Genomic DNA, 72,089 nt, shown 5'->3' with positions numbered 1-72,089 from the left:
GAGGGTAAAAGACATTTGGGGAGACAGTGTAATGTTCAGGCCAATACATTCTAGTTCATTATCACATGACCACTCAATTTGTTTACATCGGATATGTTCTTTAATGTAACTTGAGAGCAGATTTCTTAAATAAAAATCACTTGGAGCTGATTTCTTGGTGTTTTTCCAGTCTTTTATGTCCAACAATAAAATAAAATAAAATATATATTCGATTTTTTAAAAATATATATTTTTAAACTTGGGGTTCAAATAAAACCACACATTGGCCAAATTCATCCCGCGGACCGCCAGTTGGAGAACCCTGATATAAAGCCTGCATGTTCAGGATAAACAGTAGACAGTACATGTACAGGTGCATCAAATATATATATAGTGTATTCTAGTCGAGGCTCATCCTGTATAACTAGTCCTACTGCTGTACATACCTTTTCGATTCATATACTGTCCATACTGGCTTTACACACCATATATACAGTCCCAGTCAAAAGTTTGGACACACCTACTCATTCAAGGTTTTTTCTTTATTTTCTACTGTTTTCTACATTATAGAATAATAGTGAAGACATCAAAACTATGGAATAACACATATGGCATCATGTAGTAACCAAAAAAGTGTTAAACGAATCAAAATATATTTTATATTTGAGATTCTTCAAAGTAGCCACCCTTTGCCTTGATGAAAGCTTTGCACACTCTTGGCTTTCTCTCAACCAGCTTCATGAGGTAGTCACCTGGAATGCATTTTATTTAACAGGTGTGCCTTGTTAAAAGTACATGTTTAATGTGTTTGAGTCAGTCAGTTGTGTTGTGACAAGGTGGTACACAGAAGATAGCCCTATTTGGTAAAAGACCAAAGTCCATATTATGGCAAGAACAGTTCAAATAAGCAAAGAGAAACGACAGTCCATCATTACTTTAAGACATGAAGGTCAGTCAATACGGAAAATTTCAAGAACTTTAAAACTGCAGTCGCAAAAACCATCAAGCACTATGATGAAACTGGATCTCATGAGAACCTTCACAGGAAAAGATGACCCAGAGTTACCTCTGCTGCAGATGATAAGTTAGAGTTACCAGCCTCAGAAATTGCAGGCCAAATAAATTCTTCACAGAGCTCAAGTAATAGACACATCTCAACATCAACTGTTCAGAGGAGACTACATGAATCAAAACTTCATGGTCGAATTGCTGCAAGGAAACCACTACTAAAGGACACCAATAAGAAGAAGACTTGCTTAGTCCAAGAACAGACATTAGACATTAGACATTATAGACATTAGACAGGTGGAAATCTGTCCTTTGGTCTGATGAGTCCAAATTTGAGATTTCCACTATGTCTTTGTGAGACGCAGAGTAGGTGAACAGATGATCTCCGCATGTGTGGTTCACACCATGACGCATTGAGGAGGAGGTATGATGGTGTTGGAGTGCTTTGCTGGTGACACGGTCAGTGATTTATTTAGAATTCAAGGCATACTTAACCAGCATGGCTACCACAGCATTCTGCAGGGAAATGCCATCCCATCTGGTTTGAGCTTAGTGGGACTATCATTTGTTTTTCAACAGGAAAATGACCCAACACACCTCCAGGCTGTATAAGGGCTATTTGACCAAGAAGGAGAGGGATGGAGTGCTGCATCAGATGAGCTGGCCTCCAAAATCACCCGTCCTCAAACCTATTGTGATGGTTTGAGATTAATTGGACCGCAGAGTGAAGCAAATGCTGCCAACAAGTGCTCAGCATATGTGGGAACTCCTTCAAGATTGTGGGATGAGTTTTGTATTTGTATTTTTTAGGGATCCCCATAAGCGGCTGCCAAAGCAGCAGATACTCTTCCTGGGGTCCAAATGTATTAAATTACTTACATTACACATAAAACAAAAGATAAAACAGTGCATCATATGACGTTAACAATGTTACACCACAACATATCTACAATACAGAATGTTTAATACAACAATATTACAATGGATGCGTATGCGTATGTTTGTACCTTTGTGTGTGTCTCTTCACAGTCTCCGCTGTTCCATAAGGTATATTTTTTAACCTGTTTAAACAAAATCTGATTCTACTGCTTGCATCAGTAACCTGATGTGGAATAGAGTTCCATGTAGCCATGGCTCTATGTAGTACTTTGTGCCTCCCATAGTCTGTTCTGGACTTGGGGACTGTGAAGAGACCTTTGAGGGCATGTCTTGTGGGGTATGCGTATGTGTCTGAGCTGTGTGCCAGTATTTTAAGCAGACAGCTCGGTACATTCAACTTGTCAACACCTCTTACAAAAACAAGTAGTGATGAAGTCAATCTCTCCTCCACTTTGAGCCATGACTGATTTACATGCATATTATTAATGTTAGCTCTCCGTGTACCAGACATGCTGCCTTGTTCTGAGCCAACTGCAATGTTCCTAAGTCCCTCTTTGTGGCACCTGACCACACGACTGAACAGTAGTCCAGGTGCAACAAAACTAGAGCCTGTAGGACCTGCCTTGTTGTGTCACGGTCGTCTTGAGGTGAGAGAGTGGACCAAGGCGCAGCGTGAGAAAAATACATCTTCTTTTATTAGACGAAGATGAACCACGAACTAAACACTTACAAACTAAACAAAACAACAACAACCGTGAAGCTAATGACGTAAGTGCATACACAAGCATCAAACGTACAACATAGACAATTACCCACATTAACCTAATGCCTATGGCTGCCTTAAATATGGCTCCCAATCAGAGACAATGAATGACAGCTGTCTCTGATTGAGAACCCTTCAGGCAACCATAGACTTACCTAGACAACTACACTAGACACTGCCCCATACACATACAACACCCCTAGACACTACAAAAACACATACATTCCCCATGTCACACCCTGACCTAACTAAAATAATAAAGAAAACAAAGATAACTAAGGCCAGGGCGTGACAGTACCCCCCCCCAAAGATGCGGACTCCGGCCGCAAAACCTGACACAGAAAGGGGAGGGTCCGGGGTGGGCCCCATCATGGCGGCGGCTCGGGTGCGGGACGTGGCCCCCACTCCACCATTGGCAATACCCGCTTTGGTAGCCTCCTCCAAATGGCCACCCTCCAAATTAACCCCACTGGATTAAGGGGCAGCACCGGACTAAGGAGCAGCACCGGACTGAGGGGCAGCTCCGGACTGAGGGGCAGCTCCGGACTGAGGGGCAGCTCCGGACTGGATGGGGGATCCTGGCTGGCTGGCTCTGGCGGATCCTGGCTGGCTGGCTCTGGCGGATCCTGGCTGGCTGGCTCTGGCGGATCCTGGCTGGCTGGCTCTGGCGGATCCTGGCTGGCTGGCTCTGGCGGATCCTGGCTGGATGATGGCTCTGGCGGATCCTGGCTGGATGACGGCTCTGGCGGATCCTGGCTGGATGACGGCTCTGGCGGATCCTGGCTGGATGACGGCTCTGGCGGATCCTGGCTGGATGACGGCTCTGGCGGATCCTGGCTGGATGACGGCTCTGGCGGGTCATGGCTGGATGACGGCTCTGGCTGGTCATGGCTGGATGACGGCTCTGGCTGGTCATGGCTGGATGACGGCTCTGGCTGGTCATGGCTGGATGACGGCTCTGGCTGGTAATGGCTGGCTGACGAATCTGGTTGCTCATGGCTGGCTGACGGCTCTGGTTGCTCATGGCTGGCTGACGGCTCTGGTTGCTCATGGCTGGCTGACGGCTCTGGCAGATCCTGTCTGGCGGACGGCTCTGGCTGAGATGGCGCTGGGCAGACGGATGGCTCAGATGGCGCTGGGCAGACGGATGGCTCAGATGGCGCTGGGCAGACGGATGGCTCAGACGGCGCTGGGCAGACGGATGGCTCAGATGGCGCTGGGCAGACGGATGGCTCAGATGGCGCTGGGCAGACGGATGGCTCAGACGGCGCTGGGCAGACGGATGGCTCAGATGGCGCTGGGCAGACGGCCGACTCTGACCTGCTGAGGCGCACAGTAGGCCTGGTGCGTGGTGCTGGAACTGGTGGTACCGGACTGGAGACACGCACCTTAAGGCTAGTGCGGGGAGCAGGAACAGGGCACACTGGACTCTCAAAGCGCACTATAGGCCTGGTGCGTGGTACCGGCACTGGTGGTACCTGGCTGAGGGCACGCACCTCAGGGCGAGTGCGGGGAGAAGGAACAGTGCGTACAGGGCTCTGGAGACGCACAGGAGGCTTGATGCGTGGTGCCGGAACTGGAGGCACTGGGCTGGAGACACGCACCACAGGGAGAGTGCGTGGAGGAGGAACAGGGCTCTGGAGACGCACTAGAAGCCTGGTGCGTGGTGTAGGCACTGGTGGTACTGGGCTGGGGCGGGAAGGTGGCGCCGGATATACCGGACCGTGCAGGCGTACTGGCTCCCTTGAGCACCGAGCCTGCCCAACCTTACCTGGTTGAATGCTCCTCGTAGCCCGTCCAGTGCGGGGAGGTGGAATAGCCCGCACTGGGCTGTGTTGGCGAACCGGGGACACCATACGTAAGGCTGGTGCCATGTACACCGGCCCGAGGAGACGTACTGGAGGCCAGATATGTTGAGCCGGCTTCATGGCACTTGGCTCAATGCTCAATCTAGCTCAATGCTCAATCTAGGGCTATGCACACGTACAGGAGACACCGTGCGCTCTTCCGCATAACACGATGTCTGCCCGTACTCCCGCTCTCCACGGTAAGCATGGGAAGTGGGCGCAGGTTTCCTACCTACCTTCGCCACACTACCCTTTAGCCCCCCCCCAAGAAATGTTTGGGGTTTCTTCACGGGCTTCCAGCCACGCTTCCGTGCTGCCTCCTCATACCACCGCTCCTGGGCTTTAGCTGCCTCCATCTCTTCCCGAGAGCGGCGATATTCTCCAATGTACTTCGCGGTCCAGAATTTCCTCCCAATTCCTATAGTCCTGTGTTCGCTGTTGCTGCCTTGATTCTCGCTGCTTGGTCCGATTCTGGTGGGTAATTCTGTCACGGTCGTCTTGAGGTGAGAGAGTGGACCAAGGCGCAGCGTGAGAAAAATACATCTTCTTTTATTAGACGAAGATGAACCACGAACTAAACACTTACAAACTAAACAAAACAACAGTGAAGCTAATGACGTAAGTGCATACACAAGCATCAAACGTACAACATAGACAATTACCCACATTAACCTAATGCCTATGGCTGCCTTAAATATGGCTCCCAATCAGAGACAATGAATGACAGCTGTCTCTGATTGAGAACCCTTCAGGCAACCATAGACTTACCTAGACAACTACACTAGACACTGCCCCATACACATACAACACCCCTAGACACTACAAAAACACATACATTCCCCATGTCACACCCTGACCTAACTAAAATAATAAAGAAAACAAAGATAACTAAGGCCAGCGCGTGACAGTAAGTGGCACCATGAAGACCAAGGAGCTCTCCAAACAGGTCAGGGACAAAGTTGTGGAGAAGTACAGATCAGGGTTGGGTTATAAAAAAATATCCGAAACTTTAAACATCCCACGGAGCACCATTAAATCCATTATTAAAAAATGGAAAGAATATGGCACCACAACAAACCTACCAAGAGAGGGCCGCCCACCAAAACTCATGGACCAGGCAAGGAGGGCATTAATCAGAGAGGCAACAAAGAGACCAAAGAGAACCCTGAAGGAGCTGCAAAGCTCCACAGCGGAGATTGGAGTATCTGTCCATAGGATCACTTTAAGCCGTACACTCCACAGAGCTGGGCTTTACGGAACAGTGGCCAGAAAAAAAGCCATTGCTTAGAGAAAAAAATAAGCAAACACGTTTGGTGTTTGCCAAAAGGCATGTGGGAGACTCCCCTAACATGTGGAAGAAGGTATTCTGGTCAGATGAGACTAAAATTTCGCTTTTTGGCCATCAAGCAAAATGGTATGTCTGGCGCAAACCCAACACCTCTCATCACCCCGAGAACACCATGTTGTTCAGCCCGAGAACAGGATGTTTTTCATCGGCAGGGACTAGGAAACTGGTCAGAATTGAAGGAATGATGGACGGCGCTAAATACAGGGAAATTCTTGAGGGAAACCTGTTTCAATCTTCCAGAGATTTGAGACTGGGATGGAGGTTCACCTTCCAGGAGGACAATGACCCGAAGCATACTGCTAAAGCAACACTCGAATGGTTTAAGGGGAAACATTTAAATGTCTTCGAATGGCCTAGTCAAAGCCCAGACCTCAATCCAATTGAGAATCTGTGGTATGAATTAAAGATTGCGGTACACCAGTGAAACCCATCCAACTTGAAGGAGCTGGAGCAGTTTTGCCTTGAAGAATGGGCAAAAATCCCAGTGGCTAGATGTGTCAAGCTTATAGAGACATACCCCAAGAGACTTGCAGCTGTAATTGCTGCAAAAGGTGGCTCTACAAAGTATTGACTTTGGGGGGGTGAATATTTGTGCACGCTCAAGTTTTCTGTTTTTTTGTCTTATTTCTTGTTTGTTTCACAAAGAAAATGATTTTGCATCTTCAAAGTGGTTGGCATGTTGTGTAAATCAAATGATGCAAACCCTCCAAAAATCAATTTTTATTACAGGTTGCCAAGTGGGTGAATACTTTCGCAAGCCACTGTATAATCTTAGTGAGTTTCAGAGTTATTGACTTTATGGACCTTGTTTCTCAGGCTGCATATGTTAATATGGGCTATTTTTAGCACTTTTCTGGGATGCTTGATTGTTTTTAATGCTTTACTGGGAAGCTTATCAGAAGTAGACCTACTTATGTTATTTATGTTTGAGCTGATAGTGTAGGGTGAGCTGCACACAGTGGTCTTCCTATAAGGGCACACCGCCTCAGTGCTAACAGTGATCTTCCTACTAGGGCACACCGTCTCAGTGCTAACAGTGGTCTTCCTACTAGGGCACACCGCCTCAGTGTTAACAGTATAACTCTGGTTCATAGGCTCATGATTACTGCATACAGTAACTGTAGGATCAACAGAGGTATTCAGGACAATTAGGGGGACACAATTTCATTTACTTACATTGTGTCTGCCAACGCCCCTAGGATAATGTACATTTGATGCAGCATTATGACGACTCATTGTCACAATGGTTGGGATTAACTGAGCTCGTCTTGGGTCATTGATAAGTCATTGTTTCCACGCAGCCGTGAAATGCATAGACAGAGTCCAGGAGCCAAGATGATTTGGATGGACTCCGTCATTCCTGTAGAGTATCTTCTGTTTCCAGAAGGTGTCAAAGTTATCCATAAAAGGGATTCCAGCAGAGTTACAGTAATCTTTAAGCCAGATGTTTTATGCCAGTAGCCTGCTGAATCTTTCACACCCATAGCCCAACGATGGTACTGGACCTGAAATGATTGAGTCTTTTAATGCTAAAATCAGTTCTTTAAAATCAATTTTCAGATTTTCCGAGCTAGCCCTCCTGATGTCGTTTGACCCCACATGGACTACGACAGCATCAGCTCCCGGCATCTGTGGTAGAACAGTAGGAAGCAGCCTTGTTATGTCCTGTACTCGTGCTCCTGGGTAGAACAGTAGGAAGCAGCCTTGTTATGTCCTGTAGTCGTGCTCCTGGGTAGAACAGTAGGAAGCAGCCTTGTGATGTCCTGTACTCGTGCTCCTGGGTAGAACAGTAGGAAGCAGCCTTGTGATGTCCTGTACTCGTGCTCCTGGGTAGAACAGTAGGAAGCAGCCTTGTGATGTCCTGTACTCGTGCTCCTGGGTAGAACAGTAGGAAGCAGCCTTGTGATGTCCTGTACTCGTGCTCCTGGGTAGAACAGTAGGAAGCAGCCTTGTTGTGTCCTGTACTCGTGCTCCTGGGTAGAACAGTAGGAAGCAGCCTTGTGATGTCCTGTACTCCTGGGTAGAACAGTAGGAAGCAGCCTTGTGATGTCCTGTGCTCCTGGGTAGAACAGTAGGAAGCAGTCTTGTTATGTCCTGTACTCGTGCTCCTGGGTAGAACAGTCGGAAGCAGCCTTGTGATGTCCTGTACTCGTGCTCCTGGGTAGAACAGTCGGAAGCAGCCTTGTGATGTCCTGTACTCGTGCTCCTGGGTAGAACAGTAGTAAGCAGCCTTGTGATGTCCTGTACTCCTGGGTAGAACAGTAGGAAGCAGCCTTGTTATGTCCTGTACTCGTGCTCCTGGGTAGAACAGTAGGAAGCAGCCTTGTGATGTCCTGTACTCGTGCTCCTGGGTAGAACAGTAGGAAGCAGCCTTGTGATGTCCTGTACTCGTGCTCCTGGGTAGAACAGTAGGAAGCAGCCTTGTGATGTCCTGTACTCGTGCTCCTGGGTAGAACAGATGGAAGCAGCCTTGTTATGTCCTGTACTCGTGCTCCTGGGTAGAACAGTAGGAAGCAGCCTTGTGATGTCCTGTACTCGTGCTCCTGGGTAGAACAGTAGGAAGCAGCCTTGTGATGTCCTGTACTCGTGCTCCTGGGTAGAACAGTAGGAAGCAGCCTTGTGATGTCCTGTACTCGTGCTCCTGGGTAGAACAGTAGGAAGCAGCCTTGTTGTGTCCTGTACTCGTGCTCCTGGGTAGAACAGTAGGAAGCAGCCTTGTGATGTCCTGTACTCCTGGGTAGAACAGTAGGAAGCAGCCTTGTGATGTCCTGTGCTCCTGGGTAGAACAGTAGGAAGCAGTCTTGTTATGTCCTGTACTCGTGCTCCTGGGTAGAACAGTCGGAAGCAGCCTTGTGATGTCCTGTACTCGTGCTCCTGGGTAGAACAGTCGGAAGCAGCCTTGTGATGTCCTGTACTCGTGCTCCTGGGTAGAACAGTCGGAAGCAGCCTTGTGATGTCCTGTACTCGTGCTCCTGGGTAGAACAGTAGGAAGCAGCCTTGTGATGTCCTGTACTCCTGGGTAGAACAGTAGGAAGCAGCCTTGTTATGTCCTGTACTCGTGCTCCTGGGTAGAACAGTAGGAAGCAGCCTTGTGATGTCCTGTACTCGTGCTCCTGGGTAGAACAGTCGGAAGCAGCCTTGTGATGTCCTGTACTCGTGCTCCTGGGTAGAACAGTAGGAAGCAGCCTTGTGATGTCCTGTACTCGTGCTCCTGGGTAGAACAGATGGAAGCAGCCTTGTTATGTCCTGTACTCGTGCTCCTGGGTAGAACAGTAGGAATCAGCCTTGTGATGTCCTGTACTCGTGCTCCTGGGTAGAACAGTAGGAATCAGCCTTGTTATGTCCTGTACTCGTGCTCCTGGGTAGAACAGTCGGAAGCAGCCTTGTGATGTCCTGTACTCGTGCTCCTGGGTAGAACAGTAGGAAGCAGCCTTTTGATGTCCTGTACTCGTGCTCCTGGGTAGAACAGTAGGAAGCAGCCTTGTTATGTCCTGTACTCGTGCTCCTGGGTAGAACAGTAGGAAGCAGCCTTGTGATGTCCTGTACTCGTGCTCCTGGGTAGAACAGTAGGAAGCAGCCTTGTGATGTCCTGTGCTCCTGGGTAGAACAGTAGGAAGCAGTCTTGTTATGTCCTGTACTCGTGCTCCTGGGTAGAACAGTCGGAAGCAGCCTTGTTATGTCCTGTACTCGTGCTCCTGGGTAGAACAGTCGGAAGCAGCCTTGTGATGTCCTGTAGTCGTGCTCCTGGGTAGAACAGTCGGAAGCAGCCTTGTTATGTCCTGTACTCGTGCTCCTGGGTAGAACAGTAGGAAGCAGCCTTGTGATGTCCTGTACTCGTGCTCCTGGGTAGAACAGTAGGAAGCAGCCTTGTGATGTCCTGTACTCGTGCTCCTGGGTAGAACAGTAGGAAGCAGCCTTGTGATGTCCTGTACTCGTGCTCCTGGGTAGAACAGTAGGAAGCAGCCTTGTTGTGTCCTGTACTCGTGCTCCTGGGTAGAACAGTAGGAAGCAGCCTTGTGATGTCCTGTACTCCTGGGTAGAACAGTAGGAAGCAGCCTTGTGATGTCCTGTGCTCCTGGGTAGAACAGTAGGAAGCAGTCTTGTTATGTCCTGTACTCGTGCTCCTGGGTAGAACAGTCGGAAGCAGCCTTGTGATGTCCTGTACTCGTGCTCCTGGGTAGAACAGTCGGAAGCAGCCTTGTGATGTCCTGTACTCGTGCTCCTGGGTAGAACAGTCGGAAGCAGCCTTGTGATGTCCTGTACTCGTGCTCCTGGGTAGAACAGTAGGAAGCAGCCTTGTGATGTCCTGTACTCCTGGGTAGAACAGTAGGAAGCAGCCTTGTTATGTCCTGTACTCGTGCTCCTGGGTAGAACAGTAGGAAGCAGCCTTGTGATGTCCTGTACTCGTGCTCCTGGGTAGAACAGTCGGAAGCAGCCTTGTGATGTCCTGTACTCGTGCTCCTGGGTAGAACAGTAGGAAGCAGCCTTGTGATGTCCTGTACTCGTGCTCCTGGGTAGAACAGATGGAAGCAGCCTTGTTATGTCCTGTACTCGTGCTCCTGGGTAGAACAGTAGGAATCAGCCTTGTGATGTCCTGTACTCGTGCTCCTGGGTAGAACAGTAGGAATCAGCCTTGTTATGTCCTGTACTCGTGCTCCTGGGTAGAACAGTCGGAAGCAGCCTTGTGATGTCCTGTACTCGTGCTCCTGGGTAGAACAGTAGGAAGCAGCCTTGTGATGTCCTGTACTCGTGCTCCTGGGTAGAACAGATGGAAGCAGCCTTGTTATGTCCTGTACTCGTGCTCCTGGGTAGAACAGTAGGAATCAGCCTTGTGATGTCCTGTACTCGTGCTCCTGGGTAGAACAGTAGGAATCAGCCTTGTTATGTCCTGTACTCGTGCTCCTGGGTAGAACAGTCGGAAGCAGCCTTGTGATGTCCTGTACTCGTGCTCCTGGGTAGAACAGTAGGAAGCAGCCTTGTGATGTCCTGTACTCGTGCTCCTGGGTAGAACAGTAGGAAGCAGCCTTGTGATGTCCTGTGCTCCTGGGTAGAACAGTAGGAAGCAGTCTTGTTATGTCCTGTACTCGTGCTCCTGGGTAGAACAGTCGGAAGCAGCCTTGTTATGTCCTGTACTCGTGCTCCTGGGTAGAACAGTCGGAAGCAGCCTTGTGATGTCCTGTACTCGTGCTCCTGGGTAGAACAGTAGGAAGCAGCCTTGTGATGTCCTGTAGTCGTGCTCCTGGGTAGAACAGTTAGATGTTTCTCACCATAGAGCTGCCTATGATGACAGCTGGTGATGTTGAATGGGCCGGTCTCTTAGGCAGCCTCACGGTCTGATGAGGGTGTGAGTGCTGAGAATCTGAACCAGATGTAGAAGCCACTGGAGAGGAAGACAGAACAGAGGACGAAGACGCAGGTACCTCCGAATCCAATATCGAATGGGAAGCCCCTAAGGAAGAGGGCGCCGGAACCTCTGGATCCAGGGCGACAAAGCTGTTTCTGGTCTGTGTCCGGTCCGGGCTTAAAACCTGTTGAGGACAGAGGGCGCTGTTTTCACTTTGGGGGAAAATCGTGCCCAATTTAAACGGCCTCGTACTCAATTCTTGCTCGTACAATATGCATATTATTATTACTATTGGATAGAAAACACTCTCTAGTTTCTAAAACCGTTTGAATTATATCTGTGAGTAAAACAGAACTCCTTTTGCAGCAAACTTTCTGACAGGAAGTGGAAAATCTGAAATCGATGCACTCTTCTAGGGGCTGCCTATTAAAGTCCTTGATATTTATTAGTTTAGATGCACTTCATACGTCTTCCACTAGATGTCAACAAGCAGTGAGAGAAGAAATTGAGTGTGTAACTTGATCTGGTCTCGAATTATAGCTCTTGGCATGACGTGTCACCAGTTTCCTGTTTTCTGGAGAGCGCGACCAGGGACCTGGATTTGCCTTCTGATAAGCTGTCGTTATGGACGACTAATATCTCCGGCTTTGATTTTATTTGATACATGTGACAATATCATCGTAAAGTATGTTTTTTCAATATAGTTTAATCAGATTATTGAATTTTTTTCGGGAGTTTTGCCGTGTTCCGTTCTCTGAGTTTGTTTACGATGGAGAGATTCGCGCCACTTGGCAAGTGTGCTTGCTAAATCGAGAGGGAAAAAGGCCGTTCTAAATCCAAACAACGATTGTTCCCGACAAAGGACCCCTTGTACAACATTCTGATGAAAGATCAGCAAAAGTAGGACCCATTTTATGATGCTATTTCATATATCTGTCGAACATGTTGTGCTAGTCGTTTGCGCCCAGCTTTTGGGTACTCTCTCGCTATACCTAAGCTGGATGTCGTAATGAAGTTATTTTTAGAATTCTAACACGGCGATTGCATTAAGAACTAGTGTATCTATCATTTCCTATACAACATGTATTTTTTAGTTATGTTCATGAATAGTTATTTGGTCAGAATATGTGTGTCAGAAAAAGTGTCAGAAAAATATCCGGACGTTGTGGGAAAAAGATGCTACGTTAGCACAATGTATAACCACTGATTTCAGCTCTAAATATGCACATTTTCGAACAAAACATAAGTGTTTGTATAACCTGATGTTATAGGACTGTCATCTGATGAAGCTTATCAAGGTTAGTCAAAAATTATATATCTTTTGCTGGTGTGTCACGATCGCTAACTTTTACTGCTGGGAAATGGCTTGTGTTTCTGGCTATTGTGGTAAGCTAATATAACGCTATATTGTGTTTTCGCTGTAAAACACTTAAGAAATCGGAAATATTTGCTGGATTCACAAGATGCTTGTCTTTCATTTGCTGTACACTATGTATTTTTCAGAAATGTTTTATGATGAGTATTTAGGTATTTGACGTTGGTGTCTAATTATTCTGGCTGCTTTCGGTGCAATTTCTGATTGTAGCTGCAATGTAAACTATGATTTATACCTGAAATATGCACATTTTTCGAACAAAACATAGATTTATTGAATAACATGTTATAAGACTGTCATCTGATGAAGTTGTTTGTTGGTTAGTTTGGTTGGTTCTTGGTTAGTTAGGTTGGCTTTGTGCATGCTACCTGTGCTGTGAAAAATGTCTGTCCTTTTTTGTATTTGGTGGTGACCTAACATAAATATACGTGCTGTTTTCGCTGTAAAACATTTTAAAAATCGGACATGTTGGCTGGATTCACAAGATGTGTACCTTTCATTTGCTGTATTGGACTTGTTAATGTGTGAAAGTTAAATATTTCAAAAAAATATATTTTGAATTTCGCGCTCTGCCTTTTCAGTGGAATGTGGGAGGAGTTCCGCTGGCGGAACGCCAGAGCCAGACAGGTTAACATCTCTAAGGACGCCCCCGTTGCCAGGGGACTCTTTCTTCGACTTCCACGGCGAGTGACGTACCTCAATGGCTGATTGGTTGGGTCGAGAACAGTTCCGTTCTCCAGGGAAGGGGGAGACCCCTTCGGGGAAAGATCCCTGCTGAGCACCGGCCAGTCGGCTGTGGAGAGCCGGGGTGGAAGAAAAAGAAAGTAGGCAGGTGTGGATTCCCCAGTAGCTTGTCTAGGTTTGCTACCTGCTTTCTAAGAGTAGTCACTTCGCTACTGTAGTTCTCCACAAGCAAGCAATTGCTACATTGAAAGTCAACGCGGTCCAGATCGTTCCGGAACAAAGCAAAGTAAATACAGCTCCTGTAGCGCCATCACCATGGTCCAGTATGCGTTCCGCAGGTCAAGCTTAGTGAAGACAACTGCTTCCTGGAGCAGCTCAAAGGCTGTGGCCATAAGGGGTAGCGGGTAGCGGTTACGGACGGTTATGGCATTGAGTCCCCGGTAGTCGATGCAAGGACGTAATCCACCGTCTTTTTTGGCCACAAAGGAAAACCCTGCTCCCGCCGGCGAGGTGGATGGACGCATGAGGCCTGCTGCCAGAGCGTCCTTGATGTAGGTATCCATAGCAGCTCGTTCGGGAGGAGATAGGGAAAAGATCCGACCCCTGGGAGGGCAGGTGCCCGGAAACAGGTCGATGGGGCAATCGTAAGGTCTATGGGGTGGTAGTCTGGTGGCCCTCTGTTTGCTAAATACCGGTTTGAGGTCATGGTAACACTCGGGAACTCGGGACAGGTCGATGGATTCTAGAGACTCGGGAGGGGAACTCGGGAAGATACAAGTGGCTTGGCACGTAGGACCCCACTGCTTGATAGTGCCCACAGACCAGTCGATGTGAGGGTTATGGCTGTGAAGCCAGGGGTATCCAAGGACGAGAGGGAACTCGGAACAGGAGATCAGATGAAAGTTCATCACTTCCTGGTGTTGGGAAACTGAAAGTCGCAAGGGGGTAGTGACAAGTCCAGATCCCAAAGGGCTTCCATCCAACGTAGTAACCCTTATGGGGTCACTTAGAGGTTCAGAGGGAACGCCATTCTCCTTCGCCCAGACACCATCCATGAAGTTACCTGCGGCTCCAGAGTCTACCAAGGCTTGAAGAGGAAGCTCGTGGTTGTCCCAGGAAAGGGTAACTGGAATGAGCAGGCGGGAGTTGGATGGATGGGAGGAGGTTATGTTTCCCGTTACAGTCCTCCCAGGCCTGCACGGGAGAGTGCGTTTCCCTGGAGCCCGGGACACGTGGAGCGGAAATGGCCCGGTTTGCCGCAATATAGACAGCATCGCTCCCTCATCCGGCGGTCTCTCTCAGCCTGGGAGATGCGTCCAACCTGCATGGGTTCTGGTGGAGCCAGCGAGGATAAAGGTGGAGACTCGGAGCTGGAACCGCTAGGAGCTAGGGTGAGAGGTCTACGGTTGAGTTCTCTCTCTCTCAGACACTGGTCTATGCGCGAGGCCAACTTGATAAGGGACTCGAGGTTGTCCGGTGGTTCCCGAGTGGCCAGTTCATCTTGGATGGTGTCGGAAAGACCCTTCAAAAAGCACGCTGTGAGTGCCTCGTCGTTCCAGCCACTCGCTGCTGCCACCGTGCGGAACTGGATGGCATAGTCCGTCACGCTGCGCCGTCCTTGGCGGAGAGTCAGGAGCTGTTTGGCTGAGTCAGGGCCGCTGGTAGGACCTTGAAACACTCGCTTGAATTCTTCAGCAAAGGTAGAGTAGCTGGCACAGCAGGGACTTTGGGCATCCCACACAGCAGTAGCCCAGGCTAGGGCTTTTTCCGACAACAGGGTGATGATATATGCTATCTTGGACCGGTCGGTGGGAAACGACGAGGGTTGCAGCTCGAAGGAGAGAGAACATTGGGTGAAAAACCCCTGACAAACACTCGGATCACCTGAGAACCGTTGGGGAGGTGGCAGACGAGGTTCAGCCAGGGGGTTAACTGCCACGGGCACTTGAATCTGATGTACTGGAGCAGACGCGGTTGCCGGGGAAAGTCGATCAGAAATCTGCTTTATGGAAGTCAGCATCTCCGACAGAAGTTGAGAATGTCTAGCCATTAAGGCCTCTTGCTGAACCAGAGCAGCTTCGTGACGTTGGACAGTCCCCTCGTGGTGGGACAGCATTGAAAAAAAATCCTGGGTACTGGCTGCCTCTGGGTTCATTTTAATGGCTCTGTGTTTCTGTCAGGACCCGGTGTGAGAAACAGTCACTAATAGTCGGCAGAACCCAGAAGATGAGGCAGACACAGCAGTACTAGAGACGGTGGTTTAATCAAGGTAAAAGATCTTCAGACAAAAATATAAATCCACAACGTCAAAAGTAAAGCCAAGAGAAAAAATGGATATCCTCCAAAATACAAAGAAAATCCACAAAGTGGTAAGAACAGCAGGGAAAAAACAAACCTCAAAAGACTAATCAAAAATAAACAAGAACAAAACCAGAGAACCTCTGGAAAATCCAACAAGGGAAATATATGTTCACAGCATGGCTGGGGCTGGGTGCTAACATACAAACACAGAGCAAAGAACTAAGGGACACTAATGGTTTAAATACCTACAAGGAAATGAGGCACAGGTGAAAACAATAACTAGAAGGAAAAAAACCCAAAAGGTTCAAAAAGGCGCAATGGGGACATCAAGTGACCAAAACCTGAATAGTCCTGGCCAAAACCTGACAGAAACATAAGCATTTCACTGCACCTGCGATAACATCTGCAAAATATGTGTACGCGACCAATAACGTTTTGATAGCAGGCATAGGTAGTTGCAGGTCTGTCGAGATCTTCACAATTACTATAATAATCTGCACAGAATCTCGAACGGCATTGATCAATTGCACCATGTACTTTAATGTAATCTCAACTGCAATCCGGGTAATTTGGTTCTGCCATTAGATGAAGCAGTGGTCCCGTGTGGCTCAGTTGGTAGAGCATGGCGCTTGCAACGCCAGGGTTGTGGGTTCATTTCCCACGGGGGGACCAGGGTTCAATTCCCACGGGGGGACCAGGATGAATATGTATGAACTTTCCAATTTGTAAGTCGCTCTGGATAAGAGCGTCTGCTAAATGACTTAAATGTAAATGTAAGCACAGTGATAACACAATCTCTTTAAAAAAATATAAACAAAAAATCTGACGTTGTGTATTCCCATTTGAAATTTGCTGTGCTTTTAAATGGTTGAAAGCGCAGTGAAAGTGAAAGACATTTGGGTGACAACTAAACTAAAAATCAGACATTGTTTTTCCATTGGAATTTGGCTGTGCTTTTAGATGGTTAAAAGCAAAGTGATAACACATTGGAAATTCAACTCACTTTTGAGTGGGTGAATATAGCTTGTAATCTCATTGATCAACGTCTCAACCAAGTTTTACCCAATTACCCACGTTGAAATGACGTGGTGTGACCAGTGGGTAGCGTATCAGTTCAATGTATGAACATTCATGTAGGCTATGGAATATGATATGGCAGAACCATCATCATGTCAGAGAAGGCTGCGACAGTATCCATTCCATTCTCTCTCTGCGCTGTGGAACCTGCGTCCGTTTTGACAGGCAGTCACTGGACCACCTCTCACTGCGGCGCAGTTCTGAAAAAGATAAATATATCTCGCAGAGTGGCACCCACACCCCCACGCCCACCCCCACCCTAGTTCGCAACATCCTCAACTGCTGCGCCTGGCTATCACTGGGGGTACAGCACCGGCGTTACCAAAAGCAGGGACGGAATGAATTAGAAAAACAAAACGCCGTACAAACACAAACCCCTTTTACTTCTTCTTTTTCTTTTGACATTTTGGAGAGAGGGACAGCAATACACCTTGTAACCTGTCCTGTGGCTGAGAAGCGGATAGAAAGGTCAGTAGAACAGGTGCGTTATCGGAGGACTGTGACATAATCGCATAGAAACAACGGTAGAATTTTACTGCGACAATGTATCGTTACATGCTGGCAGCGTAGGCGGTTTTAGAACAATAGACCTACCGCTAAATAGCGTTCAATTTGTATGCAACACACTCAAGCCGTTGCTAGAGTTCTTCTTTGGCATTAGAAAGATCTTGGCAATTGGGTTTGTTATTCCAACTCCATTTAACTCTCTCAACTTGGTGCAGTGTGGCCATATAACCCTGTTTTTATATGCCAGCGCAGGTGCGTTATTCTTCCAACTATAGTCATAATATGAACACAGTCTAGGCCTATAGCTAGTCGTGTATTCCAGTGCCCCTTTCTTGGACATTTTAAGCGATGCTAATTTACACTGTGGTGTGATTCCCCCGATGCGTCTCAGTGCAGATATCACATAGCATTGCAGCTGCTGTACGGTGGCGGAGAGAGCGAGAGAGCTCAACTGCTATGGCTAAAATAGGAGAGGAGGTAGGATTGCTCAGCTGACAGTGCTGATTCTGGGGATCTCTGAGCAGGGCAGTTTGTGAGGCGTTACAGTCCAATTTAGAACACGCTGTCGCTGTCACTGACTTGTCCCTCCGAAGCTTAACAGGAAAATATACTTTTAAAACGTTTTTTTTTTTAATTGAGAATGTTTAGTGTTTTTTCTATATGACCAGCATTTCTAGAGATCCAACTGTCAATGTTATGTTGTGAAAATGTTCTCACATTACTACTGTTACCACTATCGTTGTTTTCACATTAGAAACAGTGTGTGAAACAGTGTAGGCCTACAGTTGAGGTTGATAAGGGAGGACTATTTTATTTTCAAACTGTACAAGATATCTTGTATTGCAATCAGGGTCAGCTCAGGGCATAAGCGACATAGGCTGTCAATTAAGGGCCCCGGCCACTAGGGGGCCCCGAACCCAAAAACATTTAGAACTATTTTTTATTTAAAAAAAATTGAACTCAGTTAGGGTCTCAACTTACTGTTAAAAGTTACAATAGTAGAATACACAAGGTGCAAGTTCGACATTTAGTTGTGCATCAGCACTCAATTAGCCATGTCAGCTAACTATTTTTAGATTGGTAAATGAGCCTAGACAGTTATCTAAACTTGTTGTAATCATGACTGAATACAGACCAGGTTCAGGCCCACATACATTTTGTTAGTCACTCTCATGCATATCATTAACATGGCATAAGTCATGGCAAAATGTGTAGAATTGCAGAAAATTAGCTTTAAAACGGCAAAAATTCTCTCTGCCCCATGGCAAGTAGAATTGCATAAAATGTGTTATAAAATTGCAAACTGCAAAATGTGTAGAACTGCAGAAAACTTCTTATAAAACTGCAACAATGTCCCAGATTCACATGAAATGTGTTGTAAAATTACTAAATTGTCTACGCCCCATGGCAAAATGCATATAAGTGCAGAAAATGTGCTTTCAAAGTGAACCTTTTCTTTACGCCCCATGGCAAAATGTACAGAATTGCAGGAAATGTACTTTAAAACATATTTTTTCTCTCTCTGCCTTCAAGTTGAGGGCCACTAAAAATGTTGCCCCGCGCAGTGGGGGAGGGCCCGTCCAACCAAATCTTGCTAAGGGCCTCCAAAAGGCTAATTGTTATGATTGCAATTATCAACAAAGATCAAAGTTATGCAAATGTTATGCAAATAGCTTCTGTGGCTTTTTAAAAACCTTTTTAAGACTAGGTTTAGCAGATTCCTGTGTAGCATTTTACAGAAACAGAATACGTTACATACAGGGGCCTTCAGAAAGTATTCACAACCCTTGACTTTTCCCACATTTTGTTGTTACAGCCTAAATTTAAAATTGATTAAATTGAGATTTTACTGTATCTGTAAAGTCCCTCAGTCGAGCAGTGAATTTCAAACACAGATTCAACCACAAAGACCAGGGAGGTTTTCCAATTCCTCGCAAAGAAAGGCACCTATTGGTAGATTGGTTAAAAAAAAGCAGACATTGAATATCCATTTGAGCAAGTTATTAATCACACTTTGGATGGTGTATCAATACACCCAGTCACGACAAAGATACAGGCGTCATTTCTAACTCAGTTGCCGGAGAGGAAGGAAACCGCTCAGGGTTTTCACCAAAAGGCTAAAGGTGAGTTTAAAACAGCTACTGTACCGAGTTGAATGGCTGTGATAGGAGAAAACTGAGTATGGATCAACAACATTGTAGTTACTCCACAATAACAACCTAATTGACAGAGTGAAAAGAAGAAAGCTTGTACAGAATACAAATATTTCAAAACATGCATTGTGTTTGCAACAAGGCACTAAAGTAATACTTCAAAAAATGTCGCAAAGCTTTTGTCCTGAATACAAAGTGTTATGTTTGGGACAAATCCAGTACAACACATTACTGAGTACCACTCTCCATATTTCCAAGCATACTGGTGGCTGCATCATGTTCTGGGTATTATTGTAATTGTGAAGGAGTGGGTAGTTCTTTAGGATAAAAAAAGAAACGGAATGGAGTTAAGCACAGGCAAAATCCTAGAGGAAAACCTGGTTCAGTCTTCTTTCCACCAGATACTGGGAGATGAATCACCTTTCAGCAGGACAATAACCTAAAACACAAGGCCAAATATACACTGGGGTTGCTTACCAAGAAGAAGGTGAATGTTCCTGAGTGGCCAAGTTACATTTTTTGACTGAAAATATATGGCAAAACCTGAAAATGGTTGTCTAGCAATGATCAACAACCAATTTGACAGAGCTTGAAGAATTTAGAAAATAATAATACAAATGGGGAATGAGTCAAGGGGCGTGATAACCTCTAAAGGCACGTGATGCCCTCTAAAGGCACGGGATGCCCTCTAAAGGCACGGGATGCCCTCTAAAGGCACGTGATGCCCTCTAAAGGCACGTGATGCCCTCTAAAGGCACGGGATGCCCTCTAAAGGCACGTGATGCCCTCTAAAGGCACGGGATGCCCTCTAAAGGCACGGGATGCCCTCTAAAGGCACGGGATGCCCTCTAAAGGCACGGGATGCCCTCTAAAGGCACGGGATGCCCTCTAAAGGCACGGGATGCCCTCTAAAGGCACGTGATGCCCTCTAAAGGCACGGGATGCCCTCTAAAGGCACGTGATGCCCTCTAAAGGCACGTGATGCCCTCTAAAGGCACGTGATGCCCTCTAAAGGCACGTGATGCCCTCTAAAGGCACTGTAGGCTACAATAACAGCAGAACCATATTGTTATACAAGGCTTAGTTCTATAGGTGTCAATGGTTGTTTTTCCCCGTCATTATACTTTCAACCTATTGCACCGAAACACTGCTTTATGCTGAAGTAATGGAATACATTCACTTTTTTTTTGTTGGCTTGTTTAATATCACATATAAAAAAAAATGAAAAAGATCAGTCTCCTATTTTCAACGTTTGAACTGAGTACTTTGTGGCTTTCACACAGGATGGTTGCAATGGTTTAACAGTTATTATGCAACGTGTGTATTGTTTTGTGACAGTGACTGACACAGAAGCTTGCAAAATACATTATGTTCATGAACAAGACTCAATATGGGGTGTTTCTTTGTTGTTGTTTTGAACCATTACTGACCGGTGTTACTGAGAATAGTCAACATCTCCTTGAGGTGAATTCTTCTCCATAGCAGGTCAGTATTGTCATTTAATTCCAAAGTGGTTCTGTCTCTCTCTCTCTCTATCCCTCTCCTCTCTGTCTCTCTTTCTCTCTCTCTCTCTCTCTCTCTCGCTCTCTCTCTTTCTCTCTCTCTCTGTCTCTCTCTGTCTCTCTCTCTCTCTCTCCTCTCTCTCTCTTTCTCTCTCTTTCTCTCCTCTTTCTCTCTCTCTCTCTCTGTCTCTCGCTCTCTCTCTGTCTCTCTCTCTCTCTCTTTTCTCTCTCTCTTTCTCTCTCTCTATCTCTCTCTCTCTCTGTATATATATATCATGCCTACTACAATTTTAGCCTGTTCTAATATCCTCATTTCCCTTCCCCTCAGGTCCCCTGTGTGTGTTTAGTGCCAGAGATCCACCATGAGGCTCAAGGCAGCCCTTCCTAAGCTGGAACTCTACCTGTACGCAGCGGTTCTCTACCTGTCTCTACTATGGGCTGGCACCTGGATATGGGACGCCTCCGCTGGTGAGTAGTGGACCATGAGTTGTTATTGGACCTGTCGCAAATTACACCCTATTCTCTATTTAGTGCACTGGGGCACTAATTAATTAAGGAATAGTTTTACCATTTGGGACGTGCCTATGATGTAACCGTATTGTTGATTTGACGTGTCTGATGTCTGAATTGCAGCTTTCTTGGGCTAGGTCTCCCTTGTAAAATATTAATCTCATAGCTATCCACATCATGTCCTATGCACTCTGCCTTCATAACCAACCTGTATTCTATCACACTCTGATAAAAAACTGACTCTGCAGAACATGGCTCAGCGTTTTTTTTCGTATAGATTTTCCTCCCTGTACATTATCCTCAGTTAAGCGGTCTATTTAAACCTTTCACCTCGTCACGTTGCTTGATGTGTTTCCGTCTACAGTATCCGATTGAAATGAAGAGGCCTTAAAGGCATTCTTATTAGATTCATCTGTGTATTATGAGTGTCGGGTTATTATAATAGGCCTAATTAGCAGCTATAATTGTCCTACTCATTAGATAAGGAGGATATTCTTGGTGTCTAAATGACAGAACGTGTCGATGAGTCAAACACAACCAGAAATACTGTCGTCTGCCAACATATTATATTTGTAATAACTTGTAAACATGTATATACAATATTTATAAAGGCATGTGTGAAAGGCTTTTTTAATGAAAGTCATTATGAAGTGTTACCAGCCAGTGTTCAGTTTGCTTACTAAGCTATTCAGAGATGTTATCGATGTCCTGCAGAAGAGCTGCATGGTATAATGCTGCACTATAGTCCGGCGTTATCTTCATGAATTGATTTGAATAAAGTGACGGGGCAGATTATGTAACCTCTGTGGATGGATGCAAGAGCAGGGAGGGAATTACGCACGCTGCAGTCTGTGTGCACTGCAGTCGGGACCGTGTCAAACTGAAGTAGTGTTAGCGTTGTCCTTTAGTATTCTGCTCAGCCTAACTCCAGCCTACATGGTAATAGAGGGATTTCTTTAGCCCACGACGCTAGCTTGTAAACAACGACTGGGTTATAGAATAAAGACTAGGGATGTACAGTATGCTGCTGCAACCACCACTACAATGGGACAATAAAGACTTTCTGAATTATGGGGATGATGTTGACTTGCTTTCCTCTCACTGTCAGTTGTGGTTTAAAGTACAGTAGAGTACTGCAGAGTAGAGTAGAGTAGAGTAGAGTAGAGTACAGTAGAGTAGAGTAGAGTACAGTAGAGTAGAGTAGAGTACAATACAGTAGAGTAGAGTAGAGTACAATACAGTAGAGTAGAGTAGACTACAGTAGAGTAGAATACAGTAGAGTAGAGTAGAGTACAGTACAGTAGAGTACAGTAGAGTACAGTAGAGTACATTACAGTAGAGTACATTACAGTAGAGTACAGTACAGTAGAGTAGAGTACAGTAGAGTACAGTAGAGTACAGTAGAGTACAGTAGAGTAGAGTACAGTAGAGTACAGTAGAGTACATTACAGTAGAGTACAGTACAGTAGAGTACAGTACAGTACAGTACAGCAGAGCACAGTACAGTAGAGTACAGTACAGTAGACTACAGTAGAGTAGAGTAGAGTGGAGTACAGTACAGTACAGTACAGTAGAGTACAGTACAGTAGAGTAGAGTACAGTACAGTAGAGTACAGTACAGTACAGTACAGTAGAGTACAGTACAGTAGAGTACAGTACAGTAGAGTAGAGTACAGTACAGTACAGTAGACTACAGTAGAGTAGAGTACAGTACAGTACAGTAGAGTACAGTACAGTAGAGTAGAGTAGAGTAGAGTAGAGTACAGTACAGTAGACTACAGTAGAGTAGAGTAGAGTACAGTACAGTAGAGTACAGTACAGTAGAGTAGAGTAGAGTAGAGTAGAGTAGAGTAGAGTACAGTACAGTACAGTAGACTACAGTAGAGTAGAGTAGAGTACAGTACAGTAGAGTACAGTACAGTAGAGTACAGTACAGTACAGCAGAGCACAGTACAGTACAGTACAGTACAGTACAGTACAGTAGACTACAGTAGAGTAGAGTACAGTACAGTACAGTAGAGTACAGTGCAGTAGAGTACAGTACAGTACAGTACAGTACAGTAGACTACAGTAGAGTAGAGTACAGTACAGTACAGTACAGTACAGTACAGTAGAGTACAGTACAGTACAGTAGAGTACAGTAGAGTAGAGTACAGTACAGTACAGTACAGTAGAGTGTTGTAGATTACAGTAGAGTACAGTACAGTACAGTACAGTACAGTAGACTACAGTAGAGTAGAGTACAGTACAGTAGAGTAGAGTACAGTACAGTACAGTAGAGTACAGTACAGTACAGTAGAGTACAGTACAGTAGAGTAGAGTACAGTACAGTACAGTACAGTACAGTAGACTACAGTAGACTACAGTAGAGTACAGTACAGTACAGTAGAGTACAGTACAGTACAGTACAGTACAGTACAGTACAGTAGAGTAGAGTAGAGTAGAGTAGAGTAGAGTACAGTAGAGTAGAGTAGAGTAGAGTACAGTAGAGTAGAGTACAGTACAGTACAGTAGAGTACAGTACAGTAGAGTACAGTGCAGTAGAGTACAGTACAGTACAGTACAGTACAGTAGACTACAGTAGAGTAGAGTACAGTACAGTACAGTACAGTAGAGTACAGTACAGTACAGTAGAGTACAGTAGAGTAGAGTACAGTACAGTACAGTACAGTAGAGTAGAGTACAGTACAGTACAGTACAGTAGAGTGTTGTAGATTACAGTAGAGTACAGTACAGTACAGTACAGTACAGTACAGTAGACTACAGTAGAGTAGAGTACAGTAGAGTAGAGTACAGTACAGTACAGTAGAGTACAGTACAGTACAGTAGAGTACAGTACAGTAGAGTAGAGTACAGTACAGTACAGTACAGTACAGTACAGTACAGTAGAGTACAGTAGAGTACAGTACAGTACAGTACAGTAGAGTACAGTACAGTACAGTAGAGTAGAGTAGAGTAGAGTAGAGTAGAGTAGAGTAGAGTAGAGTACAGTAGAGTAGAGTACAGTAGAGTAGAGTACAGTACAGTACAGTAGAGTAGAGTACAGTAGAGTAGAGTAGAGTACAGTAGAGTAGAGTAGAGTACAGTAGAGTAGAGTACAGTAGAGTAGAGTACAGTACAGTAGAGTACAGTACAGTAGAGTAGAGTACAGTACAGTACAGTAGAGTAGAGTACAGTACAGTACAGTAGAGTAGAGTACAGTACAGTAGAGTACAGTAGAGTAGAGTACAGTACAGTAGAGTACAGTAGAGTACAGTACAGTAGAGTACAGTACAGTAGAGTACAGTACAGTAGAGTACAGTACAGTACAGTACAGTACAGTACAGTAGAGTACAGTACAGTACAGTACAGTACAGTAGAGTACAGTACAGTAGAGTACAGTACAGTAGAGTACAGTAGAGTACAGTAGAGTACAGTACAGTAGAGTACAGTACAGTAGAGTACAGTACAGTAGAGTACAGTAGAGTAGAGTACAGTAGAGTACAGTAGAGTACAGTACAGTAGAGTAGAGTACAGTACAGTAGAGTAGAGTACAGTAGAGTACAGTACAGTACAGTAGAGTAGAGTACAGTACAGTACAGTAGAGTAGAGTACAGTACAGTAGAGTACAGTACAGTAGAGTACAGTACAGTACAGTACAGTAGACTACAGTACAGTAGAGTACAGTAGAGTACAGTAGAGTACAGTAGAGTACAGTACAGTACAGTACAGTAGAGTAGAGTACAGTACAGTAGAGTACAGTACAGTACAGTACAGTAGAGTAGAGTACAGTACAGTAGAGTACAGTACAGTACAGTAGAGTAGAGTACAGTACAGTACAGTACAGTAGAGTACAGTAGAGTACAGTACAGTAGAGTACAGTAGAGTACAGTAGAGCACAGTACAGTAGAGTACAGTAGAGTACAGTAGAGTACAGTACAGTAGAGTACAGTAGAGTACAGTACAGTAGAGTACAGTAGAGTACAGTACAGTACAGTAGAGTACAGTAGAGTACAGTAGAGTACAGTACAGTACAGTACAGTAGACTACAGTACAGTAGAGTACAGTAGAGTACAGTAGAGTACAGTACAGTAGACTACAGTAGAGTAGAGTACAGTACAGTACAGTAGAGTACAGTACAGTAGAGTACAGTACAGTACAGTACAGTACAGTAGACTACAGTAGAGTAGAGTAGAGTACAGTACAGTACAGTACAGTAGAGTACAGTACAGTAGACTACAGTACAGTAGAGTACAGTACAGTACAGTACAGTAGACTACAGTACAGTACAGTAGAGTACAGTAGAGTACAGTACAGTACAGTAGAGTACAGTACAGTACAGTAGAGTACAGTACAGTAGAGTACAGTACAGTACAGTACAGTACAGTAGACTACAGTAGAGTAGAGTACAGTACAGTACAGTAGAGTACAGTACAGTACAGTAGAGTACAGTACAGTACAGTACAGTACAGTAGACTACAGTAGAGTAGAGTACAGTACAGTACAGTACAGTAGAGTACAGTACAGTAGACTACAGTACAGTAGACTACACTACAGTACAGTACAGTAGACTACAGTAGAGTAGAGTACAGTACAGTAGAGTACAGTACAGTACAGTAGAGTACAGTACAGTACAGTACAGTACAGTACAGTACAGTAGAGTACAGTAGAGTACAGTACAGTACAGTACAGCCGAGTACAGTAGAGTAGAGTACAGTACAGTACAGTAGAGTAGAGTACAGTACAGTAGAGTAGAGTACAGTACAGTACAGTACAGTAGAGTGTTGTAGATTACAGTAGAGAAGAGTACAGTACAGTAGAGTACAGTACAGCAGAGTACAGTAGAGTACAGTACAGTACAGTACAGTACAGCAGAGTACAGTAGAGTAGAGTACAGTACAGTACAGTAGAGTAGAGTACAGTACAGTACAGTAGAGTAGAGTACAGTACAGTACAGTAGAGTGTTGTAGATTACAGTAGAGAAGAGTACAGTACAGTACAGTACAGTACAGCAGAGTACAGTACAGTAGAGTACAGTACAGTACAGTAGAGTAGAGTACAGTACAGTAGAGTAGAGTACAGTACAGTACAGTAGAGTACAGTACAGTAGAGTAGAGTAGAGTACAGTAGAGTACAGTAGACTACAGTACAGTAGAGTAGAGTAGAGTAGAGTAGAGTACAGTACAGTACAGTAGAGTACAGTAGACTACAGTACAGTAGAGTAGAGTACAGTACAGTAGAGTAGAGTAGAGTACAGTAGAGTACAGTAGACTACAGTACAGTAGAGTAGAGTAGAGTACAGTAGAGTACAGTAGACTACAGTACAGTAGAGTAGAGTAGAGTAGAGTAGAGTACAGTACAGTAGAGTACAGTAGACTACAGTACAGTAGAGTAGAGTACAGTACAGTAGAGTAGAGTAGAGTACAGTAGAGTACAGTAGACTACAGTACAGTAGAGTAGAGTACAGTAGAGTATAGTAGAGTAGAGTGTTGTAGATTACAGTAGAGTAGAGTAGATTACAGTAGAGTAGAGTACAGTAGAGTACAGTGCTGTCGTGGACTATAGGTTGTATTATAGGTTGTATTATAGGTTGTATTATAGGTTGTGCTGTAGGTTGTTGTAGGAACATGTGAACTGCTAGTTAGTGCTCATTGTCAGTTTGTATGTTTGAACTTAAGAGAGTGCTATAATTTTGTCCCTCTATCTATCATATGGCCCTGCCTTTCAGATGTACCAGTATACCCGGCAGCAAGGTTGTCTTTTTGTGCCTTGGACCTGAGAAGCACAGCACTAGTGCCCCTTGTCAGAGTATTTCTGTCTCCACCCCAGAAAGTGCTGTTATTTTCCTTGTCTCCTGTTCCATGAAATATTTCAGTTCAATCATTGAGGGCCATGATACACGCTGGAACATAATCTCCTGAGGACGGCTTTGAGGATATGATTATTATTGTGGAAAATATGAAGGGCTTTGTGACAACTAAGTAGGTTATGCAATGTTGTTGGGGCTTTGCTCAATATGCTGCTGCTCTTTTTCCCCCCATTTAAACATATTTATTAGTGAAACCAAAGTGTTGTAACATACAGTTGAAGTCGGAAGTTTTTAAAATATTTTTTATAATTATTTATTACAAAAAAACACAAGGAAGGGGTAACATTAAAGTATTAGAACATGAAGGACAAACAATACAGCATCAAGACACGATCAAACATGTATCAGTATTTCTACAACAGAGCCGTCCTTATGTGTGAGGGTGTCTACTACTACTATCAAACATGTATCAGTCTTTCTACAACAGAGCCATCCTTATGTGTGAGGGTGTCTACTACTACTATCAAACATGTATCAGTCTTTCTGCAACAGAGCCGTCCTTATGTGTGAGGGTGTCTACTACTACTATCAAACATGTATCAGTCTTTCTACAACAGAGCCGTCCTTATGTGTGAGGGTGCGTGTGCATGATAGTGATATAAAATATATGTCATAGTTTCCTTTTTCATGATCACAATCTTGTGAAACCCAAACCCTCAAAGATCCCCCCACAGTTCCCCAATAGCTGTTCCTCAACCATTCGAGACCCCTCCCACAGTCCCCCCCCCCCCCCCCCGGAAGAAAATAAATAAATAATACAATTAATTCCATTCCCCACCCCCAAGAACCCCCCAATGCACCAACAACCAAGAGAATGAACCCCCACCCCCAAGAACCCCCCAATGCACCAACAACCAAGAGAATGAACCCCCACCCCCAAGAACCCCCCAATGCACCAACAACCAAGAGAATGAACCCCCACCCCCAAGAACCCCCCAATGCACCAACAACCAAGAGAATAAACTAAAGAGAAAAAAGGAAAAGACAGAAGAAAACAGCAAACAACAATGCAAAAAAATTAAAATAAAAAATAAATTTAAACAAAGGACATCAAGGACAACTGAAATCATAACAGCAATGCCTACTGTATATGTTTGTGTGCATGTCTGGCACTATTACATGTATGTGTGTGTTCTTGTATGTGTTTATTTGAATGAGAGTGTGTGTATATGCATGTGTACAAACACCTGCACAGCATCAGCCTCAGGCAAACAGGCATTAGTTGTAAAAACACTGCCACTTAGTGTCATTCAAATGTACTTTTATTATGATTTATTTTTACTTTTTTTTCTCCTTTATCTTTTGACCATCATTCTCTCTCTCACACAGCAACTCCACTCCCACTTGTCTCCAATTCCACATACCAACCCTCAGCTTCCCTCAGCCCCTCCCATCTATCTCTGCTGGCCACCCACTTCGGGTTTCTACGCAACACATATCTTTCAACTATGCTATGATGTTTAACGTACAATTTCAATCTATCGAATAGAATCTACAGATTGTGTGTTGAAGATAAATACTTTTACCAAGAGTATTAGTATATTATTAATTGACTGACCCGGTCTCTCCAGATCTCCTAACAGTACTATTTCTAGGGTCAATTTTAGATCAATGCTATGCATTTTCAGCCATTCCTGAACCTGAGACCAGAAGCAGGCTACCTGAGGGCATGCTGCTGCTCTTACCAAAATAACACACTCAATGGAAATATCAACACGTAACTGTATTTTTTTTCTCTTCAATTACACAAGTTCAAAGCTAAAAAAAGATTGTATCAGACAGAAGATGGATGCGGTTTGCCTGGCTACCCACACTCCTTAGCCTGGCTACCCAGACTCCTTAGCCTGGCTACCCAGACTCCTTAGCCTGGCTACCCAGACTCCTTAGCCTGGCTACCCAGACTCCTTAGCCTGGCTACCCACACTCCTTAGCCTGGCTACCCACACTCCGTAGCCTGGCTACCCACACTCCTTAGTCCGGCCAAACGCCACGCCATGCCCACGGACGTTAGAACCAGAGCAGCAGAGGAACTCAGTTTGATTCGTCAGGCTAGGATATGATACAAACAATCAGTTTGATTCGTCAGGCTAGGATATGATACAAACAATCAGTTTGATTCGTCAGGCTAGGATATGATACAAACAATCCGTTTGATTCGTCAGGCTAGGATATGATACAAACAATCAGTTTGATTCGTCAGGCTAAGATATGATACAAACAATCAGTTTGAATCGTCAGGCTAGGATATGATACAAACAATCAGTTTGATTCGTCAGGCTAGGATATGATACAAACAATCCGTTTGATTCGTCAGGCTAAGATATGATACAAACAATCAGTTTGAATCGTCAGGCTAGGATATGATACAAACAATCAGTTTGATTCGTCAGGCTAGGATATGATACAAACAATCCGTTTGATTCGTCAGGCTAGGATATGATACAAACAATCCGTTTGATTCGTCAGGCTAGGATATGATACAAACAATCAGTTTGTTTCGTCAGGCTAGGATATGATACAAACAATCCGTTTGATTCGTCAGGCTAGGATATGATACAAACAATCCGTTTGATTCGTCAGGCTAGGATATGATAGTTTCCCTCATCTCTGACGGAATCCAACGAAACTCTCACTTTTGTTGTTTTAAATGGTTTGTCCGTCAGTCGTCAGTGTACAGTGATTCCCTTTCCTGTTCGATTTTCAGACAATGTGAACAGGAAGGTGTTCAAGAAGAGCGTGAAACCAGGATGGCACTACTTTGGCAGGAAAATGGTCAGTGGTTCGTTCCCAGTATGTAATGTACAAGCCCTTCCATACACTGAAACAGATTAAACCTAGTCCTGGACTGAAAAGTGAGGTTCTCCATTGAGCATGCAAATTAGTCCAGTACTTGGCTTAATATGTTCTAACTAATGGAATAGATTTATCTCTCTGTTACTCGTGAGACTGCGTTGCATTACTAATGCATTTTACACACTTTTTTTGTTTTTATTAATTGAATTGATGAAATTGATATGTGAATTAATATATTTGTTTTTTTCAACTATTTGTTTTTTCATGTGTTATAGGACGTTGCTGATTTCGAATGGGTGATGTGGTTCACAACATTCCGCAATCACATCCTATTCGCCCTCGCCGGTCATGTGATCTTTGCCAAAGTCTGCTCCCTGATATCTCCCAGGGTGTGTATTCACAGTTACAATGACTTCCCACACTCAAAATGTAGCTCTCAAAAGGCACTCTTATAGGGCTCTGGTCAATATAGTAGGGCACTATAGAGAGAATAGGATACCAGTGAGGGATAACGCCAAAATGTAGCTTTTTAGGTATGTGTAACCATTGACATAAAGGGAAAGGGGGATACCTAGTCAGATGTTCGACTGAATGCATTCAACTGAAATGTGTCCTCCGTACTTCACCCAACCCCGCTGCCTTAATCGACATCCACGTCAGTTGTTGGGGGTTAACTGCCGTGCTCAGAGGCAGAACGACAGATTTTTAACTAGCGCTCCTGACGCCTCTAGTTGCTCGTATGCCTGTGTAGTACCACTGTAATTACGCCCGAAACAACATTGTATTATTAACATGTTGTTATAGTAACTGAATGTTAATTTTGCATTGCACTGTAATTTGGAATGTTTTTTGTTGTTGTTATTATTGTATAATCCTGCCTAGTAAAAAGCACGAGTTGGCTGACTAATGGAATAGCACATTTATGTATAATCAAAGATTATGCTCCCAATAATTTAATGGGTAAACACCTGACAAATGTGTTCATGTTTTAAACACGCTTTCTGTTTTGTTTTGCGCTTGCGATGAAGATTGGTATGGATGATTGGTATTGCAAGGTAACATTATTAAACACAATAAATAACTCTTTATATATATATATATATTTTAAGTAATTCAATTCATCCCAACCGTCATCACTTTAGTGTAATCAACCATTTATAACGTAGTCATCGCTGCTGTTTGGTTACTAATGTATCTGTTTGGTACATATGTCATATAGACTTGAGTATATTACATCATAGTATAATGTCCTAGTGTTATCACTACAACCATTGAGATTTCTGATAACATTGATTTAACCTTGTAATTAAGTTCTAATAACATTGCTATATAGTTGTAATAATAACATATCATACAATTTTTACAACATTGTTACAACATTGTAATAATATTATCATAACAACATTATCATAACAACATTGTAATAACATTATCATAACAACATTATCATAACACTGTAATAACATTATCATAACATTGTAATAACATTATCATAACGGCATTATCATAACAACATTATCATAACAACGTTGTAATAACATTATCATAACATTGTAATAACATTAGCATAACATTATCATGACAGCATTATCATAACATTGTAATAACATTATAATAACAACATTGTAATAACCTTATAATAACATCGTAATAACCTTGTGATAACCTTATAACAACCTTGCAATAACATTGTAAAAAAAATATATATATATTCAAATAACCTTGTTACAACCTTGTAATAATGTTGGCTCTTCCTGCTCCACAGCACAGGTCGTTGATCTATGGGTTGTACGGTGGCTTGGCGGTGTTGGTCAGTATGGGCGGGGGCTTCCTGGCTCTGGTCCTATCACACTGCTTCATCCTCTACAGCGTGGCTCTGGTCAAGAGGAAGTGGATCGTCTTCGTCGCCGGTCTCGCCAGCCTGGCCACCTTCAAGATGGAACCTTTTAATACCTGGCAGGTGGGTTGGCTAAACTTAGAGCTCTCAGATTGATTGGACCACTTTTAATATCTATCCTATCCCTGTCCTTGTCTCAACAACGTCAAGCAAGTGTCAGGTTAGTGTTCGCAATCAACTATTGGTACAATGGATTCACAACACCATGTCCTTGGTGTATTCCGAACTAAATTTTAACGGTTCAGCACTATCCTGGTACATAGCTAGTGTAGATTCACTTTCTTCCCGGAGCTGAGGGAATAAATGTCGGTCCTGGAAGTGCTATCTTTGTGACTGCGATTAGACACACATTTCAAAGTAAATATGCACCAAATGTCATTAGTATTTTGAACTAACTTCTAAATTTATGTAGCTTAACTTTCTGGAATGGATTTTTTAATAGTCATTGGTGTATTAGTTCTTGAATAGAAGTTTGAAGTCTTGACAAAGTATGGCATCCATATTGGGAAGATGTCAGTTGTTTGACTAAACTTCCTCAGTAATGACTGACATCATGTTCACATCTCCTCCAGGAAGGTTTTGTGACGGGCTACTTCGACCTGCAAGACATCCTGTTCTACGGAGGATCCTGTTTCACCATAATGCGCTGTATGAGCTTTGCTCTGGAGAACTGTGAGAAGAAGGACGGCAACTACACCTTCACTGACCTGCTCAAGTATAACTTCTACCTTCCATTCTTCTACTTTGGACCCATCCAGACTTTCGATCAGTACCACGTTCAGGTGAGTCATTCTTCTACTTTGGACCAATCCAGACTTTCGATCAGTACCACGTTCAGGTGAGTCATTCTTCTACTTTGGACCCATCCAGACTTTCGATCAGTACCACGTTCAGGTGAGTCATTCTTCTACTTTGGACCAATCCAGACTTTCGATCAGTACCACGTTCAGGTGAGTCATTCTTCTACTTTGGACCCATCCAGACTTTCGATCAGTACCACGTTCAGGTGAGTCATTCTTCTACTTTGGACCCATCCAGACTTTCAATCAGTACCACGTTCAGGTGAGTCATTCTTCTACTTTGGACCAATCCAGACTTTCGATCAGTACCACGTTCAGGTGAGTCATTCTTCTACTTTGGACCCATCCAGACTTTCGATCAGTACCACGTTCAGGTGAGTCATTCTTCTACTTTGGACCCATCCAGACTTTCGATCAGTACCACGTTCAGGTGAGTCATTCTTCTACTTTGGACCCATCCAGACTTTCGATCAGTACCACGTTCAGGTGAGTCATTATTCTACTTTGGACCTATCCAGACGTTCCATCAGTACCATGTTCAGATGAGTTATATCCTTGAGCAGGTGAAGCTGGCAGTCATAATTAAATTGACATTGTAAGATTTAGTTCATCAATGTGATGTCACTTTAGTTTGTTTTCTATATATTTGTTGTTTTATAGAACTAATGTATTGGTCAGTCATTTTTACCATACCATGATCTTTAAACTTTGAACTTTGAACCCCCCCCCAGGCCAACAACCCTAACCTGACCCGTAAGCAGAGAGAGATGTGGAACATTACCACCGGGGCTTTGTTGCACCTGGGAGCCATTTTGGTGGTGGACATGTTCTTCCACTACCTGTACATCCTGACCATCCCCAACGACATGAAGCTGGTCAAGCATCTGTCCGACTGGTCCTTGGGTCAGTTCAGCTAACTTTAAGGTTCAACCTTTATCAGTGGGGCCAGGAGTTTTTCCTGATCAGGAACACATAATCATGAAAAAGGTTTTAGCCCTTCTTATCAAGCATTGAAATGTACTAAGGCCAGGATTCAATCCCATCACACATTGTCGACGATGCACCTCTTACAGGCAATGTTCCCGCGTTCGCAGAGACCGCATTCACGGTAAACACTGCAAATGTTTTCTTCACGGTAAACACTGCAAATGTTTTCTTCACGGTAAACACTGCAAATGTTTTCTTCACGGTAAACACTGCAAATGTTTTCTTCAAGGTAACACTGCATATGTTTTCTCAATCGGAAATGACCTTTTAATGGTACATTGTCAGCAAAGTGCAATCGGATTGAATCCCGGCCTAATGCTGGGCGCACACTACACGACTTCTAAATAGTAACACATTTCCCGATTTTCTTGTCCCAAATCTTTCATTCAAACCATCCTCAACCCAAGGATGTGGGTGCTCACATTACACCATGATTCCCTAGTTAATCATGCCCTACATTTCTCGGTTGTCGTAAAAAAATGCCATAACGCAAACATAACGGAAACAGCGAGCAGCTTTATTAGGGTGCACAATTAATGTGTTCAGAAACATCAAGAAAGAGACGGAGGCACAGAATATGGAACAGCCAATGGAAGAGGCGCAGAATATGGACCAGCCAATGGAAGAGGCGCAGATTATGGACCAGCCAATGGAAAAGGCGCAGAATATGGACCAGCCAATGGAAAAGGCGCAGAATATGGACCAGCCATTGGAAAAGGCGCATAATATGAACCAGCCAATGGAAAAGGCGCAGAATATGGACCAGCCAATGGAAAAGGCACAGAATATGGACCAGCCAATGGAAAAGGCGCAGAATATGAACCAGCCAATGGAAGAGGCGCAGAATATGGACCAGCCAATGGAAAAGGCGCAGAATATGGACCAGCCAATGGAAAAGGCGCAGAATATGGACCAGCCAATGGAAAAGGCGCAGAATATGGACCAGCCAATGGAAAAGGCACAGAATATGGTTGGTCAGACTTGGACAATATGGACTTTCTATTCTGCAGAGGGTCACATAAAACGTTTAATATTGAAAAGGCAGCTGTGTTCTCTCCACAGCTCCCCCAATCTGTCTTCCATTGGACCAGCCAATGGAAAAGGCGCAGAATATGGACCAGCCAATGGAAAAGGCGCAGAATATGGACCAGCCAATGGAAAAGGCACAGAATATGGACCAGCCAATGGAAAAGGCGCAGAATATGGACCAGCCAATGGAAAAGGCGCAGAATATGGACCAGCCAATGGAAAAGGCGCAGAATATGGACCAGCCAATGGAAAAGGCGCAGAATATGGACTAGCCAATGCAAAAGGCGCAGAATATGGACCAGCCAATGGAAAAGGCACAGAATATGGTTGGTCAGACTTGGACAATATGGACTTTCTATTCTGCAGAGGGTCACATAAAACGTTTAATATTGAAAAGGCAGCTGTGTTCTCTCCACAGCTCCCCCAATCTGTCTTTCATTGGACCAGCCAATGGAAAAGGCGCAGAATATGGACCAGCCAATGGAAAAGGCACAGAATATGGACCAGCCAATGGAAAAGGCGCAGAATATGAACCAGCCAATGGAAGAGGCGCAGAATATGGACCAGCCAATGGAAAAGGCGCAGAATATGGACCAGCCAATGGAAAAGGCGCAGAATATGGACCAGCCAATGGAAAAGGCGCAGAATATGGACCAGCCAATGGAAAAGGCACAGAATATGGACCAGCCAATGGAAAAGGCGCAGAATATGAACCAGCCAATGGAAGAGGCGCAGAATATGGACCAGCCAATAGAAGAGGCGCAGAATATGGACCAGCCAATGGAAGAGGCGCAGACTATGGACCAGCCAATAGAAGAGGCGCAGAATATGGACCAGCCAATGGTAGAGGCGCAGAATATGGACCAGCCAATGGTTGGTCAGACTTGGACAATATGGACTTTCTATTCTGCAGAGGGTCACATAAAACGTTTAATATTGAAAAGGCAGCTGTGTTCTCTCCACAGCTCCCCCAATCTGTCTTCCATCACCTCGGTCCACACAGTGCATGTTGTTGTTGCTCTCCTCTTCACCATCTTTGTTTTTGTCTCACATGCTAAGTGCTCATTGGCTATTGGCAGTAGTCCATTGCCCAATCGCGTCGTAGCACTGCTCATACTACAAGATGTACGACAAAAAAGGTCTGACATGTCAGAAAATGATAGGGTCATCCGACAGGGGTCTGGAGAACGGAACAGTCATCATCGGTGCGTCCTTAACCTGTTCAAACTACGCCAGTCCCGACGTATTCTGACCCTAACCCAAGTTCATAGGATTTCACCCCGATCATTAAAATGGATCTGGGATGGCAAAAACATGGCGAATTCGTAGCGAAATAGTGTAGTGTATTCCCTGCATAAATCCACTGGATTGAATCCTCTTTATTTCCTCACCTGACCAGGAAAAACTGACCAGGAAAACAGAAAATACAACCTCATCTTATAGGCCAATATCACTACCTAACAGAGATATCAAGTTTAGCATGATTTCTCTGTAGAGTTGTCGGTGGTTGTGGTAATAAAAATATGATATTATGCTACGGTGTTATCTTCTCTCTATATAGCGTCTACATATTATCAATGACACGTTGAAATGTGTAACAAAACTGTAAGTGAATTGCATGTCGTTTCAAATGATGCATGATCTGGACAGGAACTTAACTTGTCGTTCTCGTCTGTAGCTGGTCTGGCCTACTCTAACCTGGTGTATGACTGGGTGAAGGCAGCGGTGATGTTTGGGGTGATCAACACTGTGGCCAGACTTGATCATCTGGATCCTCCTCAGCCTCCTAAGTGTATCACCATGCTCTACGTGTTCGCTGAGACGTAAGTGTCCAACCACCACAGGGATTCACATGTAGTGAATCCCTGGTTAAGAGCATTGGTCCAGTAATTGAATGGTGGCTGGTTCGAATACTCGAGACGACTAGGTGAAAGATCTGTTGATGTGCCCCTTGTTCAAAGCACTTAAACCTAATTGCTCCTGTAATATCGCTCAGGGATAAGAGCGTCTGCTAAATGACGTAAATGTAAGTCTCAGAACCTTAACCCTTCACATGTCACTTGTCTAGTGAATGTCGGAAGCTGTGTTCTGTGCCATTTCGTTATACATCTACTGCTGGATGTGGACATCACAATGAGTATTGAGTTTTAGGTCAATGAATATAGACTAGATGCTCTCTAACTAATATCCTCTCTTCAATTTGTAGGCACTTTGACAGAGGCATCAATGACTGGCTGTGCAAGTGAGTGTCCCGTAGTCGATAGATGGCAAAACATTTTCAAACCCCTCTTAATGCCCAGAATTCATTTTAAAGCTTATTTACTCCCCAATATCAGTGGTTCCTAAACGGTTTAACTCGGGCCCCACTTCCATCATCGGGGAGAACATCCTTTGATGACCAAAGGCAAAACAATGAACCCTTCATTACTAACAAAATGGTGTCTCCATCTCAAATCTCCTCTAACAGGTATGTTTACGACTACATTGGAGGAAGCCACACAAATATCTTCAAGGAGCTGGTGGCGACCATCTGTACGTTCGTTGTGACCACTTTGTGGCTGGGTCCATGTGAGCTGGTCTACATCTGGTCGTTCTTCAACTGCTTTGGTCTCAACCTGGAGCTCTGGGTGGACAAGATCTTCTCCATACCTCCCTTCTCCAACATCGAGGTAAGTTTTAACACCAGCAGCAAACCACCTCTGCCTCCCACTGCTGGCTTGCCTCTGAAGCTAAGCAGTGTTGGTCCTGTTTGATTCCTTGGGTGGTTGACCAGATGCTGCTGGAAGTGGTGTCGGGGGGCCAGTAGGAGGCACTATTTCATCTGGTCAACAACAAAACATATCCAAATTTCCCAGGGAAGTGATTGGGGACATAGCCCTGTGTAGGTTGCGGTCTTTTGGATGGGATGTCCTGTCTCTGTGGTCACTAAAGATTCCATGGTACTTATCATAAGAGTAGGGGTGTTAACCCTGGTGTCCTGGCTAAATTGCTAATCTGGCCCTCATACCATCATGGCCACCTAATCATCCCCAGTTTCCAATTGGCTCATTCATCCCCCCTCTATTCCCCAGGTCATTGCTTTAAATGATAATGTGTTCTCAGTCAACTTACCTGGTAAAGTAAGGGTTAAAAAAATACAAGGCAAATTGTTATTGAAAATGAATGGATGCTATGTGGGAAAGAGCTGCTCTATGGTAGACCAACCCTCATCCTGGGAGGGTACTGTACCCTCTGGGGGAGGGGCTACTGTACCGTCTGGGGGGGGGGGGGGGCTACTGTACCCCAGCTATGTACTGATATGAATCAGCTGCACATTGGAATCATGATTGCAGGTGTGCTGCCAATGTTGCCACATGGCTCCCAATATTTCAATATTGCTTTGCAATCCAATCCTGTCAGATTCAGATCTGCAGGAGTGGCTGTAGAAAGTAGGGGCTGGAGACTGATTGGGCCTTCAGCAAAAGCCATGGATTTGTCCCTCTGTCCCCTCCGTCCACAGTATGCCATAGGTGAGGCCATGTCTCGTAGAATCAGAGCCGTCTTCGGCGCCCTCAACTTCTGGACAATCATCCTCTACAACATCCTGGCTCTCAACAGTCTGGAGTTCGCCAAGCTGGTGGGAAAAAGACTGATCGTCCAAGGTAAGAAGGACCTTTACTGGAGTGGACAACACAAAGAACAATGCTCAAAAGTCATGTAGAAAAAGTATATCCATATTTACATTATAGGCCAAACGTAAATATTGTATGTAGTTACATAGAAAGAAACGCCACAGAGAATAACAGCTTGTTGGTCTGAGGTGTTTGACAAAAGATGTCCTTCTTCCTTGGAAACTGTTCTTGACCAGTCTGATAAAGATGTACTCCTTCCTTTGAAAGTGTTCTTGACCAGTCTGATAAAGATGTCCTTCCTTTGAAACTTTTCTTTACCAGTCTGATAAATATGTACTCCTTCCTTGGAAATTGTTCTTTACCAGTCTGATAAATATGTCCTCCTTCCTTGGAAACTGTTCTTTACCAGTCTGATAAATATGTCCTCCTTCCTTGGAAACTGTTCTTGACCAGTCTGATAAAGATGTACTCCTTCCTTTTGAAAGTGTTCTTGACCCGTCTAATTTACATTGAAAACTGCAGTCGTTCAAAAGTATATTTTCTCCATCTTATATTTCACATCTTTCTCTAGTCTATTTCTCACTTCTTGTCTCTGTCTTCCAGGTTTCCCTCTGTCCACGCTGTCTGTACTGTTTGTGACCTACTGTGGTGTTCAGCTGGTGAAGGAGAGGGAGAGAAAACAAGCCTTTTTGGATGACCCCGAGCCAGCGGCCGTGCCCCCTACACCCCAAGACATGCCTGAGGAGATCGGAAAAAAGAAAGCTGAGTAAACGCACAAACAAGGAGAAAACTTAATTTTGTTTTTTGAGGACCTGGTTTTCACATCAACAGTCAACAACCCCCCTCCCCCCTCGCACCCCCTCGCACTTCCGTACTGTACTGAATCGTACCAGACTGTCACAAGTCACGGGGTAATCATCGTCGTGGCAACTCTTCTACTACTACTACCAAGTTGTCACCATGACAACTACTACTCTACCACTCTGTGTTGGTTTTGAAAAAACAAAGCATTATTTTATTATTTTTAACTGTGAAAAGTCCTGAAGTGCACTTGCTGTAGATAGTCGCCATCTGACCCGTACCCTCATCCTTTTTGGTACCGAAGGTACATTTTGTATATTCATATTAAAACAAAAGATGGATATCAGGAAATTGAAGATAGACATGGCAAATATTTTATGCAGACGCAGCTAATATATTGACATCATATGTTCTTATTCAGAGCAACTTACAGTAGTGATTGTATCAATTTTTTGTACCGGTCCCCCCGTGGGAATCAAACCCACATCCTTGGCATTGCACGTTGTTGTCAAACACCTCTGAGCTAAATGTCTCTACATTTTGTTCAAGTGTCTTTTATGTGTGTTTTTAATGTACCAAAACAACTGCAGTAATACAAAACTGAAACCTCATAACTCTGTCTTGTTTGTGTTGATATTACATAGCTTTTTTCCCCAGAACGTTTATTTCTACTTGAGACCTAAATTACGTCAACATTTTTCATCTTACATCTTGAGTATTTCTTTTTATTATAATTTTTTATTGAAGAACTTGAAGTAGCCTAACAATAATGGTAACAAACTTTAACTTTTCTGCGCTACGGATCCCTTTTACGGGATCATTTCCCTAAACAACCGCTGAATTGCAGGGCGCCAAATGCATAAATATTACTAAAAATATTTATAATCATGCAATCACAAGTGAAATATACCAAAACACAGCTTAGCTTGTTGTTAATCCACCTATCGTGTCAGATTTTGTAAATATATTTTACAGCGAAAGAAATCCAAGCTTTCGTGAGTGTAGCTTTCAATGCTACAACAGCTAGCCCCAAATTAGCATGGTCACGAAAGTCAGAAAAGCAATAAAATGAATCGCTTACCTTAGATAATCTTCGGATGTTTGCACTCATGAGACTCCCAGTTACACAATAAATGTTATTTTTGTTCGATAAATATTACCTTTATCACAAAAAAAACGCCATTTGGGTTGCGCGTTATGTTGAGAAAACTACAGCCTCGTTCCGGTCCAGAAAGGAAGATGAAAATTTCCAAACGTATCAGATAAAAGAATATTACAAAAAATATTTATAATCATGCAATCACAAGTGAAATATACCAAAACACAGCTTAGCTTGTTGTTAATCCACCTATCGTGTCAGATTCTGAAAATATATTTTACAGCGAAAGAAATCCAAGCTTTTGTGAGTGTAGCTTTCAATGCTACAACAGCTAGCCTTATATTAGCTTGGTTAGCTTGGTCACGAAAGTAAGAAAAGCAATCAAATTAATCGCTTACCTTTGATAATCTTCGGATGTTTCCACTCACGAGACTCCCAGTTACACAACAAATGTTCTTTTTGTTCGATAAATATTACTTTTATCACAAAAAAACGCGATTTGGGTTGCGCATTATGTTGAGAAAACCAAAGCCGTGTTCCGTTTGACAAATTCCAAAAAGTATCCGTAATGGTCGTAGAAACATGTCAAATGTTTTTTATAATCAATCCTCAGGTTGTTTTTAACAAACATAATCGATAATATTTCACCCGGACCATAACCTATTCATTAAGAGACAAAAGGAAAATGGGGTGCCCCTCTCTCGCACGCAGGAAATATTCAGAGGACACCTGACTACTTTTGAAAAAACTCACTCATTTTTCAAAATAAAAGCCTGAAACTATGTCTAAAGCCTGGCCACAGCCTGAGGAAGCCATTGGAAAAGGAATCTGGTTGATACCCCTTTAAATGGAGGTTAGATGGGCCAGGGAACACAGATATATATATATTTTTATTTTAAATATCACTTCCGGGTTACATTTTCTCAGGTTTTCGCTTTCAGAATAAGTATTGTTATACTCACAGACAATATTTTGACAGTTTTGGAAACGTTGGAGTGTTTTCTATCCTAATCTGTAAATTATATGCATATTCTACGATCTGGGCCAGAGAAAATGTCCGTTTACGTTGGGCACGTTATTTAAAATTAAAATAAAAAATCTGACCCCTAGTGCTAAGAAGAGATCCAGTGGGAGTCCCTGCTGAGTAACTACATAGGTACACATGTTACAGAAGAGGCCTATTTTATCTCTTCAGGATATCTTTAGGCTATTGTATTGGTTGAGCCACCGTCTAACAAGAATCAAAGGGTTATACAGTATTATTGAACAGAAAATGTAGTTCAAAATGGATTAATAATTTATAGAATGGATTACATTCTTACAAATACATCTTTGTTTATATTGTTTTTCATATGGAATGAACCCCAACCCAAACTCATAGCACTAAAGTCCATCCCTCCATTCTACTATGGACAGTATCCATGACTGCTCAACTCCATACAGTATCCATGACTGCTCAACTCCATACAGTATCCATGACTGCTCAACTCCATACAGTATCCATGACTGCTCAACTCCATACAGTATCCATGACTGCTCAACTCCATACAGTATCCATGACTGCTCAACTCCATACAGTATCCATGACTACTCAACTCCATACAGTATCCATGACTGCTCAACTCCATACAGTATCCATAACTGCTCAACTCCATACAGTATCCATGACTGCTCAACATCATACAGTATCCATGACTGCTCAACTCCATACAGTATCCACGACTACTCAACTCCATACAGTATCCATGACTGCTCAACTCCATACAGTATCCATGACTGCTCAACTCCATACAGTATCCATGACTGCTCAACTCCATACAGTATCCATGACTGCTCAACTCCATACAGTATCCATGACTGCTCAACTCCATACAGTATCCATGACTGCTCAACTCCATACAGTATCCATGACTGCTCAACTCCATACAGTATCCACGACTACTCAACTCCATACAGTATCCATGACTGCTCAACTCCATACAGTATCCATGACTGCTCAACTCCATACAGTATCCATGACTGCTCAACTCCATACAGTATCCATGACTGCTCAACTCCATACAGTATGCATGACTGCTCAACTCCATACAGTATCCATGACTGCTCAACTCCATACAGTATGCATGACTTCTAAACTCCACTCTGCCATTATTTTACAGTAGAGATTAAGTGTGACATTTCTGCATCTCCCTCCTCCCCTCTCAGATGACACAGCCTGCTGCTGGATAAAGACCTGGGTTTAAATAGTATTAGAAATTGTTTAAATACTTTGTATTACATTTCCTTAAGCTTGTCTGGGTTACCAGATGGGTGGGTTTTACATGATTGGAATTTTTAATTGGTTGCATTGCAACAGACAAGCTCAATAAAATACAGTTGAAGTTTTTGAAATATTTGAAATACTATTTGAATCCAGGTCTGGCTGGCAACATGCCACTCTGAGAGGGTCTGGGCTGAGGACCTATTCTGACATCAGTCGGCACACTATGAAAGGCTCCAGCACCAAGGGATATGGGTTAGTCTGGGACTCTCTGTCCTGTCACTGAAACCTGTTCAGTAAAATGTTATCCGTCTAAGAGAGATTCAGTTGATCACCAGTGGCGCAGCGGTCTAAGGCACTGCATCTTAGTGCTAGAAGCGTCACTACAGACCCTGGTTTAGATCCCGGGCTGTATCACAACCGGGCTGTGATTGGGAGTCCCATAAGGCGGCGCACAATTGGCACAGTGTCGTTAGGGAGGGATTGGCCTGGGTAGGCCGTCATTGTAAAATAAGAATTTGTTCTTAAACTGACTTGCCTGGTTAAATAAAATAAGACACAAACCTGAGTAGAAATACACATGTCAAACCTGAGTAGAAATACACATGTCAAACCTGAGTAGAAATACATATGTCAAACCTGAGTTTCATTACACATGTCAAACCTGAGTTTCATTACACATGTCAAACCTGAGTAGAAATACACATGTCAAACCTGAGTAGAATTACACATGTCAAACCTGAGTAGAATTACACATGTCAAACCTGAGTAGAAATACACATGTCAAACCTGAGTAGAAATACATATGACAAACCTGAGTAGAAATACACATGTCAAACCTGAGTAGAATTACACATGTCAAACCTGAGTAGAAATACATATGACAAACCTGAGTAGAAATACACGTCAAACCTGAGTAGAATTACACATGTCAAACCTGAGTAGAAATACACATGTCAAACCTGAGTAGAATTACACATGTCAAACCTGAGTAGAAATACATATGACAAACCTGAGTAGAAATACACTTGTCAAACCTGAGTAGAATTACACATGTCAAACCTGAGTAGAAATACACATGTCAAACCTGAGTAGAAATACACGTCAAACCCGAGTAGAAATACACGTCAAACCCGAGTAGAAATACACGTCAAACCTGAGTAGAAATACACATGTCAAACCTGAGTAGAACTACACATGTCAAACCTGAGTAGAAATACATATTTCAAACCTGAGTAGAAATACATATGTCAAATACTTTCAAGTACTAGAGGTGCACTTGATTTATCTGCCACTGTCGATCCAAGGGTATACATAGTCGCAAAAAGTGCAATTAATGAAAGCGCCTAAAGTATTGGTAGGTCTGTTTAGGAGACAATAGATAACGTCCCGGTTTAGTGCTGTTGTCGTCATCTTTTGTTACGTTGTTCGTGACGTGACTTTCATTAATCTGACGACTGTTATGTATCGAATCAACTAACTATGTTTAATTGTTAATCGTGTAACAATTAACTCGTTAGGATTTTGGCACCACAGAAGAAGTTGTTTAACGAGTTACCATTAAACTCTAGATTAGGCCTGGGCAATTATTTTCCATGGAGGGCCACATTAGAATATATTTTTGCCACCGGCGGTCCAGAATCATATTACAGGATTATACATCATGTGTATGACTGTGTTGACAGATATATCTACTGTAAATAACGTCCAGATATACTATTTATTTTACTTTTTAACATGCACAGAAATAAACCACATCCATGTTCTCCTTTTGGTAGGTATTTTCATTATTTAAACATGCAATGAACTACACGGATGGAAAAGTACACTGTGCATTCAGCACCACGGACAGAACTCTTATTAACGGATATAAACAAAATCACAAGAAAGAGATAGCTCAACATTACATTTAAACGACTCAATCAGTGTGAGGAGTGAAGTCTAATGAGCATTGACTAGAGCAGTGAAGTCAGGTATAGTTTCTGACGTCGCTATGCGCAGGATTGCTGAGGTTGGAGTCAGTAAGAGATGCTCTGTGCCTTGACTTGTTATATTTCATCACTGAAAATGTCTGTTCACATACATAGGTTGACCCAAACAGTACAAACATCTTCTGAGCATGACTCCTAATCTTTGGAAAGTTTTGTTCATCGAGAGATGCATAGAACCTCGTTAGTGACATTGTATTGAATAGTTCTCCAATCACTGCATCAGACTGAAGATCGATAAGCTCAAGTTGCAGGTCAGTGGGAGAGTTATCCACATTGAAGGTGAAAGGAGAGGAAACCAACAGCATGTCATTTTCCAACACTTGGAAAAACTCACCGTTAAAAGCACACAGCAGCGATGGATACTTCTCCCGCTGGTCATCTGATAGGGAACAGATTAGTAGTGTCGGAAGGTGGGTGAGATTGTTGGCTTCTACTTGGCGGGTCAGGAGGAGTAATTTTCCCTTGAAGGCTTTGACAAGGCTGTAAATCTGATGTGCAAAAAGGCCCTTCCCTTGTAGTTTGTAATTCAGTTCCTTCATGAGGGCCATGATGTCCACGGTGAAGACAAAATCAGCCAAACATTCTTTATCTTGCAGTTGAGGGAAATCCACATTTTCCTTTCATTTGCAAAAACTCAGCAATCTCCGACTTCAGGTCCCACACCCTTTTAAGCACCTCCCCCAAACTCAGCCATCTCACGTTTGTGTGGTAGGGGAGATCAGCATGACCCGACTCTGTCTCTTCCAACAGTGAGACAAACTGCCTGTGGTTTCAAGATTTTGCTCTAATGAAGTTTACCACTTTAGTGACTGTATCCACAACATGGCTCATTTTCAGAACACATTTACAGAGCACCTTCTGAAGAATAATGCAATGCAGGAAAATAATTCTGGGGTTATGCCTCGTAAGAATATCAACAACTGCACAGTGTCACGTGCATCACTGCTCTCATCCAGGGCCAAGGAGAAACAGGTGAAATCCTTTACCTTGTCTTTCAATTGTTGTTCCATATTCTCTGCAATGTCCTCAACACGTTGTGTTACTGTTCGTCTTGACTGAGAAATATTTTCAAACAACTCTTTCTTGTCGGGGAAAAGTATTGCTGCAGAGTCAATGAAACATACTTTAATGAATTCTCCCTCAGCAAATGGCTTGCTCTGTGTAGCAATTTTGTGGGAGACTACATCGCTAGCTCTCGCATTTCCGTGGTTCGCTGAATGCAGTTTTGTGAAAAGTTCTTGCTGCTTTTGCAACTGAGAAAGCAACTCTTTCGATGCACTTGCCCTCTGCTCAGAGGACATATTCCTATATTTCTCTGCATGCTTCGTCTGGAAGTGTCGGGACAAGTTGTAGTCTTTCAAGACAGCGATGTTCTCTTTGCTAACTAAGCATACAGCTTTCCCTGATACCTCAATAAATACATATTTTGATGTCCACTCTTGCTGGAATACCCTACATTCATTGTCTACTTTCCTTTTCTTTTAAATCTAATTTTCGCGCAATTTCTAGCTAGCTACTATTTGTAAATGTGACGTGTGTGTCAACCTGTCAGTCACTGTCTATCCTCGTGGAGTTGTTATTTATACGTTCCTTCAAAATAAATGTCCCACAAGAGGTGGGAGTTAAATCATTATACAAAGGCAAGTATTCATTGAGCTTTTAATTTGAATAACAAATACGTTTTTCAAAACTTTACTATCGCAAATTCTTTATGTGACCTGAACATGATTCCGCGGGCTGTATTGAATCAGGTTGCGGGCCGCATACAGCCTTTTCCCTGCTCTAGAAGATATATCAGTCATTTATGAATCATTACCTCAAAACAGTCTCATTAGTTAATGTACTAATCATTACCTCATATCAGTCTCATAATTTATTAATTAATCATTACCTCATATCAGTCTCATTAATTGATTAATTAATCATTACCTCATATCAGTCTCATTAATTAAGGTATTAATCATTACCTCATATCAGTCTCATTAATTAATGTATTAATCATTACCTCATATCAGTCTCATAATTCATTTATTAATTATTACCTCATATCAGTCTCATAATTCATTAATTAATCATTACCTCATATCAGTCTCATTAATTCATGTACTAATCATTACCTCATATCAGTCTCATAATTCATTAATTAATCATTACCTCATATCAGTCTCATTAATTAATGTATTAATCATTACCTCATATCAGTCTCATTAATTAATCATTACCTCATATCAGTCTCATACTTCTGAATGTTGCATACTCCTTGTATCTGCACAAACCCCAGCTTTACTGATCATTCCATATCACACAAATTTATTTAATTGTTTATTTACTAACTATCTAAATGATAACACAAGATACACACACGGCATAGGTTATTGATTAGAAGCTTAATACGATGGAAACAGGTCCCTAGCGGACTAACGACAACATGACTGCTTGTTTATCAAAAGAGGGAGGAACAGAGATGAACAAAGGGAGAAAGAAAGACAAACTTATACACTTGGAACTATGCTCACAGTAATCGTAATACTTTGCCCCGAACAGCAACTGTTTGGGGTAAAGAAATAATGAATGTATTTACGTGTTTGAATGTCTTCCTTCATCGTGTATCTCTGTTGGACCCAGGCCTTTGTGAAAAGGGTTCTGTTGAGCCTTCTCCCAAATTAAATGTAAGGCTCTGATTGTCCACAAGAGGTCCCAATGTCCTTATTCTTAGTCGTTCGTAGCTTCAATGCATTGTCCTGTAGTCTTAAGCAGAACTAACAGGATGGTGTTCACTTTAACCCGTTCTGGAAGAGTGGTCCTCTGAAGACAGCTAATCAGCCATGTTGATAATCCCCAGTGGGATGACGAGAGCAGTATATTCAACAATGATTTGAAAAGAGTAACAGGATGGTCCTACTTAATTTCACTTTCTTAGATACAGTACTTAGAACAGCTACACAGCCGTAACATTGATTGTTAGAGAGGCTACTTTGTCGTCTTCACCTCGTGTTGATTTTCAGTGTCGTAAACCAATGGAGACCTAAGCTGCAGCTTGACTCCTGATCTGGTATGTTAATTCTCAACTCATCCTTTATACACTCTGTTAAAAAGTGGGGCGTTTCCATCATGCTGACACGCTCTCTGAGTTCCCTCGGGCGTGGCTAGTTACTGGGGCAAATTATCATCAAAACTATGGTCTTGTTAGAAAACTAAAATCACAATACTATCTTAACAAAAATATTACCATCCTCTTTGGTATTTCCTACACAACGTAAAGGATTAAAACCTGACATACACACTGTGTATACTCTTCAAGTTACAATATTTTCATTATATAACATTTTTATACCATTTTTAATGACATCACAAAATAGACATGAATTTCCCATATTCCATCTCTCATCATTCCCTACATCCGGATTTTAGAAATATTGTCCCAGTGTTCACTTTCGGACGTTAGAGATTTTGGGCATCTCTGTAACAAAGAGATTCCGATCACAACTACTGAAGACCAAAAAAAGAGTTCTCTGCTGCATACAATTTACAACCGGGCGTGAGGTGTCATAAAACCCCCACATCAAACCATCCTCCCCTCTGTGGGTGAGAGGGGTCATGTAACCTTATCTTTAGATTCTCACAGGAGAGTCATGACACGTTTTTAGGCTGACAACTCACTATGTGTTCATTTCCTATCATTTAAATTGAATTCAGTTTAACTGAAATTGAATTTAAATTTATTTCAGTTGAATTCAATTGAATTTAAATTATTAAGTCACTGAATTCAGTTCAGTGATAATTTTTCAGTGATAATTTTTCCGGTTGGGATTTGATAAGATTTGGAGACAACATAATAAACTGTTAGGAATACAACTTTCTGTCCTCAAATTTATTTTTCTCATCATGAACTCTCTAATGGACTCTAGGTGCTCTATGAAGGTACTCTATGTCCCCCACATGAAAACATACTTCCGGAACTTTCCCACTGTCACCACAAGGGGGCCAAGTCTCACTGTCTAAAATCCCATGCGTCACTGATGAAGGGGATGTAGCCTACTGTACATTAATAAATCAAAGTTGCTCACTTCACTTTCAGGACAAATGTCTCAGCCATTCATCACTCAACACTAGGATACGCAAGAGTGTCCCAAAGCTCTTCTAGAATCTACTTGTCCATGTCCTATCTCATTCACACTGATCTGACAGGATGGGACAGGTCAGAGCAACATGGATCACACTGACTCCATGCTTCCATTCTTTTTTTGACCTATCCAGTCTCAATCACATCAGTGCAGCACAAGGTGATAGCGTGTAAGAGAGCATAGTTATCTAAAGTATGGAGACTTCAACATCAGCAAGACAAAGGAGCTGCTCGTGAACTACAAGAAAAGGAGAGCCCGAGCACGACCCCATTCACATCGACTGGGCTGTAGGTCGAGAGCTTCAAGTTCCTTGGTGTCCACATCATCAACAAACTATCATGGTCCAAATACACCAAGAGTTGTGAAGAGGGCACAAAACCTATTCCCTCTCAGGAGACTGAAAAGATTTGGCATGGGTCCCCAGATCCTCAAAATGTTCTACAGCTGCACCATCAACAGCATCCTGACCGCTTGCATCAACGCCTGGTATGTCAACTGCTCGGCATCTGACCGCAAGGCACTACAGAGACGAGTGCGTACGGCACAGTATATCACTGGTGCCAAGCTTCCTGCTATCCAGGACCTCTATACTAGGCAGTGTCAGAGGAAGGCCCTAAAAATAGGCAAAGACTCCAGCCACCCTAGTCATAGACTGTTCTCTCTGCTACCGTACAGCAAGTGGTACCGAAACACCAAGTCTAGGTCCAAAAGGCTCCTTAACAGCTTTTACCCCCCAAGCCATGAGACTGCTGAACAATTAATCAAATGGCCACCCGGACTATTTACATTGACACCCCCCCTCCCTTTGTTTTGTACACTGCTGCTACTCACTGTTTATTATCTATTCATAGTCACTTCACCCCTACCTACATGTACAAATGACCTCGACTAACCTGTACCCCCACACGTTGACTCGGTATTGGTGCCCCCTGTATATAGCCTCGTTATTGTTATTGGGTGGAATGTTAATATTTTTCATAATTTCATAATTAATAAACATTATTTGTTATTGTGTTGTGTTCCTTTTTTTGTTTAGTTAATTTCATAAATAATGTTTATATATATATATTTTTTCTTCTTAAAACTGCACTGTTGTTGAGGGCTTGTAAGTAAGCATTTTTGCGCATGTGACAAATACAATTAGATTTTCCACGCCTGGCTGAGTGGCGAATGAAGGGGGAGAACATGACACTCCCCTTTGGGCTGCAGGTCAGCTGTTGGTGGGGGATGGGGTAGGGGGGCTGTCCAGAGAGACGAAAGAGAGAGACCGTAGGGAGGTCATTTTACACACTCACCAAAATGGATTCCTCAGCTTTGTGAGACCCCCAACTATAAATAGTGAAGCAGGGCCTGCACACTAATGTTCTCCAAAACATACCTGACAAACATCCTTTTGGGATCCGAACATTGTGGACTATGAAAAGTCTGTGTTGGAGAAAAGGAGTGTGACGCCCCTACTTAATCACTACAGGGTCTTTCCAGTATGTAAAGTGATGTGTGTGTTGACTACATATGCTATATTATCTATAAATACACTCCGAGTTGGAGAGACTGACAGCTACAGACAGCTGCGGGAACTGCTACCGATGTGGACTAGCTAGCTGCCCCATTACCCAACCTCATTTCTCGCTCTCTCTCTCTCTCTGGACTGTACTTTGAAAACAGGCAGTACTGTGCTGTCCTGTTGTGGGGAGCGAGCAGGGATCATACCCTCGTTGTTTTAGAAATATTTCCCACAAAAACATCGACAAGTTGATAGGATGTAAGAGAGGACCAGAGGAGACCCTAACAGAAAAACAAGATGGCTGCCTTATCGATAGACCCAGTGGAACAGCCAAGGATGTACCAGCAAACCTTGCTTCAGGACGGCCTCTGTGACCTGCTGGAAAACCAGAAGTTTGTAGACTGTGTCCTGAAGATCAAGGACAGAGAGTTTCCGTGCCACCGCTTGGTCCTCGCTGCCTCCAGCCCCTTCTTCAAGGTAATTTGTTGGTGCTGTGTGACTCAGCAAAGTAAAAGCATGACGTTAGCAATTCTTGTGTTGTGGGTAGTGGATTCCCGCTAGGCCAGTGTTTCTGAACAGTTTTTGTGTCAGTGACCGGCAGGCTATACTTCTTCCTCCTTGGAGGGTTACTTACATTACAATTGGCATTGTAGAACTGACTAAGTCAGTGTCAACTTAACATCTGTGGGACTGGTCAACAACATCACACAGGCCGGTACAGGTCCACAGGCCGGTACAGGTCCACAGGCCGGTACAGGTCCACAGGACGGTACAGGTCCACAGGCCGGTACAGGACCGGTACAGGACCACAGGCCGGTACAGGACCACAGGCCGGTACAGGTCCACAGGCCGGTACAGGACCACAGGCCGGTACAGGTCCACAGGCCGGTACAGGACCGGTACAGGTCCACAGGCCGGTACAGGACCACAGGCCGGTACAGGACCGGTACAGGTCCACAGGCCGGTACAGGACCACAGGACCGGTACAGGACCACAGGCCGGTACAGGACCGGTACAGGACCACAGGACCGGTACAGGACCACAGGCCGGTACAGGTCCACAGGCCGGTACAGGACCACAGGCCGGTACAGGACCACAGGACCGGTACAGGTCCACAGGCCGGTACAGGACCGGTACAGGACCACAGGACCGGTACAGGACCACAGGACCGGTACAGGACCATAGGCCGGTACAGTACCACAGGCCGGTACAGGTCCACAGGCCGGTACAGGACCGGTACAGGTCCACAGGCCGGTACAGGTCCACAGGCCGGTACAGGACCGGTACAGGACCACAGGACCGGTACAGGACCACAGGCCGGTACAGGACCACAGGCCGGTACAGGACCGGTACAGGACCACAGGCCGGAGTTTGAAAAACACTGCTCTAGGTCATAAATGTATCCACTCACAGCATTGGAGAAAAGCTTCCACTAAATACCACATATGATATAGTAACATCAATCATATTATCATCAATCGTGATTGATTGATTGATTGGTTGATTCTTCTTCTTCTTCTTAGGCTATGTTCCTGTCCAACCTGGAGGAAGGAGGGAAGAAGGAAATCGTTCTGAAAGACGTGGAGCCTGGCGTCATGGCGATGATACTGCGTTACATCTACACCTCGGACATCAACCTGACAGAGCAGAACGTCCAGGATATCTTCATGGTGGCCAACATGTACCAGATCCCATCCATCTTCTCTGTCTGTGTCTCCTACCTACAGGTAGCATATGTCTCTGTCTCTCTGTCTCTCTCTCTCTCTCTCTCTGTCTGTCTCTTTCTCTCTGTCTCTCGCGCTCTGTCTCTGTCTCTCTCTCTCTCTGTCTGTATCTCTCTCTCTCTCTTGTTCTCTCTCTCTCTTTCCGTCTTCTCTGTCTGCGTCTCATACCTACAGCTAGCATCTGTCTCTGTCTCTCTGTTATCATCATCATCGGGAGAAGCTGGTCATGGGTAAGAGAATAGACCTTGAATAGACCTCGTCTAAGAGAGAGCCGGCTGGGGACGAGATTGAACAAGATAAGAACATGTAGGTGATATTAGTATATTTTCCCTGTAGGAGAAGCTGGTGCTGGGGAACTGCTTGGCTATCTTCAGGCTGGGGCTTCTGTTGGACTGTCCCCGCCTGGCTTTCACAGCTAGAGAGTTCATCTGTGAGCGTTACCAGCTCATCGTCAGGGACCAGGATTTTCATCAGGTAACCTAGTGTGTGTGTGTGTGTGTGGGGGGGGGGAGGTATATTTGGGGTATTGTGGTAGCCCTTTACTGCAGTCAAATGACTAGTGGCCTCATGGGTGGAATGTTATTAATATTGTTCATAATTTCATAATTAATATTTATTTTTATTTTTATCAGCCGAACATCTGGTGTTTCTATGTCAAATGGTTCATATATTTCAGTCTTCTGTGATGTATATAAAGTGTAATATTGGGATGTAAACTCAAAATGTAATACATTTCAACTGTATATCTGACATGGTCCAGGTGCCTTCTTATTTTAAACCCATTACCATGTGTGTAAGGTGTATACTTTTGTTTCAAAGTAGATTTGTTTAACTTAAGACTACTGTACCAAGAAGCACTCCGTGTGACCTTAATTTAGCCCACTGCAGCAAAAATGTTAAAGGAAAAATGTAAATGTTTCTGTCTCTGTGACAATTGACAATAAAGTATATTAATTTATCCACCAGCTGGGCCCCAGCGAGCTGGCAGCCATCATCACCTCCGACGCACTCAACGTGGACCGAGAGGAGGTGGGTGGTTGATGGATGGATGGATGGATGGATAGATTGATTTGGGACGTACCCATTAACCTTTTCCCATTCTGGTCCTCTTAACCTGGACATTTAGGTGGTGTTTGAGTCTCTGATGGACTGGGTGGGCTACGACAGAACGGAGAGGGCGAAGGAGCTGCCGGATCTCCTGCACTGCGTCCGCTTCCGCCTGATCCCGGTGGATTACTTCACGGAGAAGGTTGAAAATCACAAGTGGATTCAGGCCAACACGGAGGTCAAGAAAGAGCTGCAGCTGATCAAAGACGCCCACGTAGGAAGACTCCCAGAGGTCCAGAGGTCAAGGAACAGGAAGTCCAAGATGGCAGGTGACAAGGAAGATGAAGAAGACTCTGATGATGAGCAAGGTCTGCTTCCGGGGATTTTGAACAATAACCCTCGGTTCGGGATGTTTGAGACAGACCTGATCCTTATGATCAGTGACACGGGGAGCGTAGCGTACGACCCGGTGGGGAACGAGTGTTTCGTGGCATCTGAGTCGACAGAGATCCCTAAGAACCACTGCAGTCTGGTAACCAAGGAGAACCAGGTGTTTGTGGCTGGAGGATTCCTCTTCAACGAGGACAACAAGGAAGAACCACTCAGCTCCTACTTCCTACAGGTATGTCTCTCTGGTATTATTAAACATTAGTCAGGTATGGCTCTCTGGTATTATTAAACATTAGTCAGGTATGTCTCTCTGGTATTATTAAACATTAGTCAGGTATGTCTCTCTGGTATTATTAAACATTAGTCAGGTATGGCTCTCTGCTATTATTAAACATTAGTCAGGTATGGCTCTCTGCTATTATTAAACATTAGTCAGGTATGGCTCTCTGCTATTATTAAACATTAGTCAGGTATGGCTCTCTGCTATTATTAAACATTAGTCAGGTATGGCTCTCTGCATGGTCTGGTGGTGATTAACATTCAGACAGACTGTTGGCCATCTTCATTATGTGCTTTGCTGACATTTTGGTTGTTATAACAGATGTTCATAACATTCACTGTCACCAAACTCCCTGTGCCAGAGAGATACTTAGACTTACTACCAGAGATACTTAGACTTACTACCAGAGAGATACTTAGACTTACTACCATAGAGATTATTTGACTTACTACCAGAGATACTTAGACTTACTACCAGAGATACTTAGACTTGCTACCAGAGAGATACTTAGACTTACTACCAGAGAGATACTTAGACTTACTACCAGAGAGATACTTAGACTTACTACCAGAGAGATACTTAGACTTACTACCAGAGAGATACTTAGACTTACTACCATAGAGATACTTAGACTTACTACCAGAGATATACTTTGACTTACTACCAGAGATATACTTAGACTTACTACCAGAGATATACTTAGACTTACTACCAGAGATACTTAGACTTACTACCAGAGATACTTAGACTTACTACCAGAGAGATACTTAGACTTACTACCAGAGATACTTAGACTTACTACCAGAGATACTTTGACTTACTACCAGAGATACTTTGACTTACTACCAGAGATACTTTGACTTACTACCAGAGAGATACTTTGACTTACTACCAGAGATACTTAGACTTACTACTAGAGAGATACTTAGACTTACTACCAGAGATACTTAGACTTACTCCCAGAGATACTTAGACTTACTACCAGAGAGATACTTAGACTTACTACCAGAGATACTTAGACTTACTACCAGAGATACTTTGACTTACTACCAGAGATACTTTGACTTACTACCAGAGATACTTTGACTTACTACCAGAGAGATTATTTGACTTACTACCAGAGATACTTTGACTTACTACCACAGAGATACTTTGACTTACTACCACAGAGATACTTTGACTTACTACCAGAGAGATACTTTGACTTACTACCAGAGATACTTTGACTTACTACCAGAGATACTTTGACTTACTACCACAGAGATACTTTGACTTACTACCAGAGAGATACTTAGACTTACTACCAGAGAGATACTTAGACTTACTACCAGAGAGATACTTTGACTTACTACCAGAGAGATACTTTGACTTACTACCAGAGAGATACTTTGACTTACTACCAGAGAGATACTTTGACTTACTACCAGAGAGATACTTTGACTTACTACCAGAGATACTTTGACTTACTACCAGAGAGATACTTTGACTTACTACCAGAGAGATACTTTGACTTACTACCAGAGAGATACTTTGACTTACTACCAGAGAGATACTTTGACTTACTACCAGAGAGATACTTTGACTTACTACCAGAGATACTTTGACTTACTACCAGAGAGATTATTTGACTTACTACCAGAGAGATTATTTGACTTACTACCAGAGAGATTATTTGACTTACTACCAGAGAGATTATTTGACTTACTACCAGAGAGATTATTTGACTTACTACCAGAGAGATTATTTGACTTACTACCAGAGAGATTATTTGACTTACTACCAGAGAGATTATTTGACTTACTACCAGAGAGATTATTTGACTTACTACCAGAGATACTTTGACTTACTACCAGAGATACTTTGACTTACTACCACAGAGATACTTTGACTTACTACCAGAGATACTTTGACTTACTACCAGAGAGATTATTTGACTTACTACCAGAGAGATTATTTGACTTACTACCAGAGAGATTATTTGACTTACTACCAGAGAGATTATTTGACTTACTACCAGAGAGATTATTTGACTTACTACCAGAGATACTTTGACTTACTACCAGAGATACTTTGACTTACTACCAGAGATACTTTGACTTACTACCACAGAGATACTTTGACTTACTACCAGAGAGATACTTTGACTTACTACCAGAGATACTTTGACTTACTACCACAGAGATACTTTGACTTACTACCACAGAGATACTTTGACTTACTACCACAGAGATACTTTGACTTACTACCAGAGAGATACTTTGACTTACTACCAGAGAGATACTTTGACTTACTACCAGAGAGATACTTTGACTTACTACCAGAGATACTTTGACTTACTACCAGAGAGATACTTAGACTTACTACCAGAGAGATACTTTGACTTACTACCAGAGAGATACTTTGACTTACTACCAGAGATACTTTGACTTACTACCAGAGAGATTATTTGACTTATTACCAGAGAGATTATTTGACTTACTACCAGAGAGATTATTTGACTTACTACCAGAGAGATTATTTGACTTACTACCAGAGAGATTATTTGACTTACTACCAGAGAGATTATTTGACTTACTACCAGAGATACTTTGACTTACTACCAGAGAGATTATTTGACTTACTACCAGAGAGATTATTTGACTTACTACCAGAGAGATTATTTGACTTACTACCAGAGAGATTATTTGACTTACTACCAGAGATACTTTGACTTACTACCAGAGAGATTATTTGACTTACTACCAGAGAGATTATTTGACTTACTACCAGAGAGATTATTTGACTTACTACCAGAGAGATTATTTGACTTACTACCAGAGAGATTATTTGACTTACTACCAGAGAGATTATTTGACTTACTACCAGAGAGATACTTTGACTTACTACCAGAGATACTTAGACTTACTACCAGAGATACTTTGACTTACTACCAGAGATACTTAGACTTACTACCAGAGATACTTAGACTTACTACCAGAGATACTTAGACTTACTACCAGAGATACTTAGACTTACTACCAGAGATACTTAGACTTACTACCAGAGAGATACTTTGACTTACTACCAGAGAGATACTTTGACTTACTACCAGAGATACTTAGACTTACTACCAGAGATACTTTGACTTACTACCAGAGATACTTAGACTTACTACCAGAGATACTTAGACTTACTACCAGAGATACTTTGACTTACTACCAGAGAGATACTTAGACTTACTACCAGAGAGATACTTTGACTTACTACCAGAGATACTTAGACTTACTACCAGAGACACTTAGACTTACTACCAGAGAGACTTAGACTTACTACCAGAGAGATTCTTAGACTTACTACCATAGATACTTTGACTTACTACCAGAGATACTTTGACTTACTACCAGAGATACTTTGACTTACTACCAGAGATACTTTGACTTACTACAGAGAGATACTTTGACTTACTACCAGAGATACTTTGACTTACTACCAGAGAGATACTTTGACTTACTACCAGAGAGATACTTTGACTTACTACCAGAGATACTTTGACTTACTACCAGAGAGATACTTAGACTTACTACCAGAGAGATACTTTGACTTACTACCAGAGAGATACTTAGACTTACTACCAGAGAGATACTTAGACTTACTACCAGAGATACTTTGATTTACTACCAGAGAGATTATTTGACTTACTACCAGAGATACTTTGATTTACTACCAGAGAGATTATTTGACTTACTACCAGAGAGATACTTTGACTTACTATAAGCAGAATGATATGAACTATTATGCCATTGATAAACCATTCTGGTATCTTTCTCTCTCCTCCAGTTTGACCCTATGAGCGGAGAGTGGCTGGGGATGCCCTCACTGCCAAGCCCTCGCTGCCTGTTTGGGCTGACTGAAGCAGAAAACTCCATCTTTGTTGTGGGCGGCAAGGAAATGAAAGAGGGAGAACACGTTCTAGACTCTGTCATGATCTATGACAGACAGTGAGTACAGTACAGGGACTCTGTCACACAGTACAGGGACTTTTTTTCTGTCTCTACCTCTCTCTATCCTCTCTCTCTTTCTCTCTCTCACTCTCTGTATCTCTCTCACTCTCTCTAGCTTTCTGTCAATGGTAAAGACAGATGAGAGACAATTTATAAAACAATGTTTAATTGTTGGTTCTATGTTATGTTCTACAGGTCATTTAAATGGGGCGAGTCAGACCCTCTTCCATACACAGTCTATGGTCATGGAACTGTCTCACACAATGGCCTTGTCTATGTCATAGGAGGAAAGGCAGAGAGCAAGTAAGTCACACTTTTGAAGATTGTATGCTGTCCCCTATTCATGGTTTGCATGTTTAATCACAATATTGTTTTGAACGTTTGTTTTGTAACTAAAGCCCAACTTTGCATTCTACTCAATGTATCGTCAATGAGCGCCGATGGACATTTCATGTAAACTGCATTACAGTGGCTTGGAAATACAATGTCAATTCAAAGGGAGGCAAATTTTTAGTAGGAAAACCTTTTGTCATCATGTTGATGTCGCCAGATTGACTTTTTGGATGCAGTATAACGTTAGCTAGTTAGTTATTTTTTGACAACATTGCCATTTATCTAAAGTAAATTTGACGACATGATAATGCTGGCAAAGTTGTTTCGTACTAAACATTTGACTACTTTTGCAATGCCAGACACAATAGTGTAATTTAGAGTCGTGATAAATACAGAACGACTGGGTTTATCAATACTTTAGGGCACCACTGTTACACCGCCGGTAGAGGGCGCCATGAGAATGTTCATAACAGTGGTATGACGCGACCGAGTGACGGAGGCCCTGCGGGTTCTGATTCATAAGTGTTACCTGGATATGAAGTGTTACCTGGATATGAAGTGTTACCTGGATATGAAGTGTTACCTGGATATTAAGTGTTACCTGGATATTAAGTGTTACCTGGATATGAAGAGGTACCTGGATATGAAGAGGTACCTGGATATGAAGAGGTACCTGGATATGAAGTGTTACCTGGATATGAAGTGTTACCTGGATATGAAGTGTTACCTGGATATGAAGAGGTACCTGGATATGAAGAGGTACCTGGATATGAAGTGTTACCTGGATATGAAGTGTTACCTGGATATGAAGTGTTACCTGGATATGAAGAGGTACCTGGATATGAAGAGGTACCTGGATATGAAGAGGTACCTGGATATGAAGAGGTACCTGGATATGAAGAGGTACCTGGATATGAAGAGGTACCTGGATATGAAGAGGTACCTGGATATGAAGAGGTACCTGGATATGAAGAGGTACCTGGATATGAAGAGGTACCTGGATATGAAGTGTTACCTGGATATGAAGTGTTACCTGGATATGAAGTGTTACCTGGATATGAAGTGTTACCTGGATATGAAGTGTTACCTGGATATGAAGAGGTACCTGGATATGAAGTGTTACCTGGATATGAAGTGTTACCTGGATATGAAGAGGTACCTGGATATGAAGTGTTACCTGGATATGAAGTGTTACCTGGATATGAAGTGTTACCTGGATATGAAGAGGTACCTGGATATGAAGTGTTACCTGGATATGAAGTGTTACCTGGATATGAAGTGTTACCTGGATATGAAGAGGTACCTGGATATGAAGAGGTACCTGGATATGAAGAGGTACCTGGATATGAAGTGTTACCTGGATATGAAGTGTTACCTGGATATGAAGTGTTACCTGGATATGAAGTGTTACCTGGATATGAAGTGTTACCTGGATATGAAGTGTTACCTGGATATGAAGTGTTACCTGGATATGAAGTGTTACCTAACTGGCCATGTAGAAGCTGCTTGGGTGTCTACAATCATAGCCACAGGAAGTAGTTTGGGGTGTGTGCTGCGATATGGCAAAGTGGGGTGTACTTCTACACAATTAAAAACTCTCAAATGCTATTTGGAGAATAGCAAAAAAATAATATATATATATATATACCCACAGACATTAATTATCACCGCAACATTAGGTTTATGTTAGGTTTATTAAAGTGAGGTGACCAGATTTCTGAAATTTATACCGGGGACATTTCCAGTTCGGCGGTCAATATATCATTAAAATATCCAATGTTATTATCTATGAAATAAAAAATGGGGACAATTCCAGTTTCATGTATTTAGTCTAACAGGCACACTGTGATAGAGAAAACAACTATATTACAGAAACACTACAGACGAAACAGCACTGTCCGATCTGAACAGGCATTCAGTGGTCCTGGTAGTCTGGGTAGAATACGAGCAGAAAAGAACATGAGCAAAGTTAGAAAAACAGACAATAGTATATGTGAAATACTTAACAACATAGTAAATAAGATGATGATGTGATTGGTAACTACATAATATACTTATACCAACCTAATCTGTATATTTCTCAGAAGAATGTATCTTCTTCAGGATTGCTCTGTCTTTGGCCAGCTTCTCCATGAACTCCTGGCAGGAGGAAGTTGGTCTTCACAATAAGCATGGCCTTGATGGTAGGAACAGTGAACCTATTTCTTGCTGCTGTCCATAGATCATTCATTTGGGAGAACACTCTCTCGACTGGTGCATTACTTCCAGGTAAGCACATGACAACAGACACTAATCTAGCCAGGTTAGTGTGTGGGATGTCGTTCTCTTTGAAGTGGGTAACCACCGTGCTCCATCTCTGACTAAGTGGTGTCTCAGATGTTTTCCATTCTTCAAGCGATCCCCTTTAGGAACTCTTGCAGGCCAGTAACCTCGTCACACAATGCATCCTCATTGATGGTCACATTGGGGCATTTTTCCTGCAGTGTGCCTGCTGCCTTCTGGATCTCTTCACGCAGAGGTTGCCTTTTTAAAAGGAGACAATGTAAATATTTTAGATTATCTGTGTGCTTTCCCCATGCTTGCAAGTAGTTCACAGCCATAGTGAAGAATGATTGGGATGTTATAAGAAAGCTCTCTTTAGACATGGCTCCATTTTCCTCTAGCTCTCTCAGAAGTCCTCTGACCAAAACTGGAATGAAGTTATCATCACGTCTTGCAGTCAATTTTGCCTCAACGTTTCTCAGAATTGCAGCGGACTCCACAGCACAGCGGTCCTGACCTTCAAGCATCTTGATCGTGTCACTGAATACGTCAGGTTTCCATGGACAAAGGCCAGCCAAAGTTCAGTCAGTGGATTTTCGAACATTGTTCGCAGGACAACAGGGCATTTGTCTTCAGAAAGAAAAAAAGATTTCAAATGGCACATACATTTTCAGCACTCTTTCTAGAGCAGGGAGCATGGACATCCAGCTGTGGACATCCAGCTGTGGACAGCCAGCGAACATTGCTGTGTCCTAAAATGTTATGGTACTCCTGGCCAACAAACTCACAAAAGCTCTTCAGTCTTTCTACTCTGACAGTGAAAATATCCAAATATCTTTGTGGGCAGGTACTCAACATCATGGGGAATCATATCCAAAGCTGTCTGGCCGTGTTATGAATGATGTGGGCAGGACAACCTAAGCCAATCACCTCCCGCTGCAGAGCATTTTTAACTTTGGTATGGACATTGACCCTCCCCAGCCTATTCAGTCCTCCAAAGTTGGTATTTGTGTTTTCGGCAGAGAAAGCCACGACTTTGTTTTGCAGGTTACATTTTTGGATGACCACCAGGACCTCAGCTGCAATTTTCTATGCTGTTTCTGCTTTCAATTCAACAAAATCATGCAGTTTTGTTTCCACAGATGTGTTGCCACCATATATCTTACAATATCTGACTACTATTGGCAGCAGCTTTACATGTCCATGATTGGACTCATCAATGGACAGGGACACATTCAACCTGGTCTAGGTCCTGTGTTACCAAAGTAGTTGCCCATGGTGCTAACACGTTACTCACTATGGCTTCACATTTTGTCCTAGCACATGTAAACTTCGGCTCATAAAGCTTCCGTGTCAGATCTGCTGTGCAGTCCATAGATTGTTAACTATGATTGTGTCGCATAGTGTGGTATTCAGAGACACCCTCCTGCACAGCTAAATCATAATCTTCTTGGGAAGGCTCTACCTTCATGAAGAATGTGGTGGCAATCAGAGAGGCTTTATGCTTTTTCGTCTGTTGATGTTCTACCACTGCCGTTCTTCCCCCGCTGCCAATTGAAAAAGAGGAATTACAAAGGGTGCAGTTAATCATTCTATCATCTTGACCTGAGCGTATAAATGGAAATTCTCTCATGTTGTCATCAAAATGGCATTTTCCGTTTCTTGGAAAGAGCCATTGTACCTCCTCTGTCTGCTCTTCTTCACTCTCCTTGTGTCACTCTTCTTCACTCTTAACTTTTTCTTCTCCTCCAATCTTTCTCCTCCTCTTTTCTTCACTCGTCTTCCTGCTCTTTCTTCCTTTCCTTCTCTTTACCTTTCCACCTCACTCTTCCACACTCTCCTCGGTTCACTATTTTTACTCCCTGAGGTGCGTGTCACCAGTCCGGTACCACCTGTGCCGGCTCCACGCACCAGGCCTCCAGTGCGCCTCCCCAGTCCGGTACGTCCTGTGCCTGCTCCCCGCACTCGCCCTGAAGTGCGTGTCACCAGTCCGGTGCTACCTGTGCCGGCTCCACGCACCAGGCTTCCAGTATGCCTCCCCAGTCCGGTACGTCCTGTACCTGCTCCACGCACTAGGCCTCCAATGCACATTCCCAGTCCGGAGCTTCCGGCGACGGTCCCCAGTCCGGAGCCTCCTGTGACGGTCCCCTGTCTGGAACCTCCTGCGACGGTCCACAGTCCGGAGCTCCCTGCGACGGTCCTCAGTCCTGAGCTTCCGGTCGACGGTCCCCAGTCCTGAGCTTCCGGTCGACGGTCCCCAGTCCGGAGCTTCCGGCGACGGTCCCCAGTCCGGAGCCTCCTGCGACGGTCCCCAGTCCGGAACCTCCTGCGACGGTCCCCAGTCCGGAACCTCCTGCGACGGTCCACAGTCCGGAACCTCCTGCGACGGTCCACAGTCCGGAACCTCCAGCGACGGTCCACAGTCCGGAACCTCCAGCGACGGTCCACAGTCTGGAACCTCCAGCGCCTGCGGCCAGTCCCGCTCCATGGCAGGAGCCTTCCTCTGCGCTGGTGCCCAGTCCAGGCACGGCGTCCAACCCAGCTCCATGGCCGGAGCCCTCCTTGGCGCCGATGCCCAGTCCAGGCACGGCGTTCAGCCCGGCGCCATGGCCGAATCCGAGGTCTGGGCGGGGGCTACGACCTCCCCCGGAGCCGCCACCGCCACGAATCACCCCCCCCTACCCTCCCCAGTTGGTTTCAGGTTTTGCGGCCGGAGTTCGCACCTTTGGGGGGGGGGGGGGGGGGGGGGTATTGTCACGCCCTGACCATGGAGAGCCCTTGGTTCTCTATGGTATGGTAGGTCAGGGCGTGACTAGGGGGTGTTCTAGGTTTATTATTTCTATGTTGGTGCTCTTGGTATGGTTCCCAATTAGAGGCAGCTGAGGTTCGTTGTCTCTAATTGGGGATCATACTTAAGGGTTCCCTGTTTCCACCTGCTGTGTGGGATATTGTTTTGAGTTAGTGCATGTAGCACCTCTGAAGTCACGGTTCGTTGTTTGTTTGTTTTTGTTTGGAAGTTTCGCTTAAATAAATATGTGGAACTTTAATCACGCTGCGCCTTGGTCCGTCTCTCCACACGACCGTGACACAGGTAGGCTACAGGTAGGGATTAGGGATGCGGGCAGAGGATAATGATGTAGGCCTACAGCAAGAAGTTAAAAAAGTTAGCCCAACGAGGTAATCATTCATTATTTACATGATCTATTTTATCATTCTGTCACTGCATGACAATGCACATTTGTTATAGCCTACAATTGTTATTGTCTTTGAAGCCAAAAACAAGACATGTATTTTGGTGAAATGTTCTGAAGTTGTTCAGTTGTGTTTATTTTCATACCAATAGGCCTACATATAACCAACATTGCACTAGCTTCCTGGGCGAATTAATTAAAATATCAATTAGGCTTACAGCTATAACAGCCTATATTTAATAAATTAAAACCACAATTAGGCTTACAGCTATTATAACCTATATTTAATAAATTAAAACCACAATTAGGCTTACAGCTATTATAACCTATATTTAATAAATTAAAACCACAGCTATTATAACCTATATTTAATAGCAATAAAACAACTTTTGGTTTCGAATGGCCATCAAAAAGGAGGGCTCCCCACTTCCCACTTCCTACTTCCCACTTCCTACTTCCCACTTCCCACTTCCCAATTCAATGAACCCCTTGGCTATCAGATAACAACAAGGTTTACGAGGCCAAATTCAAATGCCGATATCAAGTTAAAAGCAGTCGGCAGCCGATAATCAAATAAAATCTATATTTTTTTATTACATTTTTTTTCTTCTTCTGATTTCTCAGGTGGTGCTCAGCACCCCTACTTCCTGTCTAAAACTCCACAAAATATGAGTTCTGGTAGAATGTTACTGTATCGTATTGCTCTCTATAGGAAGTGCATACTTAGAGTGTGTGTCCACAACCCTACTAAGTTTATATACTGTGTTTTGTCCCCGAGGAAGTGCATATGGCGGGTGTGTCCACAAGCCCACTAAGTTTATATACTGTGTTTTGTCCCCTAGGAAGTGCATACGGAGGGTGTCTGTCTACAATCCCACTAAGTTTGAGTGGAAGGAGCTAGCTCCTATGAAGCTGGCTCGTTCTCTGTTCGCTGTGACGGTCCACAATGACCAGATCTACGTGGCCACGGGCGTTACAGACACAGGACTCACCAGCACTGTAGAGGTCTATGACATCGCTACAAACAAGTAAGGCTCTTTTCAATCCACCTCGCGGAAGTTCAGCTTTAAAGGCGTGATTTGAAATTTGAACGGCAATGTCCCCTCTTTAGAGAAGAATGCATTCTGGGAAAAACGCTGCATATGTCGGCTCAATTGGAAATTACCTTTTTACGTTTCTAATGTGGAAAAGCTTGATTGTTTATTCTTTTGTTTCATGTTATTAATTCATGAGGTGATGTAATAGACTATGGTTTGAACCCTGGTTATTACAAGACTATGTTAGCCTACTGAACTAAAGCCTGGACATTACCTCAGGGAAGCTAACACAAACCATTGGACACACACTGGTTCAATTAACGTTGTTTCCACGTCATTTTAATGAATTTGCTCAGTGGGAAGTATTTTGGTTTCAGGCAAGGTTATTTATTACACGAGCATGGTTCACAGAACTGCCTGGGTTACATTTAGTACATGTTGTTATAATGTGTGTTTTAATGTGTATGCTGTTATTTTATTATAATGTGTGTTTAATGTGTGTTTTAATGTGTATGCTGTTATTTTATTATAATGTGTGTTTTAATGTGTGTTTTTAATGTGTATGCTGTTATTTTATTATAATGTGTGTGTTTTAATGTGTGTATGCTGTTTATTATAATGTGTGTGTTTTAATGTGTGTTTTAATGTGTGTTATAATGTATGTTATAATGTGTGTTTTAATGTGTGTGTTTTAATGTGTGTGTGCTGTGTTCCAGGTGGTCAGAGTTCGTAGAGTTCCCCCAGGAGCGTAGCTCCATGAACATGATCAGCATGGGGGCATGTCTGTACGCTGTGGGGGGCTTCGCCATGATGCCCAGCGAGATCAGCGAAGAGCCACAGCCCACTGAGATGAACGACATCTGGAGGTCATTTCTATCATATCTTATAAAGCATTCGTACACACTACATAGAGCATTCATAAAGCACTGCGTACGGTTGATGTCCACAACCCACTGAGATGAACGACATCTGGATGTTAGTGCTATAGCAACTTATAAAGGCTTTATAGAGTATTTATTAAGTCTTATAAACGCTTCATAGATCATTCATAGGCACTACATCAGTTGTTTTTTAAACCTCTCCTCCGGGACTCCCAGATAGTTAACATTGTTGTATCCTTGAACTATTCTCAGTTAACCCATAACTAAAATATTGCATAATCTGGTCAGATGCTCAGTCAGAGGCTAAAGTACCATTTTATGTTTACGAGAGATTGGCCCTGAACGACCTCACCTGATTCACGTACCTGATTCACGTACCTGATTCACGTACCTGATTCACGTACCTGATTCACGTACCTGATTCACTTGATGATTAGTTGACAGGTTGAATCAGGTGTCCTAGCTGTGCAATAGTTCAAATACATAGAATGGCTTGTTTGAAAACCCCTGCTGTAGATGAACCACAGATGAACGACATCCGGAGGTCAGTTATATAACAGCTTAAAAAGGCTTCATAGATCATTCATAAGCACTACACTGAGATGCACAACACAGTTATAGTAACTGTTGTAATAATAAACAATTCCCATTAACCATTAAGGGCAACATTGGCTGAACGTACGTCATTATTACTAGTTATAGCCACTGGGAATGTATGTAACGGGTGTGAAATGGCTAGCTAGTTAGCGGTGGTGCGCGCTAATAGCGTTTCAATCGGTAACGTCACTCGCTTTGAGACCTTGAAGTAGTGGTTCCCCTTGCTCTGCAAGGGCCGCGGCTTTTGTGGAGCGATGGGTAACGATGCTTCGTGGGTGACTGTTGTTGATGTGTGCAGAGGGTCCCTGGTTCGCGCCCGGGTGAGGGGGCGAGGGGACGGACTAAAGTTAAACTGTTACATGAACTCAATTAAAAGTTCTTCATCTAAAAATGAGTTGGGGGCTGCTGGATCCGTGTAGAAAATCCACAGACGATGAACAATGCATTTTCTCCTTTCCCCACAGATTTGAGGAGGACTGCTGGAACGGGATTTTGAGAGAGATCAGCTATGCTGCAGGTGCCACGATTCTCGCTGTAAAGCTCAATACACTTCGTCTCACCAAGATGTGATCAGCTCTATAAAGAATGCTGGAGATGTTTCTCAAACCTAGAATCACGTGTGTTAGAGCAGGGCTGGAGCAAAAGCCTCTACACCCCCAGTAACTCTCCAGCAGGACGGTTGGCTCCTCTACTCTCTTCTAATGGCAAGGAGCCTCTTCAAATGATATGAAAGTTGTCTTTATTCTACTGTATCAAAATTAACAATTAGTCTATTTGAACTGGAGCTACGAGTAATTGTTTTGACAGTTAGACGATTTGTATATTACTTTTGTTTTTGTAACATGCTGGTTTTCTTTATTGCTTAATTAATTAAATTAAATTTCTTTGTATGAAGCACAAATAAAGATAATTAAAAGTAATGAAAAAAAAAAGGCTATCATTTATTTTCATTCCTGAAGCTATGTACAGTTGAAGTCGGGAAGTTTAAATACACCTTAGCCAAATACATTTAAACTATTTTTTTTTTTTAATTTTCAATGCCGTTTAAAGGCACAGTCAACTTAGTGTATGTAAACTTCTGACCCACTGGAATTGTGATACAGTGAAATAATCTGTCTGAAAACAATTTTTGGAGAAATGACTTGTGTCATGCAAAAAGTAGATGTCCTAACCGACTTGACAAAACTATAATTTGTTAAGAAATTTGCGGAGTGGTTGAAAAACGAGTTTTAATGACTTCAACCTAAGTGTATGTAAACTTCCGACTTCAACTGTATCTATCTATACCTTTAACTGTAATTGAACATAATTAGAACTACTGTAAAAACAATAATCAAGTGAAAGTCTACCATCCTTATTTCAATAGCAAAACACTAGAGGGCGCTAAGACCCCATTAACCGATACAAGGCAGTAAATACACATCGAGTGGAAATGGAACTCCTGAAAGTACAAAGAACCTGCAGACCATATAAATGTACCAAGCCTTTTAGACAGATGCTGTTTGAATATCAGCATGGATGAACTTAGTGCAAAATGTTGTACTCTACAAATAAAATTAACATTAAAATCCCATTAGAAACCGTAGGAAGGTTTCCATTCACCAAATGTATCCCTATAGAGGTACCAAACAAGTATACTTCTGGCTGTGGAATAGTACAGCTGGACAATGGGTGTCCTTGATTTTTTTCTTCTTGCATCCTTTCACTATATTTTCAAAGAGATTTGTATGTACTTACACCGCATCCAGACAGAATCCAGGCATACGTTTTCGATAGGTTAAACAGAAACAGATAAACTCCACGACTATTACAGGGCGCATTTCACACTGTCAAAAGCAATGACATCCCTGACCACCCGATGCAGAATGCAGATCAATGTGGATGCAACAGTCTAACGTGAACGGCCTTGTTCGAAGATAGAAGATGGTCATTCAGATGAGTAGCCTACTGAGTCAGTCTGTCCCTTACTTCACTACCCATTCATATCGTCTCCCAGGGTTTTACACATAGTGGGAGATTGATGGTCCACTCATTCTACCACTGTGTTTCACCAGAGAAGGTCAGGGATTTTTATTGAGGTTCGAACAACCAACGTGTAATGTATGTACGGTGTTATTTACGGCCACCAGAGCCGAGGCTGAGAATAACGTTCCTCTTTTAACAGATAAGATGAACTCATAGACCACAGTTCAGCAGATCATTCAGGAGATAAGAGACAGACATGGGGTGGAACAGAGCAGTCATCTTCCTCTCTCGCACGCGCGTGCACGCGCACACACACACACACACACACACACACACACACACACACACACACACACACACACACACACACACACACACACACACACACACACACACACACACACACACACACACACACACACACACAGACTCTAGACTGATTTATGGATATTTTCTTCACTGTGCATCTGAACACACGGATGTACGCATGCACATACACACACAGGGAAACTGGTGTATGCACGCACACTCATCTGCACACTCATCTGCACACTCATCTGGGGGTCCATCTGCCTAGTTTGAGCTCCTCCTGTCCTGCCTGACCCGGTCCTGTCCTGCCCTGTCCTTTCCGGTCCAGTCCTGCCAGCTGATAAAATAATAATTTTGTCCTAGAGGGAGAGTTGTTTAGGAAGAGTTGGAGGAGTCCTAGCCTGCTACTTTTCGCTGCAGGATAATACAACCTGGTCTCATAGACTAGACGTAACATAGTACATGTCAATTCAAGACACTCAAATTAGTACGATTATGTTACATTTGGTATGGTTACATAAGGCAAATGGTTCCTTAAGGCAAAAACAAAAGCAGGATGGTTTGTAGGGATTGATGGCCGGGCGCATAACGCAAACGTCTAGCAACCCAAATGTTGCGAGTTTGAATCTCAACACAGACAACATTAGCATTTTAGCTAATTAGCAACTACTTCACCTAACCCTAACCTTAACCCTTTAACCTAACTCCTAAACTTAACCCCTAACACCTAACCCCTAGTGTAACAGTATAACTTTAGTACGTCCCCTCGCCCCGACCTCGGGCGCGAACCAGGGACCCTCTGCACACATCAACAACTGACACCCACGAAGCGTCGTTACCCATCGCTCCACAAAAGCCGCGGCCCTTGCAGAGCAAGGGGCAACACTACTTCTAGGTTTCAAAGCAAGTGACGTAACTGATTGAAACGCTACTAGCGCGTACCCGCTAACTAGCTAGCCATTTCACATCCGTTACACTCACCCCCCTTTCAACCTCCTCCTTTTCCGCAGCAACCAGTGATCCGGGTCAACAGCATAAATGTAACTGTATAACTTTAGTACGTCCCCTCGCCCCGACCTCGGGCGCGAACCAGGGACCCTCTGCACACATCAACAACTGACACCCACGAAGCGTCGTTACCCATCGCTCCACAAAAGCCGCAGCCCTTGCAGAGCAAGGGGCAACACTACTTTTAGGTTTCAGAGCAAGTGACGTAACTGATTGAAACGCTACTAGCGCGTACCCGCTAACTAGCTAGCCATTTCACATCCGTTACACTAGCCTAGGTAATGATAGCCAACCTGCTAACGTTAGCCACCTAGCTAGAATTTGTAACATATCATGCGTTTTGTAAATTCGTAACATATTGTACTTTCTGCGAATTTGTAATGTACTGTACATTTTGCAAATTTGTAACATATAATACAAAATGTAATTTGTAACATATCATGTGAATTGGGTGATGGACATCTACAAATTTATACATACCATACAAAATTTAAAAAATACAACTAAATTGAATATCTCGGCTTTACGTACAGAATAAAATGAAATGCTCTGAGACCCGGTTGGATAATATGGCCGTGTTTAAGATTTTATCAACTCGCCCAGGTGTGTGTGTGTGTGTGTGTGTGTGTGTGTGTGTGTGTGTGTGTGTGTGTGTGTGTGTGTGTGTGTGTGTGTGTGTGTGTGTGTGTGTGTGTGTGTGTGTGTGTGTGTGTGTGTGTCTCAGTCTGGGGCATTTACATCCCACATTAATATTAAGTTACGCCAGTGGTCGGAGAGTGAACTTAGAACACAGTAGACACAACATAACACAGTGTCACGAGACTTCCACCATTTTGTAACATAGCTGACTGGAGTGGGACAGAAAGCTGCACCTGTAAATTCAAATGATATTTCATTACATGTTGACCTTTCACTGATAAGGAAAATAATTTAAAGGAGTGTTTATGAGCAGTGATGTAAAAAGTACCCAACTGTCATACTTGAGTAAAAGTATAGATACCTTAATAGAAAATGACTCAAGTAAAAGTGAAAGTCAGTAAATTACTGCTTGAGTAAAAGTCTAAAAGTATTTGGTTATAAATATACTTAAGTATCAAATGTAAAAGTATAAATAATTTCAAATTCCTTATATTAAACAAACCAGATGGCACCATTTTATTTGTATTTTTATTGACGGATAGCCAGGCGGCTAGCCAGGCACACTCCAACACTCAGACATACTTTACAAACGAAGCATTTGTGTTTAATGAGTCTTCCAGATCAGAGGCAGTAGCGATGACCAGGGATGTTCTCTTGATAAGTGTGTGAATTGGACCATTTTCCTGTCAAAATGTAACGAGTACTTTTGGGTGTCAGGAAAATGGATGGAGTAAAAAGTACATCATTTTCTTTAGGAATGTAGTGAAGTAAAAGTAAAAACAAAAATACAAAAATTTAAGTAAAGTACAGATACTTACTTAAGTAGTAATTAAAGTAGTTTTACTTAAGTACTTTACACAACTGTTTATGATTAAGACAGTCGTGCCCAATCAGAGAAAGCATTGTGCCCATGGTTTCCCGTGGTTTTATCCTAATTTCACAGGCTAATTGTGCACACAGTAGGCGGGAAATGTATGATAAACGAGGTTACGTGATTTTTACAGAAGTAAATAGGTTGGTTTTCTCTTGTTGTGGGGCAATGGGGGATATTTTAGCTCATTCGATTTCTTTATTCCAAGATTTGATTATGACAGCATAATAACACATGGCAACACAATGTCATATCTGATTCGGCATAATTGTAGTCTTGTCAAATCACAATTGAGCTACAAACACTTTATGACGTATGCAACTTTATAATTTGAGTTGTTCTCAGTTTTTCAACTATGTATTTTATGATGAATAGAGAGGACAGGGAAATTGTTGTCTTCCTCCAGGTGGAAGAACCCAGAATACAATTTATAAACGAGGGAAGTTCCGAGGCGCACCGAAAGGGTGCGGTTCCCTTCTGACTTCGCTGTCATTGCTCCTCAGTAGAGTAGTGGTTGAAAAGTGTGTCCACGGTGAGAGGTGAAGATTTGATCACAGCGCAATACGCACGCTCATACTAACGATCCGAGGTGGCTACAATAACTTATCACAGAGTTTCTTTATTCGAAATTATAGTGAATGTTCGTGTTCAAAAGCATGTACAGTTTTATTATCTTTCTTGGATATTAAAAAAGAAGACAAATCGTTTCTTTATCGACCGGCGTTATGGATGTTTCCAAAGGTGTCTTGGTTTTAACTCTAGTCTGCATGTTGCGACCTGTAAGTACTATTACTAAAGTTCATTTTCCTATTCTCTATTCTGCCTACCCTATTTGTGACAACTTTGGTGGTTTTGGTGAACGAACGGAAGCTTTTCTGAACAAGAAAAATAAGCAAAATGATTCATTATGTGATTCATGAATGTTCCTAATTTGCAACATTTACTTCCGGTGAATAACAATGACAAGTAAACATAGATTATGACTATTTCAATTGAAGGTTATAGACTATTTTTTAGGATGCATCACCTTTAGCGTAGGCTTTTAGTTTATTGGTCTTTTCAACATATTGCAGAAGCTGTGAGGAGGACATATTACGAGTAAATAGAAACGTGCACTTTTGTGTGCAGGCTACAATATCTCTGTTTTAACGCCATTGATGTATGTGTGTTCTAGACTGCTACTGAAAGACTGATGATTTAAGCACCAATGTTACGTGTGTCGGTTAGGATGGAGGGTGAGGTGGGGGTTGCTTGCCTCGACCATCAACCCCCCCCCCCCAAAAAAATGCTGATTCAACCAGTGTGCGTCCAGTGGGGCCTGTGTAAACGCCAATTTTTGTTGTCATTATCATTCATCCAAAAATGTGTGATTCATTCATAGGGTTTTAGTAAATAAAACCCAGCTAGCACATTTGGTTGCTTAGAAGTAGTGGGAACGTACGTTTTTGGTTTCCCATTCGTTCTGGGAATGAAACCACAAGTTTACTGACAGGTAAAACTAAACGTTTTTTAAACATTCTGAGAACGGAAGTGAACATTTTGCCTGTTTTGGGA

The 72,089-nt window shown here is 43.1% G+C and overlaps 2 protein-coding genes across 4 annotated transcripts; both read left to right on the top strand.

Moving 5' to 3' along the window:
- The first annotated feature begins 16,956 nt into the window (after nucleotides 1–16,956).
- Nucleotides 16,957–39,654, top strand: hhatla (hedgehog acyltransferase like, a). Of its 3 annotated transcripts, XM_039003581.1 has the most exons (13): nucleotides 16,957–17,073; nucleotides 21,096–21,235; nucleotides 29,830–29,897; nucleotides 30,194–30,307; nucleotides 30,947–30,973; nucleotides 31,684–31,878; nucleotides 32,388–32,597; nucleotides 33,347–33,518; nucleotides 36,310–36,454; nucleotides 36,838–36,873; nucleotides 37,099–37,300; nucleotides 38,131–38,272; nucleotides 38,846–39,654. In XM_039003581.1, the coding sequence occupies exons 2-13, from the start codon at nucleotides 21,130–21,132 to the stop codon at nucleotides 39,010–39,012; spliced, it is 1,584 nt and encodes a 527-aa protein (XP_038859509.1). In that variant the 5' UTR covers nucleotides 16,957–17,073; nucleotides 21,096–21,129; the 3' UTR covers nucleotides 39,013–39,654. The 3 variants fall into 3 exon arrangements, with proteins under 3 accessions (XP_038859509.1, XP_038859510.1, XP_038859511.1); XM_039003582.1 differs by lacking the exons at nucleotides 16,957–17,073; nucleotides 30,947–30,973 and having other exon boundaries at nucleotides 21,115–21,235; nucleotides 38,846–39,580; XM_039003583.1 differs by lacking the exons at nucleotides 16,957–17,073; nucleotides 30,947–30,973 and having other exon boundaries at nucleotides 21,115–21,235; nucleotides 31,684–31,882; nucleotides 32,392–32,597; nucleotides 38,846–39,580.
- Nucleotides 39,655–50,318: 10,664 nt separating this feature from the next.
- On the top strand, nucleotides 50,319–66,331 carry klhl40a (kelch-like family member 40a). Its single transcript, XM_039003579.1, has 10 exons — nucleotides 50,319–50,498; nucleotides 51,545–51,748; nucleotides 52,082–52,219; nucleotides 52,712–52,774; nucleotides 52,872–53,414; nucleotides 57,279–57,439; nucleotides 57,638–57,745; nucleotides 64,071–64,256; nucleotides 64,982–65,131; nucleotides 66,208–66,331. Exons 1-10 carry the CDS (start codon nucleotides 50,319–50,321, stop codon nucleotides 66,311–66,313), a joined length of 1,839 nt encoding a protein of 612 aa, XP_038859507.1. The 3' UTR covers nucleotides 66,314–66,331.
- The last annotated feature ends 5,758 nt before the right edge of the window (nucleotides 66,332–72,089 follow it).

Source organism: Salvelinus namaycush, chromosome 11 (genome assembly GCF_016432855.1).
Source record: "Salvelinus namaycush isolate Seneca chromosome 11, SaNama_1.0, whole genome shotgun sequence".
NCBI lineage: Eukaryota > Metazoa > Chordata > Actinopteri > Salmoniformes > Salmonidae > Salvelinus > Salvelinus namaycush.
Note: the sequence above shows the minus strand (reverse complement) of the source record. Positions and strands in the feature narration are given on the sequence as shown.

What these genes read in the sequence shown, in the direction of transcription:
- hhatla (XM_039003581.1), top strand. Translation starts at nt 21,130, where the DNA reads ATGAGGCTCAAGGCAGCCCTTCCTAAGCTGGAACTCTACCTGTACGCA. An exon ending in ACTACTTTGGCAGGAAAATG is followed by an intron (nt 29,898 to 30,193) that starts GTCAGTGGTTCG and finishes CATGTGTTATAG; the next exon opens with GACGTTGCTGATTTCGAATG. An exon ending in CTCTACGTGTTCGCTGAGAC is followed by an intron (nt 36,455 to 36,837) that starts GTAAGTGTCCAA and finishes TTCAATTTGTAG; the next exon opens with GCACTTTGACAGAGGCATCA.
- klhl40a (XM_039003579.1), top strand. Translation starts at nt 50,319, where the DNA reads ATGGCTGCCTTATCGATAGACCCAGTGGAACAGCCAAGGATGTACCAG. An exon ending in TCAACGTGGACCGAGAGGAG is followed by an intron (nt 52,775 to 52,871) that starts GTGGGTGGTTGA and finishes CTGGACATTTAG; the next exon opens with GTGGTGTTTGAGTCTCTGAT. An exon ending in GGAGGAAAGGCAGAGAGCAA is followed by an intron (nt 57,746 to 64,070) that starts GTAAGTCACACT and finishes TTTGTCCCCTAG; the next exon opens with GAAGTGCATACGGAGGGTGT.